Source organism: Lycorma delicatula, chromosome 9, assembly GCF_047948215.1.
Source record: "Lycorma delicatula isolate Av1 chromosome 9, ASM4794821v1, whole genome shotgun sequence".
Classification (NCBI taxonomy): Eukaryota; Metazoa; Arthropoda; class Insecta; order Hemiptera; family Fulgoridae; genus Lycorma; species Lycorma delicatula.
Window position 1 is genome coordinate 112,480,687 of NC_134463.1, and position 72,089 is coordinate 112,552,775.

At 29.7% G+C, this 72,089-nt stretch overlaps 1 protein-coding gene across 1 annotated transcript; it reads left to right on the forward strand.

Annotated features, from left to right (window-relative positions):
* Positions 1 to 2,043: 2,043 nt before the first annotated feature.
* LOC142330502 (uncharacterized) lies at positions 2,044 to 12,040 on the forward strand. Its single transcript, XM_075375805.1, has 4 exons — positions 2,044 to 2,140; positions 4,441 to 4,593; positions 7,858 to 8,013; positions 9,828 to 12,040. The coding sequence occupies exons 2-4, from the start codon at positions 4,444 to 4,446 to the stop codon at positions 10,329 to 10,331; spliced, it is 810 nt and encodes a 269-aa protein (XP_075231920.1). The 5' UTR covers positions 2,044 to 2,140; positions 4,441 to 4,443; the 3' UTR covers positions 10,332 to 12,040.
* The last annotated feature ends 60,049 nt before the right edge of the window (positions 12,041 to 72,089 follow it).

Here is a 72,089-nt window from a genome sequence, read left to right on the forward strand (position 1 = left end):
AATGAATTAGTAATAACTGTCACTCATTTGAGTAAAAACTACATTTTTAGAGATTGTTTTTTTGTGTGGTGATGCATTGGCTTCACGCGGCCAGTAACAGTTAAAACATTATGATTGGCCACGTGATACCAATGTGTCACCACAGCACATTGTCGAATATATTTACTTATGTTCACCAATTGAGTTAGTAGTGATTGAATGACAAGTAGTTCTGTGTTATTCTGCATTTACAATTTTTATATTACATATCGGTTCTGTATTCAATCCTTATTATTCGGTTTATGTGTTTTATTTATTGAAAAATTAACAGAAGTTATGAATCAATGGAAAAAGAATTACAAAAACTGTGGCAGGATTTGTTGTTTCGGTAACGTTTACCTATCGGACGAATATCAGCCTTCAACTTCTGAGTCTGAAGAAGAGGAAGATGAACCACCATCTAAAAAGAGAATGTTCAATCGAAAAACAGGTAGGCCTAGTCCTAGTATTACTGACAACATTGATAATAATAATAATCGTCCTCTTTCGCCGATTCAAAGTACATCATTTGCAAGCAATCAGCAGAATATATCAAGCTCTTTAGCTGAAAATATCAGCTCTGATACAGGAATTACTACTTGTACTCCAGAACTTGAAAACACAAGTACTGTTTCAATCCAGTCAGTCGATGATGTTAGTGAAACTATTGAAAGAGTAATAGCCGAGGCAATACATGGATTCACCTGAAGGTGATGATGATTTTGAAATAATTTGGGGTGTTGTTACAGGGGATAATTTGAAAACTTTTGTAAAACTTACTGTAGCGTACTTGATGGTGTTGAACACCTTCAAGTATATTCCCACGTTAGATGGACAAATCCTAACCCACCAGGTTTGTCTAGTGGTGAACACGACTGCAAATGAGTGATTTTGAAGTCAATAGTTCTATGGTTATCTTGGTAAAGATTACTTTTATATGGATTTGAATACTAGATTGTGGATACCGTTGTTGTTTGGTGGTTGGGTTTCAATTAACCATATGTCTCATGGATGGTTAAGACAAGACTATACTTCATTTACACTTGTACATATGAACCTCATTCATTCTCTGAAGTAATCCTTAGAGTGGTTTCGGAGGCTAAACAGAAAAAAAAAGATAGACAAATCCACACCCCCCTGATGGTCTAGTGGTCAGCCGATTTCGAAGTCGAGAGTTATAAGGTTCAAATCCTAATAAAGGACGTTAATTTTGTTGGGGCTTGAACACTAGATCGTGGATACCGTTGTTCTTAGGTGGTTGGGTTTCAATTAACCATTCATTAAGGGAATGGTCAACCTGAGACTGTACAAGACTACACTTTATGTGTATTATACACATATCCTCTGAAGTAATACCTTATGGTGGTTCAGTAGGCCAAACAGAAAAAAGGGAGTTGGAAGAAACCAGTGACGAGGTATGTAGCGGTAACAAACCAGCTAGACACAAATAACATATTAGATGTCAAGCTCGGTACAGTCGTGAAATGGTCGGTGATCCCGAACATTTCTTAGCATCTGTCTGTTAAGAGATTTATCGTCTACCAACTTATAGAAAACAACAAATTACTTATATAATATTTAAATAATGTTTTTATAAAAAATATGTAATTTGGGTCGGTTTGTCGTTACATAAATTTATACCTTTAAATTAATATCATCACCGACCGTGATGGAACAGAATCTATAAGGTAATTAAAAATGATTACTGGTTGTTTAATTTATTATCGTAATGTTATTTGAATTTTTATTTTTTAATTAAGTTCGTTTTTCTGTTGTATTACTTTTATTTTCAACAAAAACATTATGATTAAATGCTAGCGGATTTTTTTCTTTTTTAAATAAATGAATAAATAACAATAGATTCTAAGAATTTTATAAAAATTTCAGTAGATTCTTTACTTTTGGATTAAACCATTTTAAAAGTTCATTGAAAATTTATTTATTAAGTTGTTCAATTTTATAAATAAATATATTTTTTTTCAACATCGTGGATTGAAGTATAAAATTGCATGTGTTGGCATCATTGATCAACACTCTTACCATTTGTCTGACTTGTTACGGAAACAACTTTGTTTTAATTTCAGTATTATTTATTGTTTGGGGTTGTTATTTGTTTTTCTAAGTAAGTTATTATATAATATTCTATTATAAATTAAAAGAATTTAAGTTTGATTTGTTTTGTTTTTTGTATTGATGAATCGGAAGTATTGGCTTTATGCTGTCGATGTAAATTCATTTGAGTTTGATATAAAATCGTTTACCTAAGCTAGTGTTATAAAAAATTGTAAGATAAATTGTGGACATATTATTATTAGACATTTGTAAATAGTAATTTTCTTGTTATAGCGTTGGAAATTATAATATTTAATTCTATTATTTTCCGATACTAACAAGAACAGTTCATACTAATAGAACAGTAGATAGTTTTGTAATAGACCGTTGACATTTTCTAGTTATAATTAATGGAAAACACATCTGTTTGATGACAACTAATAGCAAATGTCAATCCTTTTTATTAGTTTCAGTTAAAACTAGCTAAAATAAACGGAATTCGGTTACAAAAAACTATTGTGATGCTGAACAAAAATAAGAATTATAAATAATATTTGAAAAAACATGAACATAGTACATAAATATTAATTACTACTTGAGGTTTTCTTTATTTGCCTTTGGTTAATTACATGGTGTGTATCCTCATTACTATCACTTGCCACTGCATGTGTAAAAAATTCTCATCCATTTCTCTTTTTTTCATCAGCAATCAACAATTCTAGTTATTCAGATTTTAAGTAAGGTGTTTACTTGGTATGTAAGAAAAATTATGAGTTAGATAGTGTAACATTTCCTAACTGAACTTAATATCCCTGAACACAAATTTTTACTTGTCCATGAAATAAACTTCGTAATCGCGGTCTGCATATCCAACCATATACCCTTTAATGATGTTACATAAAATTTTCGTCTTTTATGTTCCGGAATCCAAGCAAAACAATCAGTTCCTTCCAAAACATATTAGAAATTTCTATTTTTGCATATAACAGCTTATCAACAATTAAGTTTTGTGTCTAGCATTTAAATATTCATTTGAGTGGTGTTTGTGCTGTTATTGTTTGGTCAGTCATTCGTAATGGGTGATACCACAAATTTGTTTTCATCTGGAGAGTTGACAGATATGTTGTTAATTTATGGTAAAGTAAATAAAGATCTATTTGCCTGCTGTGCATGAATACCAGGAAAGTTATCCAAATCAAGTAGTACCGGATTGTAAAACATTTGAGGCTTTGGAGGGATGGGTTTGAGAAGCAGGTATGCTTAAACCACAATGATAGGTTGCTGGTCTGTGAACATTTTTTAACAAATGCCAACACTGAAGACGCAATATTGAATGCGGTCCTAGTATCTCCCACCTCAAGTACCAGAAGGTTGTCATATCGCTTTCATGTTTCAAAATCAAGTGTGTGGCAAATATTATTGGAGCTACAATTATACCCATTCCATACAACACTTTTACAAGAGTTACTACCTTCCGATTTTGAAACCTTCTCAAACGTTTGAAATTTTGTCAATGGTTAATTAGAAAATGTAAACCTCATACCGATTTTCTAAGTAATATAAAAGTTACTGATGAATCCTGTTTTATAAGAAATGACATTGTAAATTATCGACACACTTGCACTTGGGCAGAAGAAAATTCCCATGAGACTGCTACAGGTCATTTCTAATACACGTTTTTGGTTAATGTACAGTATGATAATGTTATAGTCCCTTTTTTCTTACTGCCAAGGTTCATTGGAGATTGGCACTTGCATTTTTTATTTTGGGTTGGATGAAGTTTTTATTCTATTTTACTTGTATTGGCATACAATAAGGATTGAGACATCATATAATAGAAGCTGAGCTATTGTTAAGAATAATAATGATGCGGTTAGACAGGACATCTGATAGCATCAAACCAATGGTGCTATTAAACATCATCCCAGCTAGCATAGATTCGCTGAGCTAAACTATGCATTGAACAGTGGTGGCCCCATTTAGCAACTGCTTTGAAGAAATGTTTGCAGATTTCATTTAACTGTTTTGATACTAATAATTTTTAGAGAAAAAAACCAAAAGGGATGTGATTTTTATTTTTGTAAGTTGAACAAATTTAGTAAAAAAACACAAATTTAGTAAGTTGATCTTATTAATTTGTGTTTAATTTTTATAGACGTTATTTATATCAATTTTCCCAGAAGCGGAATCTCTATAAAGTTAACTAGAATTTTTGTTTGTTTATTGGGAAATTAACAATATAACAATATTGTTTTATTCCAAAAAAGTATGTTCCGATAAAATGTTTTCTTGTGTTGACTGTTTCCTTGATTTAAGTGAGATACAGAAACCACTTTTATTCAATTTCTTTTAATTTTTATTTTTTTACAGATAATGGATGGGCCAGTAAATAATACTTTTATTAATGAAGCTCTGCTTCTTAATAAAGATATTAAATTAGAGACTGAACAGGATGATGTAGCAGAAATGACATGCTTATTTTTACCAGATCACGTGACTGAAACTGATACATCATTTGAGCATGTAAGCTTTTTTAATTTTCTATTTTGTATGGTTGGCCGACAGGACAGTGAAGCAATATGTTGTATTTATATCTATTTCTGCTGTATATTTTCATTCATGATTTTCAAAAAGTTCTTCGTTCTTTTGTTTTATTTTCGTCTTCTATCTTTTGACCAAATGTGCCATTTTCTCCTCTTTGAAATCCGTGAAACCTGTATTGATGTCCGTTTTTTGCTGTAAATGTAGTTGAAGGTCTTTTTTATGAGCCTGGTAAAAGTTTTGGCTCCTCTTTTTCTGATGGAATATGAGATTTTCTCAGTTTCATTGTGTCTGTAATAAGTATCTTTATTACTTCTTAATCTGCAATCATTTTCTTGTATTCTTATTGCTGCTAGGATTTTCTCAAGTTTTTACTTTGTTTTTGTAATTGGATTTTTTTATCTGATTTCAAACTGAGGATGCACCTGATATTAAACAGATCCTCGGGTTTGATTACCAAATTTTGGTGTCTGATTTTGGCATCTGCTGAGATGTTGCTTATGTTATTATATCTTTTCTTAGTTGGTAGGCTAATTTTATTTTTCTCATTCTTTTTTGATTGGCTTTGCTATCAAACGATTAATTTTGATTTTACTCCCATATATTAAAATTTGTTGACTATTGATTTTCCATGTTTTGTTTTTTGGGACTGGTGACAATAAAAACATAACCTAAAGTTCTAAAAGTTAATGTTACCAGTTAGAATTAATTTACAATTTACATCTTCGTAAGAGTTAATTTACCATTTTTAGTGACTTAGATACAGTGTAACTAGTTATTTATTGAAGGATAACTTTCTATCAAAATATTGACCTACGTCTTTAATAGAAAATACCTTCAGTAACGGAGTATTATTCAGTAAATAATTATATGAACATTAGCAAACCTTCCAAATTAAATATGAAAAAAAAATTATATTAGAAGAAATGATATTTAAGTTATATTATTTTTGTACAGAATTCAAATTGATATAAACTAGTAATTGAATATAAACTAGATTTTGATAAGCTTAAATAATTTCATATTATCCACAAATAATAAAGATTGTGAATAGTGTATAATTAAACTAATCTCACTTATAAATACTAGAAAAACTGGAGAGCTTAAATGTGTGCCTTGCCTTACGCTAGATCTAAGATAAATAGGCTTAGAGATGAAATTATCATTTTTTATATACTGGATTCTTTTTGAACAAAATTAATCTATCAAAGACAATTTATTGTTAAATCCACTCGCACTCTTTTCTAATAAGTAATTTGATATTAACTACATCAAATGCACAACAGAAATCAGTATAAATTTCATCAATTTAATAACCACATTGATTCAACATTATTATCCATATATACACAAAAGTTCATTTGTGTAGATTTACATTTCAAAAAACCATGTTTTTCAGGAATAACGAATTTCTTTATAAGAGGTGTAATTTTCATGCAAACTACCTTATCTAAGAGTTTGGCAAAAACGTTGCATTTGCTGATAGTGCAATAATTATGGATATCACAGTTTTTAAATAATGGGCATATGTAGCAAATTTTCCAAATGCTATAAGAAGCAAGAGTATTTAAAGAACAATTTAAGAGCCTAGTTAAAAACTGTACAAAAAGCCAGAGAATTTTTTCACTAAAAGAAGATGAATATTTTGCTGGGCCAATCAAAAAATTATAATTAGTCAGTAAATGACTTTAAAATCATTCTCAGTATAATTTTTACTGTAGCAGTCATTACAATTAAATGTAATTTCAGTTGGAAAAATCATTGGTAGTTTCAAAATCCATATTAGATGGAGAAGATCTTTCGTCAATTTTGTTAGCATATAAATAATCTTTGGAATCATTAAATAAAGATTCCTCAACTTTAACAGTATAATTTAATAATAAATCTTTACAACTAAGAATATTACATACACTTTGTTGTTAAATAATTCTTAATAATTAGTAGATGTACATTGTATCATTTAGTAAATGTTGAATCTTACAATATTAATATTTTTATAATCCGTGAAATATTTACGAGAGATAAGGTTAGAATTCTTAAGACAACATTGTTATCATTAACGTTGTTTATCATTATAAATGATATATTTATAATGATAAAAGATTTCACCATGAGCAATATTAACACTAATGTCAGTAAGATTAGAAAAAACTAAATCATGAGAATTACCGCAAGAGTTATAACAAATTATTTGATTGTAAAACATAATTTGTAGAAAAATATGTAAAGTGAGTAGCAACATTTTTAACATTTAAGTTTGGATGATAACATTTTGCAAAAGAAACCTTTTGTAGGTTTCCCAGTACAAAACCTGGCACATTAAAGTTACCTAGTAATAATAATATAACTGTGGCTGCACTGTTAATATTTCTGGTAAGTGAATTAGAAATTTTTTAAATTTTTTTTTAATTTTTTAATTATACAAAAAATCATAAAATATTAACTTTGTAGTATTCATTAATTGTTTTTTATTACAGCAAATAGATTTACTGGGATTGATGAAACAATTTGTAAAGAGTGTTTTAAATATATATGCTATATGTTTCCACAGCTGACAGAACCGAGAGTGAAAGAAGGTATTTTCAATGGTCCAGATATTTGTAAACCTTTTGAAGACGAAGTCTTTCAAAACAAAATAAAGGACATTGAAAAAGAAGCTTGTGAAGCATTTAAATAAGACATAAAGAAATTTTTTGGGAACAATAAGAACCCAAAATTTAATTGTATTGGAAGTCATGCTAATGAAATTCCAAGACTTGGGGTTGTTGATGAGCTAATGAGCTAGAAGGTCCATTTTCTGCATTCTTATATTAATTACTTACTCGATAATCTTGGTGTTCTAAGTGAAGAACAGGTTGAAAGATTTCATGTAGATATAAACAAACTGGAACACACTAATGAAATGGAAGGCAGAATGTGAACCTGATTGCAGGGTACTGTTAGTGTTTCCACATAGATGATCCGCAAGCTGACTACAATAGAAAATATGACTTGATAAGTGTTGAAAGGAAGAAAAAAGGCAGTAGAAGTCTGTAGAGGAAAAATAAAATAACCGCGTATGGGTAAGAAAAATAATGTTACTTGACAGAAAAAATAATTGGAGCCATATTTGAAATCATTGCACAAAATAACATAAAAATCAGTTATCAGATTAAAAAAATTCAGATTTAATTTTGTTGACCTGCTTTATACAAATAATCGTAAAATATTTACTTTGTGTCATTCATTTTTTGTTTTTTATTACAGCAAGTAAATTTACTACAACTGAAAGAGGAACCGTTTGATATGCAACTGAAAGAGGAACCGCTTGATATTACTGATGGTGATATTGAAAAAGATCCTTTAGCAATTGAAGAGACCAACTTAGTTAAATCTGAAAATTTAAAAGTTGAAAATGAAGAGGTAAAGGTGTTAGATTTTACATACAGTGGAACATCAATTATTCAGATTGACCTTTGCATTGCCAAATCTGGATAATTTAAAAAGGTTTATCATATATAGTGGACATATTATTCTAATGTTTAATGGGTAACACACTAAGTAAATATATATATATATATATATGTATATAAAAATAAATTTATTTTTGTAAAATTAAAAAATTTAAATTAAATTTAAATTTAAATTTTTAATTTAAATTTTAATTTAATTTAATTAAATTAAAAAAAATTTATGTTAGAAGAAATGCTATTTAAGTTACATTATTTTTGCACAGAGTTCAAATTGTTTTGAAGTAATTGAATATAAACTAGATTTTGATAAGCTTAAATAATTTCATATCCACAATTAATAAAAAATGTGAATAGCATATAATTAAACTAATCTCACTTATAAATACTAGGAAAACTGGAGGACCCAAATGCATGCCTTGTCTTATGCCAGATCTAAGATAAATAGGCTTAGAGATAAAATTATCATTTTTTGTATATGGGATTCATTTCGAACAAAATTAATCTATCGAAGACAACAATTTATTGTTAAATCCACACGCACTAGGTTTTCTAATAACTAATATGATATTAACTATATCAAACACACAACAGAAGTCAGTATAAATTTCATCAATTTAATAACCATCATTTAGTGATTCAACATTATTATCCATATATACACAAAAGTTCATTTGTGTAGATTTACATTTCAAAAAACCATGTTTTTCAGGAATAATGAATTTCATTATACGAGGTGTAATTTTCATGCAAACTACCTTTAAAAGTTGAAAATGAAGAGGTAAGGGTGTTGGATTTTACATACAGTGGAACACCAATTATTCAGATTGACCTTTGCAATGCCAAATCTGGATAATTTTAAAAGGTTTATCATATATAGTGGACATATCATTCTAATGTTTAATGGGTAACACACTAAGTAAATATATATATATATATATTATATATGTATGTAAATAAAAATAAATTTATTTTAATAAAATTAAAAAGAAATTTGGAACATTTGTACAGTGTAAGGAAAAAGAGGTACAATCATATGGTTGAAAAAATACAGCGTGTAGGAATTTGCTTTATAATTAGTTTTACAAAAGCCAAAATATATATATATATATATGTTTTTGCTAAATGAATTATAAAAAAATCAGGTGAAACCTCAGACTGGTTTACTAATTTTTTTTTTTTTTTTTTTTTTTAAGAAACTTGGCATAAATACTTTTCTTATTCATTAGAATATCCACTAATTCATCAATAAAGAAATAAGCTGAATAAAGATTATACACTGTAGGTGTAATCAATTGGGGAAGTTTATTCCTGGAGCAGGAACAAAACATTCTGCACTAATGTACGAATAGTTTACGACTGGCAGCAGCAGATAAGATTAGTAACATATAACCAATAACGGTGCTAACAGAAGCATTGTTAAAGGTGACACTCAAATAACTGCAGTTCTAGCTTTCTCAGTTTGGTTTTAAATTGCTCACCTATGTATGTGAATATATTCATATATATATTTAAATATTGTTGGATATTCCTCCTCGTCTGATCCAACATCCAAGGAAGCATTGTTCAGAAACATGGTAACATCTTGATAACGTTTGGTGGAGCACCATCTTGTTACATACTGAATCCTGAATAAATCTGAGGAACAGTAAAGTTCTCAAGCATGTCGGGGAACAGAGTTTTGTTCCATCATAATCTGACATTGACTTTTGATGTGTCCCTTTTATTTTCAATTGTAATTATTTGTTTTTTTTTTTAATTTTACAGGTTACTATTGATAATGGAACTAGAAGTCCTACGTTAAAATCACATTTAAATATTCATACAAAAGAGAAAGGTTATGTTTGTAACTTCTGCCAAAAGGTTTTGAATTGTTCTACTAGTTTTAAGAGACATCATAATATTCATACAAAAGAGAAAAAATATGTATGTAAGTTCTGCCCAAAGGTTTTTTATATTCCTTCTAGTTTAAAGAAACATCTTAATATTCATACAAAAGAGAAAACTTATGTTTGTAACGTTTGCCAAAAGGTTTTGAATTGTCCTTCTAGTTTAAAGAGACATCTTAATATTCATACAAAAGAGAAAAATTATGTTTGTAACTTTTGTCAGAAGTCTTTTAATCATAAAGAAGTTTTAAAGGCGCATCTTAATATTCATACAAAAGAGAAAAGTTATGTTTGTTACTTCTGTCAAAAGGCTTTTAATAATCTTTCTAATGCAAAGAAACATATTAATAATTTACACCACAAAGAGAAATATTGTTTATAATATTTATCAAAAATCTTTTAACAAAAGTTATACTTCAAATTAGGCAGACATCTTAATAATATCCATATTAAAATATAATTTACAACAAACTTATAACAAGAAGTTGACATTACAAGTATAACAAAATTTATCTAATGTTTATCATTAGATGTGTATCTAATCATTGAATGTGGTGGTTGATCGTTTAAGGAATAATAATTATTGAAGGAATTATCAGAAATTAAAAGTTTAGCAGTTTTATAGTATGTAAGCCTTAACACATAAAGTCAACTAGAATGAGGTTTAAAAATTTAACTTTTGGCTTAGTTAAAAAAACTTTTTAACATGTTAGGTATTCCATGAGAAATTGAGATGAAATGGAAATTTGTAGAATGTGAAAAATGCCATTCCTTACCAGGATTCGACCCAGAACATGTAGATGAATGGCCAAGACACTACAATTCTCACCACAGAGGCCAGCCAAGGCTACAAAATGCTTAAAGAAAAAAAAATTTAGATTTATATATTACCTTAGTTTATAATATGCTGATAATGTTTATGAACATTTTAAGTCCAGAATTATGCCGATCGGATAATTTGGTTGATGTTTATGGATTCAACCAGTTCAGAAAATGAGATGTAGAGACAATGTGTGTAAAATTCACAAGTGAGAGTTGTTTTTGACTTTTTTTCTCAAATGCATTTTCACAAGTAACACTGATCTTGAATGATTATAAGCCTCGTTCTGATTTTGTATTAAAGTTTACTTCATGTCACATTTTAGTAATGTTTTCAAATATTAAAAGCAAACAAAAAGTGTATAATCTGATATCTTTGTCTGTTATCAATATTGATCTCAAAATCTTTCTTAATTTTTAGTTTATTACTAACATACTTGTAAAAAAATAACTGCTTCTTTCATGTATCAGTTTCTTTAAAAATGTATTCTTTTATTGTTATCGCCTGGATTTGAATTATTTTCCTTTTTTTCCTTGCCACTGACATACATTGAAGCACTCAGTTTCATTGGTTTCCTCTATTCTTTTATCCTGTATCTGGAACAGAATTAAAAGTGATCAGAGTCAACAGATCATACTACCTTATGCCTTTTTTGATTTAATCGTCTACAATTCTGAATAATTTTAAAATGTAAAATGTAATACATAACTCTTCCATTTCACCAAGTTCTCTACAACTTACTAAAAGACAGGTTATAAAAGAAGAGATATTCCTCTGTAATATTAATTTCTATTTTGTCTCCTTTTTTGTGTAGAGTATGTATTAGTGGAGACTGCCTTTCTTATGAGATTTTTCCGTCTTCCAAATGTATTCAAATAATTTCTCTAATAGATCATACATTAATTAAATTGTTATAATTTTACAAGTTACACCATTATTGAGTCCTCATGGGGGATGCTTTCTTATTTTTTAGATATATGATTAAATATTCTTTTTCTTGTTTATTCAGGGAATTTGAGTTTTCTAATTTATTTACTGGTTCCAAACAGTTGAGCTTTTCTTTGGTATTTTGCAGTTTTAATAGGTCTTCAAATTGCTAAAATTTTACTATCGCAAGTTTATATGACTTATATTTAAAATTTTTTTTTTAATATTATCTGTACTTAGTGTTTTAGAAAATAATTTTCTTGGAGAAATAGATTAATTTATTGTAATAAAAAGTGCAGTATATTTCAATTTCAGTTTTAGAAATACATTTATAAGGTATAAATTGTGTGTTTTTATGTGGTGTTAATAAATAAAATTTTTTTCATAATGTAGAAGATTTTAGAGTAGTTTGATTTTATAGTATATCTGTGTAGTCAAAATTTGAACAATCACTTAAATGTTTAAATAGATTAAAGTTTATATATACATATTTTATTTAAAAAATTGTACTTTTATCTAATAAACAAATTTCTACAGAAAACAGGTTTATTTTTATTTAAAACATACAACATTCTATTTGTAAAAACTAATTAATGTAGTCTAGTGTGTCCAGATGCAAGTTTATTATTTATCTTGTACTATCATGTTATTTTTGTATGATGCATCTCATGCTGTGTGGTGAGTAGGTAATTTGTAATTTTAATTCACATATAAAAGTCATTTATATGCCTGCAAATACTACATCACTGATAACAGTAATTCAATCAAGGATTTATTTTCCTGAGTTTTACTATTTAACTGAGTTAATCTTAAACAATTAAATTTTATCTGTAAGCCGCATATATATTTTTTTTTAATTTCAACTCATTAAAAGTATTTATATATTTTTTTCTTCTCAACCTTCTGAAGCCAGAAGGTTAAGAAGGTAGGAATTACTTCAGAAGGTGAATAAGGGTGATATGCATGAGTGTAAATAAAGTGTAGTCTTGTACAGGCTCAGGTCGACCAGTTCTGAGATGTTTGGCTAATTGAAACCCAACCACCAAAGAACACCAGTATCCACAATCTAGTATTCAAATCCGTATAAAAGTAACTGTTTTTACTAGGACTTTAACTTTTGAACTCTTGACTTCAAAATCAGCTGATTTGCATAAACGCGTTCACCACTAGATCAACCCGGTGGTTAAAAGGATTTATAATTAGAAAATTTATCTTAAACTAATTTCTCTAAGGTATAAATGACAAAAAATGACAATTATTAAAAACGACAAATAATTAAGCTGACATCAGTGTCAAATTGGACAGGATAAAATCAATAATTTAAAATAACATATCTTGTACCGTACCTTATTTTTGAGGGTCATTCATTCTTTTTTTTTTTTTTAATAATCGATAGTTATGATTTATATTTACTGTGATGTTTTTGCTAATATGCGCACAGTTACTACTTACATAGACACACAAAAACATTTTGTTTTTAAAAATTTTTCGTTCTATTATCACAAAAAAAATAATGAAAACAATAAATAATTAGTTAATACCTTTCAAATAAACTTTATAGTATTTTGCATTATTAAGTCTAGTTTGCATTATTTTGAATAATATTGGATAAATTAACCTCCTTTCTTTCCACCAAGAGAGAGGATTTTGTGTTCTTGAGATGAGCGGTACATTTATATATTTATCTAGCTCTAAAATTCCTGCTGCTGTTGGGTTTGAATTAGTTAAAATTGGCGTTACTTTTTTATAAAAATCTTCCCATGCAGTTGAAATGGAGGGTTCAATAATTTCTTTTTTGGTTTCAAACCTATCGCCTTGTTCGATCTGAACACTGAACTTTCTGTGAAAGTTTTGTGTAAGCATTTTGGTAAGATGCTTCTTCTTGAAAGTGAGGATCTAATAGCCTGCTTTCAAGCAAAATATTATTTTCAACATCATATCTATGTTGCAGTTGGTCTAACATCTTGTTACATACTTTAACGATTTCAGAATTCTGAGTAAAAGATTTAATGTTAAGTACATGTCTTGTCATCGCTCACGCCAATAAACAGATTTTTGAAAAAGTGGTGCAGTTTTTTTAGAACTTATTTCAATAGTTATCTCTTCAAACATTTTCAATAATTTGCACATTTCAGCTATAACTTTCCACTCATCAAATGAAATATTATTTAGAATAGGATTCACAAAAGCGATAGTCGAAATTAGTGGTCGCTGCATGTTTTGCAGTTTGGAGGCAGCATGAGAACTTCATTTAAAAAATTCGACAATTGCCTTCGATTTTACCACAACTGTTTTTACTTTAGACACTGCTGCTTGGACAATTAAATTAATTGTATGCGCTAAGCAAGGAAAATTGCGTAGCTGACAATTGCGAATAGCAGCTTTTAAATTTGCTGCATTGTCACTAATAACCGCTCCTATTTTGTCAGTAATAGCCCATTCATTGAATTTACCTTGTAAGTTAATGGCAATGTTTTCAGCCTTGTTGACTGCAGATTTCCATACAAGTAAGTAATTAGGTTTTTAAATTGCATTCATGGTCAATGAAATGGATAGTTATGGCCATATAATTATTACTTGAAACTGATGTCCAACTGTCAGTGGTTATTGCTCATGCTTCTATATTATATGACTTACAAATCTCACAAGAAATTCTATCACATAATTGTGGAATTAAACTAATTGTAATTGTTTTCCGACAAGGAAACGAAACCCCAGGGTTTAACATATGAACAAACTTCTTGAATTCTTCATCCTCAACGAGTGAAAGAGGTTGATATTCATTAGTTATTAACCGAATTAAATGAATATCTAACGCTCGGCTTTTACTTTGAGGGACAGGTTTTGTAACAAAGGAAGTAAGGTACAACTGTGTTGGGTTTTTTTTTAGGACAAAGATGTTATTGCAAGCACAGAAGAAGGATTAGGCGAATCAACAAGGTTTGTTAATTTAAGGGCTAATTGCTGTGATTCATTTGGTTCAGTCGCAGTAGACGTAGTAGGATTTAAGTGATAATGCATTTCTGAAACATAATCAGGACTAGAATTTTTTTGTCTTGAAATATCAACTGCTGGGTGTTTAATTTTAATATGACGAGATAGATTACTAGTCGTCCCACCGGCATAGGATACTGAACTACGACAAAAATTACACAAAGCTTTTCCAGGGCTTGCTTCGGAAAAGCAAGTTCAGATGTGACTTCTTTTTCTGCAGCTCATGTTAATTTAAAAACAAAATATTCTTTTTTAAAAGTGCTTATAAAATATCTACTTGTGTAGAAATAATGATTTAAAAAAATAATACCGATAAACATTTAGAAAAAAAATCGTCTTCTGATTATGTAACGTAAAAAAATCTTACGAAATTGAGTAGGCCCAAATAAAAAAAATATAAACCAACTCTAAATAGAATACGCAAAGATTATTCACCATGAAAACAAAATCGTCTGTTGTCTTTTATCCGTCTACTAAGAATAATTGTAAAACATATCTCGAGCATGACAGTATGCGCAAAAGAACGAGGCAGTAATTAATATTGTGCAACATAGCTTCCCGCCCTATCCATTTCATTGTTAAGAATCGGTTTCTCCTGCAAACCGATTCTCGATTCTTTCGTTCAGTATAAAGAATCGAAGGAACGACTCATTCACGAATCTTCCCATTACTGTTGATCAACACTCTACCATTTGTCTGACAGGTTGTTACAGTAACAACTACATTTTAATTTCGGTATTATTTATTGTTTGGGGTTTTCATTTGTTTACCTAAGTAAGTAATTTTATACTATACTAATATAAATTAATGGAATTTAAGTTTGATTGTGTTTTATATTGATGAATCGGAAATATTGGCTTTATCATGTGGATGTAAATTCATTTGAGTTCGATGTAAAATTGTGTACTTAAGCTAGTGTTATTAAAAAATTTCATCAAAAATTGTGGGCATATTATTATTATTAGACATTTGTAAATGGTAATTGTCTTCTTATTGCATTGGAAATTATAATACTTCTTTACTTATTTCATTATTTTCCGATACTAACAGAACAGTAGATAGATTGTTGAATATTTCAAGTTATAATTAATGGAAAATACATCTGTTTGACGACAGGATTGGCATTTGCTAATAGCAAATGCCAATCCTTTTTATTAGTGTCAGTTAAAACTCGCTAAAATAAACTGAATTCGGTTACAAAAAACTACTGTGATACTGAACAAAGTAGTATTATTTACAAGCCATTGCATACACTATAATGTAAGGCGTTTATAATATGCATTTTAGGACATGATAATGTATAATTTTTGTGACTACATAATATCTTAAACTATTGATTCTATTAAAAATTGTCTGAAATTAAATACAATCTCACAAAAATAAGAAACATAGTACACATACCCTGGTTAATTACATGGTGTCCATCCTCATTATTATCTGTTGCCACTGCATGTGGGAAAAAATTCTCATCCATTTATTTTTCATCAGGAATCAACTCTTCTAGTTATTTAGGTTTTAAGTAAGGTCTTTACTCTGTATGTAAGAAAAATGATGAGTTAGATTATTGTAATGTTTCCGATCTGAACTTAATATCCCTGAACACAAATTTTTACTAGTCCATAAAATAAACTCCGTAATCGCAGTCTCCATATCCAACCATATACCCTTTAATGATATTGCATAAAATTTTCGTCTTTTATGGTCCAGAATCCAAGCAAAACAATCAGTTTCTTCTAAAACGTATTTCATCTGGAGAGTTGTCGGACATGTTGTTAATTTACGGTAAAGTAAATAAAGATATATTTGGCTGCTGTGCATGAATACCAGGAAAGTTATCGAAATCAAGTAGTACCGCATTGTAAAACATTTGAGGCTTTGGAGGGATGAGTTTGAGAAGCAGGTATGATTAAACCATGATTCATTGCTGGTCCGTGAAAATTTCCTAACAAATGTCAACACTGAAGAAGCAATATTGAATGCGGCCCAAGTATCTCCCACCTCAAGTACCAGAAGGTTGTCACATCGCTTTCATGTTTCACAATCAAGTGTGTGGGGCAAATATTATTGGAGCTACAATTATACCCATTCTATATAAAACGTGTACAAGAATTTTTACCTTCTGATTTTGATGAGCGTATGAAATTTTTGTCAGTGGTTAATTAGAAAATGTGAACATCATACCGATTTACTAAGTAATATTCCAGTTACTGATGAATCCTGTTTTATAAGAAATGACGTAAATTATTGAAACACTTGCACTTGGGCAGAAAAAAATTCCCATGAAACTACTACAGGTCATTTCCAACACTTTTTTGGTTAATGTGCAGTATGATAATGTTAAGGTCTCTTTTTTCTTACTACCAAGGCTCATTGGATATTGGTACTTGCATTTTTTATTTTAGGGTTGGATGAAGTTTTTATTCTATTTTACTTTTATTGGTACACAAAAAGAATTGAGACATCATATAATAGAAACTGAGCTACTGTTAGGAATAATAATGATGCGGTTAGACAGGACATCTGATAGCATCAAACCAATGGTGCTATTAAACGTCATCCCAGCTAGCATGGATTCGCTGAGCTGAACAATGCATTGAACAGTGGTGGCCTCATTTAGCAACTGTTTTGAAGAAATGTTTGCAGATTTATCATTTAACTGTTTTTATACTAATAATTTTTAGAGAAAAAAACCAAAAGGTATGTGATTTTTATTTTTTTTATTTTATTGTTAAGTTTTATATTTTTTTTTTCATTTACATTATGTTGTACAAACATTTATGAAAATTTTTCTGTTTCAAATTGTATCACTTTTCAGATATAGTTGGTGTGTTTTGTTTTTTATTAAAGTTGAACTTCCTAAATTTGTGTTTAATTTTTATAGATGTTATTTACATCAATTTTCCCAGAAGTGGTATCTCTGCAAAGTTAACTAGAATTTTTATTTGTTTATTGGGAAATTAATAATATTATTTTATTCAAAACCAAAAAAAGTATGTTCCGATAAAATGTTTTCTTGTTTGATCTGTTTTCATTGATTTAAGTGAGATACAGAAACCACTTTTATTCAATTTCTTAGATCAAAAACCATTAGGAAACATTATATTTGGCCTTCAATTTGTACCCCAAGAAATTTAGTATGGTTTAATTTGACAGAGGAATCAGAAATAGAGGCTAAATTTTTCGCAAGCTGAATCTTGATAGCAAATTGTTTCTGATCTATGTTTACATAAAATTTTTTTCTTATTTTTGGCTATAGAATCATGTTTTCAGAGATTGCCATGCAATTTTGAATCATATGTATTTACCTTAGTAAGGTTCATCAGCTTAATGGTTCTATTTTTTAATAGTTCTTGTAATTTCCTGTTTGTTAGTTTCACTTCATACTTAATCCATCTCAAAAACAGAATTCAAATATTTTAAAATAGTATAACAAGATGTTAAAAATTTCAGTTCAATGATTCAAATTTTTATCATCTTAAATCACATTGTTTATTTATGTTAAAACAGATTTAAACAGAACTGCATCTATTATTTTGGAAATATGTAAATAGCTTGATTCATCATGTCATCACTACTCCCAACATGAAATTTCTGAAATCATTAAGTTACCATGGCTTCCAATTCAATGAATCACTGAGCTAAGGGCTGTGTCACATGAACTCACAAAGAGATTTAATGTGAGCAACATATGGCGCAGATTGCAATCAGTGTGTTAATATTATTCGCCTGTTCTTGTATTTATAATTAATAAGAAAGGTTGCATCTGTATCAAATGTAATCGCATTCAAGCTATCATAAAACAAACCAAAAACTATCATTAAGGAATTATAGGAGACAGGTGTTTACAGTATTTTTTTTTCTATTAGGCGTATTCATTATAATTTTTTTACAGATAATGGATGGGCCAATAAGTAATACTTTTATTAATGAAGTTCTGCCTCTTAATAAAGATATTAAATTAGAGACTGAACAGGATGATGTAGCAGAAATGACATGCTTATTTTTACCAGATCATGTAACTGAAACTGATACATCATTTGAGCATGTAAGCTTTTTTTAATTTTTTTTTTGTATTTTTGGCCAACAGGATTGTGAACCAATTTTTTGCATTTATTTCTATTTCTGCTGTATGTTTTCGTTCCTGGTTTTCAAACAGTTCTTCGTTCTTTTGCTTTATTTTCGTCTTCTGTCTTTTGACCAAATGTGCCTTTTTCTCCTCTTTGAAATCCTTGAAACCTTTATTGATCTCCTTTTTTTCTGTAAATGTAGTTGATGGTCTTTTTTATGTGCCGGGAAAATGATTTGGCTCTTTTTCTGATGGAATAAGAGATTTTCTCGGTTTCATTATGTTTGTAATAAGTATCTTTATTACTTCTTAATTTCACCTAAATCTTTTAATAGAAAATGCATTCAGTAATGCAGTATTATTCAGTAAATAATTATATCAACATTAGAAAACATCCAAATTAAATATGAAAAAAAAATTTATGTTAGAAGAAATGCTATTTAAGTTACATTATTTTTGCACAGAGTTCAAATTGTTTTGAAGTAATTGAATATAAACTAGATTTTGATAAGCTTAAATAATTTCATATCCACAATTAATAAAAAATGTGAATAGCATATAATTAAACTAATCTCACTTATAAATACTAGGAAAACTGGAGGACCCAAATGCATGCCTTGTCTTATGCCAGATCTAAGATAAATAGGCTTAGAGATAAAATTATCATTTTTTGTATATGGGATTCATTTCGAACAAAATTAATCTATCGAAGACAACAATTTATTGTTAAATCCACACGCACTAGGTTTTCTAATAACTAATATGATATTAACTATATCAAACACACAACAGAAGTCAGTATAAATTTCATCAATTTAATAACCATCATTTAGTGATTCAACATTATTATCCATATATACACAAAAGTTCATTTGTGTAGATTTACATTTCAAAAAACCATGTTTTTCAGGAATAATGAATTTCATTATACGAGGTGTAATTTTCATGAAACCTCAGACTGGTTTACTAATTTTTTTTTTTTTTTTTTTTTTAAGAAACTTGGCATACATACTTTTCTTATTCATTAGAATATCAACTAATTCATCAGTAAAAAATAACTGTAATAAAGAATATACACTGTAGATGTAATCAATTGGGGAAGTTTATTTCTGGAGTAGGAACAAAACATTCTGCACTAATGCACGAATAGTTTACGACTGACAGCAATAGGTGAGATTAGTAATATGTAACCAATAATGGTGCTAACAGAAGCATTGTTAAAGGTGACACTCAAATAACTGCAGTTCTAGCTTTCTCAGTTTGGTTTTAAATTGCTCACCTATGTATGTGAATATATTCATATATATATATATATTTAAATATTGTTGGATATTCCTCCTCGTCTGATCCAACATCCAGGGAAGCATTCTTCAGGAACATGGTAACATCTTGATAAAGTTTGGTTGGAGCACCATCTTGTTGCATACTGAATCCTGAAAAAATCTGAGGAACAGTAAAGTCCTCAAGGATGTCGGGTAACAGAGTTTTGTTCCATTATAATCTGACATTGACTTTTAATGTGTTCCTTTCATTTTCAATTGTAATTATTTGTTTTTTATTAATTTTACAGGTTACTATTGATAATGGAACTAGAAGTCCTATGTTAAAATCACATTTAAATATTCATACAAAAGAGAAAGGTTATGTTTGTAACTTCTGCCAAAAGGTTTTGAATTGTTCTTCTAATTTGAACAGACATCTTAATATTCATACAAAAGAGAAAAATTATGTTTGTAATTTCTGCCAAAAGGTTTTTAATTCTTCTTCTAGTTTAAAACGACTTCTTAATATTCATACAAAAGAGAAAAATTATATATGTAACTTCTGCGGAAAGGTTTTTTACCATCCTTCTAATTTAAAGAAACATCTTAATATTCATACAAAAGAGAAAAATTATGTTTGTAACGTCTGTCAAAAGGTTTTTAATCATATTTCTAGTTTACTGACACATCTTAATATTCATTCAAATGGAAAAAATTATATTTGCAACTTCTGTCAAAAGTCGTTTAATCCTAAAGAAGTTTTAAAGGCACATCTTAATATTCATACTAAAGAGAAAAAATATATTTGTAACTTTTGTCAAAAGTCATTTAATTGTAAAAATAATTTAAAGACATATTTATATTCATACAAAAGAGAAAAATTATGTTTTTAACTTCTGGCAAAAGGCTTTTAATAATCTTTCTAATGTAAAGAAGCATATTAATTTACATACCAAAGAGAAAAACTGAAACATTTCTCAGAAATCTTTTAATGAGAGTTATACTTTAAAATAGACAGTCATCTTAATATATCCATATTAGAAAATCGTTACTACCATTAAAAAGCTTGCATTAAGAATTTTTATTAAGGGAAAAAATAAAGCATTCTTTAAGTGTGCATAATTTAAAACAAGTTTAACAGAAATTATCTAATGTTTATAATTTAATGTTAAATTTTTCTTATTTCTATATATGTTACAATTTTAAAGGTGGGGAGGCTTCTGCTGCTTATGCCTGAAACATAGTCAGTTTTAAAGAAATTTGTTTATTTCGTAATTTATTTATATTTATTGAGTAAAAAAAGAAAATTGCCAAGTTTTATGATCAATGCAAAGGTAAGAAGAACTGAGCAGTCAAGGTATCACTCAATGTGACGGTTGATGGTGTAAGGAATAATAATTATTAAAGGAAATATTAGAAATTCAAAGTTGAGCAGTTTTTTAATAATAGGTAAGCATCTACACATAAAGTAGACTAGAATGAGATTTAAACAATTTAAATCTTGGCATAGTTATGGCTACAAAGCACTTTTTTCTTTTTTTTTTAACATGTTGTACCACCGTTAGATATTGCGTCAGAGATGAGATGGTAATTTGTAGAATATGAAAAAGGTAAATACCTTTGTAGAATGTGAAAAATGCCATACCTGACCAGGATTTTAACCTAGGACATGTATAGATGAAAGGCCATGACACGACAATTCTCACCACAGAGGCAAGCCAAGCTACAAAATCCTTAAAGAAAAAAAAATCTTTGATTTATATATTACCTTAGTTTATAATATGCGGATAATGTTTATGAACATTTTAAGCCGAGAACCATGCCGATCGGGTAATTTGGTAGGTGTTGATGGATTCAACCAGTTCAGAAAATGAGGTGTAGAGACAATGTGTGTAAAGTTCACAAGTGAAAGTTGTTTTTGACATTGTTTTTCTCAAATGCATTTCCACAAGTAACACTGATCTTGAATGACTGTAAAGCCTTGTTCGGATTTTGTATTAAATCTACTTCATATCACATGTCTTAAATTTTAGTAATGTTTTCAGATATTAAAACCAAACAAAAAGTGTTATAATTTGATATCTTTGTCTGTTATCAATATTGATCTCAAAATCTTTATTGTTTTTCTCTACTCTTTTATCCTCTACCCAGAATAGAATAAAAAGTGATCGGAGTCAACAGATCACATTACCTTATGCCTTTTTTGACTTTAATCATTCCTGCAATTCCAAATAAGTTTAACTTTAGAAAAGGCAATGGAAATTTTTGTTCAGTTAAAAGTTTATCATTCATTCCCATTTCTATCAACAGAATCATACACCTTTTTAAAATGTAAAATGTGGTACATAATTCTTGTATTTCACCATTCTATCTCATTTTATTAATTTCACACAAACGATTTGTTCCACACAAGATCTTCCTGTTCTAAACCACCCTGATAAATTCTTCAAATTGACAAATTCAAAAGCACATCAATTGTTTATTGATGTGCTATTCAGCAGTTTTCTACAACTTTTATAAGATTTTATAGGTCACTAAAAGAAGAGATATTCCTATGTGATATTAACTTCTATTTTGTCTCCTTTTTGGGTAGAAGATGAATTAGGGCAGACTGCCCATTCTTATGGGATTTTTTCTGTTTTCCAAATTTTTTCAAATAATTTCTCTAATAGATCATCATACATTAATTAACTAATCAGTATAATTATAAAAGTTACGCCATTATTGAGTCCTCACCAGATACTTTCTTATTTTGTAGATATCTGATTAAATATTCGTTAATACTTAGGTATTAACGCCACCGCAGCTACAGCTTTATTTAAAAAACAAAGTAGTCATTTCGGTGGAAAATGAACAGTCTCTATTAATTTTAATAAATGGTTATTTATATTTATTTATTTTATAAATATAATTTAACCAAACTTAACCTATGCTCGCTTCGCTCGCTAACCTTGACTAATTAACACTGTAATTTTTTTAGTATTTATTTAATAAATTCAGTAATTATTGCAATTATTTATTATTTAAATAATCAAAACACCCCTGTTAATTAGTCAAGGTTAGCGAGTGTAGGTTAAGTTTGGTTAAATTATATTTATAAAATAAATAAATATAAATAACCATTTATTAAAATTAATAAAGAGACTGTTTTGAATCTATGTTAAACTCTATATTGTCCTATTTTCCACTGAAATCCGATTGACTACTTTGTTTTTAAATAAAGCTGTAGCTGCGGTGGCGTTAATACGTAAGTACCAAATATTCTTTATTTCTTGTTTATTTCCGAGGGATTTGAGTTTTCTAGTTTATTTACTGGTTCCAAACAGTTGAGCTTTTCTTTGGTATTTTGCAATTTTAATAGTTCTTTAAAATAAATTGCTAAAATTTTACTATTGCAAGTTTATACGACATATTTAAAAATTTTTTTTAATATTATCTATACTTAAATTTTAGAAAATAATTTTCTTGGAGAAAGAGATTAATTTATTGTAATAAAAAGTGCAGTATATTTGAATTTCAGTTTTAGAAATACGTTTATAATGTAAAGTTATTCTGTATGTGATGTTAATAAATAACATTTTGTTCATAATGTAAAAGATTATAGAATTATGTAGTTTCATCTTATAATAACTTACGTGAAATCAAAACTTTAACATCCACATTTAATATTTAAGTGGATTAAATGAACGTTTATATATATTTATTTTATTTTAAAAATTGTACTATCGATTTATTTTCAAATGTAAATTCTATGTTAAATATTTTTTAATCTAATAAACAAAGTTCTACAGAAAAAAGGTTGATTTTTATTTAAAACACTCCATTCTTTTTGTAAAAACATTAATGTATTTTAGTCTGTCCAGATGCAGGTTTATTATTTATCTTGTACTATAATGTTATTTTTGAATCATCCATCATAGGTTGTTTGGTGGATAGCTCTTATGGGGCTACCCACCAAACAGTCCTTTTGGAGGGGAATATGTTGCTAGGCAACATTGTCCTTGAAAACCAACTGTAAACTGGTATGGCAAACTAAACTTAACAGAGATGCCAAATTTCACTATTTTAAATAACAACCTATTTTATTGGCCGTTTTGAAAGTTGTATCTTATCATGTTCTATTCTCATACTGGTTATTACACCAAAATAATATTTTTTAATAGAGAAATGACACTTTTCATAGCTTCGATTAAAGCCATAAACTATGTATTTTATACATATGTAGTATTTATGGTGCATTTGTTTTTTTTGTGTTTTGTAATGAACTCTGAAATTAGAAAAGAAGAATAGAGAACTTGTCCTGTTCAGTCAAGGTCTTTATTTTTTATAGTTGTTACATTATAATCGCAAGCAAGAAAATGGTTATTTCAGTAAGGCAGTTTTTTGATGAAGTGAAAGGCATTACTGAAAACAACGCTCCACTTTCACTTTTCAAATTTTTTCATCAGAGTAAGAGACCGAACAGCAAAAGCAGAAGGCATAGCAAAATGTATTGTATCTCAGATAGCAATGTATAAGATAAATAATTCTGTCATTTCAACTCCAGGAAAATGCATATCACAGGAACCTATGGTAACAGAAATGGATACCTTTCAACAAGATGCAATTTGTCACCATATTTTTAGATATTATGGGAGAAACTCAACGCTCCACAAATTACTGGTGATATTAAAACAGTGTATTTTATTTTATGGCAGTTATTATTTGCATTATAAAAATTTACATGAGCTTGGTTTTGAGTACAAAAAAATAAAAGGTTTAAATTATTGTTAGAAGTGGGCTGGACTGATGAAGCATGGGTGAATGCTGGCTGGTGATTACTAATGATGAAGTATGTCATTGAATAAGGGATGGACAGACAACACTATTCAAGGAACAAGTATGGTACCAACTGGAAAAGGAGGAAGACTGCTTCTTGGCCATGGTAAGATATCAGCAAGTTTCACAAAAAGCTCTTCTTCTCTTTACATCGAGAAAGACATGACTAACATGAAGAAATGGATTATGCCAGATTCAGGTGGTGGTTTGAGGTACAGCTCCTTCCTAACATTATCCCAAACAGTATTATCATTATAGACAACGCTCCTTACCATAGTGTACAAGTGGATAAGGTATAGACTAATGCAAGTTGTAAAGATCAAGTTATAGACTGGATAACATGGGGTTGAAGTTTATCAGACATTAACCAAGGCAGCATTGTTAAAAGTTGTCGAGAATAAACAGCATACACTCTGTTGTGTAATTGACAAACTTGCCAGAGTCAACAGGCATTAAATATACTTTGACTCCTACCATACCATTGTCATTTCAACCCTTTAGAATTGGTGTGGTCCCAAGTTAAAGATATGTGGCAGCAAATGTTTTACAATTTTGGAATTGGAAATATTGAAAAAAGGAGGAGTAAGTAGAGTAACAAATGAAGAGTGGAAAAGCTGAGTGCAGCATGTGGGAAAAGAAATAACAACATATAGTAGAAAGAGAACCAATTTTAGATAATGAAGTAAATCAAATAATTACACAAGCCTGCGATGGTTGTGTTTTTTAGCGCTTAATCTGAAAATAACCTTATTTTTGTCATCGCATCAGTATTTTTTGCAAATTTATAAATTTGTAATAAATTTAAAAATTGCAAAAGTGTGATACAATAAAATAGGATACAATCAAAACCTTTTTTATATAATAATTTGATATAATGCATTAACTTTTTTGGCTTATACTATGCATTCTTATAGATAAACAGTTGAGTCTGACGAGAAGGGCAGGGTTCATAGACCCCTTAATTTCTACTGAAAATTGACACAAAATAAGCCTAATTTCTATTATAGTGCATTTTTTAATCAATTCATTTTTGTGAGCTACATCATGCCTTTGGAAACCACTCTCCCTCTTCACCTGCCTTTAATGATGTAGTATGTAAAATACTTTTTATTCCATGTGTCGAAGTTTCTTTGGATGGTTTATACCCTGCTTTGCTTTTCTTTCTATGTACTCTATAGGGTTTAACTCTGTATAACATACAGCAATACTCTGCCATAACCATAATATTCCATTTTCCTTGATACCTTGTATCTATTTCTTTCATGTCCTGATGAAATCTTTTTTAAAATTTATCGGAATATTTTACTTAGTGCCCAGTGACTTTTGTTGCTGGTGATAACGGGTAGTTGCCGACCGATTTCACTAGAGGGGATCTTGGTGATTGCAGATGTGAAATCAATCTATATTCTTGGGACAGAGAAGCAGGAATGATATGTTGGTAGGAAATTGGGTGAGTTGACTTCTGAAAAGATTCTGGAGATCGAGCAAGATAGGATGAGACTGAAGACAGGCAGTATATCCATGATCTCTTTCTGAATATTAGATGCTTGCTGGGCGCCTCCTGGATTTCCCGAAATAGGTATGTTACTCACTTTCTTTCAGACCCTGTGTTTTAAAGGGGCAGGTTGATGTGATTCAGTTTTTTTCCCCTGCAGTGTCGGATACTAAATGATGCCTTCCACGTGCTGTATGAGTGTTCAAAGTACAATGAGAAGTGCACTGAGGTGATTTGTTGGGTTGACTTTGGATATTCAGCAGAATTGGAGAAACCAGGCAAAATGGTTAAGTGGAAGAATTTATGATTTTCCTTTGCTAAAGAAAGAATTGCAGAAGGGGTGTGGATTCCTGAGTGGGCTTCTTTTGTTTCTTTGTTTTGTTTTGTTGTAGAGTTGTGTGTCAAACTTGCTTTTATCTATTTGGATAGTTAGATTTTAGTTCCTTCACTCAATATTTAGGTAATTCAGTCTTGTTGAACACTTCAATTGAGATGTGTTTTGTTTTCCACGAGTTCACCTTAGATAGTAGTACACCAATGGGAATGTAGTTTTTGGCATTCACATCGGTGACATCCTGGTTGAGGGGAGACTGAATTTTGTCAATTGCTGAGGTTTTTGAAGATGACCTCTAGTAAAGCCGTCAGGGCTAGATACGGAGGGGGTGGTGTGGCGACCAGAAACATCACATGGTGGGTGTTTTCCACTACGCGATCAGGATGGTACTAAGTAGTGAACATTGAAAACTGGAAACTGTCATTGTACTACTGACTGTGAGGTATGTTGCAAGTAGAAGGACACAGAAATTCATTGATGATTATGTTGCTTTTAAGGTAATAATATTATGAATATTAGCACCCACCAAAAGATAAGTGTAAAAAATTCCAAGAGGGTAGATACGTAAATGAATAGAGGGAAACATAACATAGTGACTGATAAATTCTTTCAAAATGTTGGAACATGATTACTAAATTGAAAATTATTTATGCAGATTTTGAAAAATTTGTTTTTTTTTTCTTTGAAGGAGGGAGTTTTTTTGGAAACAAATGAGTGTAGAAGAGATCAAGCAACATCTTGAAATCTGTGTACGTTCATTCCACAACAAGGTCAATTCAGACTGGTAGCATAAAAAAATGTATAATTACAGTGATTAGGGATAGCAAGATAATTTACAGGCAGAATTTGTGAAACCTAAAACCATAATAATATCAAGTTTATTTTAAAATGCAGAAGAAGCTATGAAGCTGTATGTAAAATAAACAATGCAGGATACTCATTAATGGTGTTCTTATAGCCATGCTGAAAATTTAACAGTTGAAACAAAAGGTTTTCACCTGTTCCCTATAGCTCAGATTTGATGTCACAAGGGACTACCATCTTTTTTAGATGCGGTCGACTAAGTATTCCAAACAGGAACTCTTGTACGTGGATCTACAAAAGTTGATGTTACCTTATATTTTACTGACAGGCGAAGAGGTATAAAAACGTTTTATAATATTGTAAATAAAATTTTAAAAATCACTGTAGCAATGTATTTATTTTCTATAGACTGATCCAGACTTTGTAGAAAAAAATTTTTATTACATTATTGTTTTTTATTATCCAATGTTGATATATATTAATGTAAAATACTGCTTCAAATTGAATATATTTATGAAAATTCTAAAATCACTTAAGCAATTTTTTTTATCACCGGTCATTTAATACAATTTGTTAGTTTTTTGTTCTGGGTATTATGTTACATGAACTAAGTATTTCACAACTACGTTTTCTGTCCTTTAACGACTATCATTTAAAATTTATTTTTACTTTTGGATCAAATTGAAATAAATGGCACCTGACAATAATGTGTATTGTTTATTGTAATCACTCAGTGGAACCTGTTGCTACTTTCAAAGTAAGTCAGTCCATTTATTCTGCTTGACATAAAATCAATAAGAAATAAATTTTTCAGATTCACAAAAATCCACTCCATTTGTTACAATAGCGTGTGTGAATGATTTTACCGCAGGCTTGATTCTACTTATCAATTTTAATTAATTTTAATACTTTTATAATAAATCCTTATTTCAGTAGTAATAACATAATAAAGAAATTTATCACCTCTCGCTTATATCGATTGAGAGATGTCAAGGCTATTGTCATTTATCTTTTCTTGTTTTCTCCAGACAGTAGCAGCCCAGGTATGGCTAGTCCTACATTAGCCAGTATGACAGAAATACTAAGACAGTATCATGCAAGTAACAAAAAATAATCAAATAAAAAATGTAACTAACAATACAAAAGAAATAATATTAACATAACAAGGCACTAATAAGAAATCTTACTCAAATAAACTCATTATATTACAGGGTTAACATGAAACACATCGACCACCCAACCATACTCGTTTAGCCTTCTAATACACCTAGCTAAAGGTGTCAACGTGCTATTGTGCCAACAGGCAGTGCCTGTTAGAGTGAATAAAAGAAAAACATATGGTTTTGTTTCTCAAATCGCGCTCAGTAACCCCATTAACTGTTTTATGGGTAAAGACAAGCTTTTGTACAATGTCAGACCTTGAGCAACTGCATTTTCCAAAAACTGTACTCAACCTTGTAACTTTCAAAAGAAAGTTACAGCAAAGATGCACCATATAGATTAGTAGCTTCTTTACTATTTCACATTGTGTAGTCCCTTACACAATTCCAGATGATGGCACAATATTCAAGAATAGGTCTAACCATAGTCTTATATAAGTGCAAGATATTATTTGAATACTGGAAATGCCGACTAACCTAAAGAAGCAAACCAAAATTCCTTCTGGACTTAGACTATCTTCCTTGCTTGCTCACTGAAAATTACTTTGAATTAAAGTAAACCCCAAGATCAGAAATGCCTTCAACACATTGTACAGTGCTGACCAATCTTGTACATATATTTCATCACAAGGGTTTTCCTAGAATAAGTTACAAGAGCTGTTTTTTCAAAATTAAGTGGCATTCTGTTATCAACTGACTATTTATGAATTATATCAATATCTTATTGCAAAACTTGGTGGGCGGCAGATCAAGAGACACTAGAGGCGGATCTCGGAACACTAAGCACCCACAACATTGTTGCAATGATGCTCCGTAACCTGAGCAGCTGGCCTGGCTGAGCAGTGTGGCCTGATTCGTCGGCAGCATTCTTAGGACCAAGAAGGGTGATCTAAATAATCGTGAAAATTAGGTAGCAGCTTTCTCAGGCTAGTATAGGAGGACTCGGTCTTAAGTAATGTGTTAAACAGTTCCGGGTCAAGTCCTGATAGAAAGGGGGATGGTTTTAGTTAGTATTCTGCTGATGGTTATTAGATAATACCATCAGTGAGAACTTGACTCTGCATGCGTTAATTCATTTTCACCTCCCTCCACCCAAAAAAAAATTTTTTTTTTACATTGAGGTTTTCAGGGGCATCGACAACGTTGGTCATTAGCCCCTTTCCACATCAAAAGAAAAAGAAAAAAGTAATCTTTAATTGCGATATTTGCACGAAACTAAACACTGCATTTAAATCCTGAATTGCACGAACAAAATAAAGAAAATGTTTACCAAAAAATTTGATTCTTTAACATACAAATTGATGTTATTTAGTTTACCTCCTAGGCTTTCCTTTCGGCCATCCTTTTTTGAATTTTTTCTCCATCCTCCTTACAGCTTCAGATGACAATGTGTCTGAAGGGTTGGACATGGACATCTTCTTCACTTTCAGATACCAACAATGTTTTACGGCTGACATCTGGTGATGATAATTTAGACGGAGCGGTCAGCATGGATGTTACTGATTCCAAACTTGACTCTATCTCTATTGACATATTTGGCCCGATTGAAGCACTCGTACTGTCCTTTGATGCCCTCTAGGCTTTTGGAGGTTCTGTAGGTGCCTGTTCTATAACTTCTTAGTCTGGTATTATTATAGTGTCGCTTCAGGTATCTCGACCCCCCCCCCCCTGGGTCACGAAGACGTCGCATGCAGAAGCGATCAGCCGCATGTTCGAAGCAACTACGGCTTCAGCGCCAGCGGTCACTCCAAAGGTGGTGATATTTTCAGAGCCTGCCACGCTTGAGGAGATCTTTCCTTTAAATCTCTTCTCGTCGATTTTATTGATGTAGTATCTTTTTACCAGCCGTGGGGGTCCGGGCGCTCCCGTGCAGCATCTAGGAGTCTAAACGAGATGTATTGGGGGTCGCTAGTGTAATCCTCAAGAACTCTCCAGCGTGACCACCTCTTTTGAAGCGAGGGAAATATCGGGAATAATCTCCAAATAAACTGGACAGCGGAACGTCGTCGTGTTCCCTGTATCAAGAGTCCAGTACGTGCCGCCATGTCCAGAATGTATTTCCCTCTGGAGTTGCTTTAATTATTTTCACGCAGTACAAACAAAGTACATAAGTAAAGGCGGCTATTACAGTGTTGGGAGAAACTGGCATATTTGGAAGTGTATGAATATTACAATTCCTTGAGCAATCCATATATTTGTGGAAAATAGTGAGACAATTCAGTCTGGATTTTAACCTTGAAATATCTATTACTTAAAAAAGAACTGAAAATGTTAAAATACTGAAAAGGTAGATGTTGATTAATTTTAAAAAGGCCAGTGTGCTACACCTAATCTGAAGACTTGACAGATATAAAAAAAAACTGGTAGAGCAGACCGTTCTTTGTCTGAAGCTATCTTTATATTAGAACGAACACTATGAATCTGTTCGATGGTACTATGAAATGTTTGAAAGCCAAACTGTAGTCAGATGTTAGTTTGCTTTGTTGAAAAAAGGTTTTAATCTTCTATGTAGATATCTATTGAAAACTTTTTAAAGTACAGGTAGCATACTAATCAGCTGATATGATGTTATAAAAAAAATTATTAACCTCTGATTGTAAAAACGTTATACAACAAATCACAATTCAATAATAATAAAAAATTGTAGAAGAAAATCAGAAGTATTAGTAAAATAAAATTTTATGTACTTTTGAGTTTATTTCAAAAATTTTTACAGAGGTTAATAATTATTAATAAATCAGTATATTTAAATTAAAAAAAGCTAAAAAAAATATATATGTATGTAAAGTTGGATTCAGACAGATTAGTCCATGGTTACGGATCCGATACCCTCTCACTTCACATAACTACTTCAACAACGTGAAACAAAATTAATATATAAACTAATATAAAATGCTTATGTATCATTTTTATTTATGTGTACCGGTATTTTAAACAAAAGTGGCTCTCAAGGTCTTTTGGCATTGAGTTGCAGTGTTTCATAAAAATACTCGTTTATGTCTGATGTTTGTTTTTAATAATTATTGACTTCGGATTCACTGAAAGATTTATGGGATTCGAATCAGTGATTCTCGATAACTGATTTTGATAAGTTAGTTATCTCGATAACTAACTGATTTTCGGGATTTGAATCATTATAATGATTCGTTTCTCCCAACTCTAGTTCTTTGCTGACCACTTTTGACTTGTCCGGTCTTCCCGAGTTAATTTTTAATTTAGACGATGTCACAAAAAAAAGGACAACTAATTTCTTGTAAAATATTTTAAGTACATTTTTATAGAAAAAAAAAAATAATAAATTTGGTGCGGTGTGTAGTTTCAAAAGAATGCATTTTTAAATTAATATCATGTACGATCGTCATGGTCAAAAATGTATAAGTAATTAAAAATGATTACTGGCTGTTTAATTTATTAACGAAAATGTTTTTTTGAATTTTTACGTATAACTACTGCGTTTTTGTGTTGCATTACTTTTATGTTTAACAAAAACATTGTTATTATTCAGTATTATAACGAGATATCGTATGTATTGAAGTATACAATTGCATCTGTTGGCATTATTGAACAATCAATAATAGTGTGAATGTTTGTCTAAGATCGTTCGGCGGGAGGGGCTTGTATTCTAATATAAGTATTATTTATTTGGTGGTCACTTTTGTTTTTCTGACCAAGTAAGTAATTTTATACTATTCTAATATAAATTAATAGAATTTAAGTTTGATTTTTTTTTTATGATGAATTTGTCATTACTAATGCTGTACCAGCTTGCAATTGAGGGCAAAAAATTAAGCGCTGACAGTCAGGTTGTATTAGACTACTGTGAAAGTTTAGTTCAAAAAATAAAAGTCCTAATTTAAGTCATGCACAGGTGTATAACTGTAACGAAATGAGATTGTCCTGGAAGGTGCTTCCTTAGAAAACCTTAGCATCTTTTTCCGGAAGCTCTGAGGCTGGATACAAAGTAAGGAATGAACGCATCTCTAATCTTGTATGTTCTATCGCAAGTAGTTCGTCATAGAGACTTCCTCTAGCTGTTATTGGCAAGTCAAAAATCCGAGAGTTTTTAAACATATAAATCGTGACTTATTACCGGTGAAATATTTTTCGCAATGAAGTGCTTGAATGACAAGATATTTTTAGCCAGTGGTTTTACGATGTTTTGTGCCTGAATTCCAGCAACATAGTAGAGAAAATAATTTACCAGAAAATGCAGAACCAAAATTTAGGTCTTAAATCAGCAAATTTTGAAAAACCAATTATTAAATTATGTTTTTCTCTTCACAACACAAAATTTTATCGCGCTTTTCTATTCCATATTGTGAGCTCCCACAAGGTCACAGGAACACAACGTATGTGGCCAAATATAACTCGAGACTGGAGTGACGAAACGTGATGAAATTTTGTACACATGCTCATCAGGCATTGTGCTACACATTTCCCTGATTGTTCGAGAGATGGCGCTACTTGTATCGATAATAAACATTTTATTCAGGAACTTTTCACACCTACTGTGTATATAAGTACTTCTGCAATGTTGTAATCTGTAACTACCTTGGGTTTCACGGTGACCTTTCCTTTTGTTTTTTTTAAATCTTTAACAAATCCCTGTTATTTTTCCGTTTCAATATATATATATATTTTTTGTACCTGAACATTGGGCAGTAACTACTTCAATTTTTTTCAGTTTGGTTTCTGTTGATTGTTTTGTATTTCCTTTTTGAAATATACCAACAAGATTTGTGTAACAATCAAGTAACTAAGAAGTCAACGATACCCTTGTATACCAGTTTTCAAAATAGTGTTTATCCAAAATCAAGTAATGGTCCAACAAACTCCAACACATATTTTTCTGGAACCCCTTTTCTTGAAATTACTTCTTTTCTACCATATATCTTGAGATTCCATATATAGCCACAGACAAGGCATAATTTGAAAAGTTTCACCCTGTGCTGATGGTTTTTTTTTATAGTTTTGATGAAAGACAAGCTGTCTCCCTGAAAAGAATTATTTTTCATCGATTCAATCTCTTCCTGAGGATTCATTCCTTCTTGAAACTTTGGGAGAAGCTAGTCGATGAGTTGTTGAATTTTGTACAGTCTTTCATAGTATGGAACATTTCCATTATTTGAAGCATGGAACATTCTCAGAAGAATCTCAAATATGTTACAATAAATTAGCTTACCAACTTTGTTATAATACAACAGACTTGCTATATACTCAGCGTTTTACTAACATCCATCCACAAAATTAAACCACAGAAACTTTGCATTGCATTTATATCAGGTGTATAGCATTTTTTCAGTCTAGAGCTTTTTTATAATTATTGATTGCTCTGTTCTCCTTCGAAATTCAATCTTTTGTTTTGCATAATGATTTGTCTCATTACCTTAAGAAATTGAAAATGCATGATTGATGAAAAGTGCATAATACACTTCTTGGGGGTTGGCATCTGTACCTTGTTATTTTTCATCATGTAACTAATAGTAGAAAAACATTGGGATAAAATATCATGTATATCTAAGTTATTATTAAGTTGGATTAGATTCATTATCTCCTTCGTTGTTATCATTGTATAGTGCATTGTTGAAAACATTAGAGCATTGGTGGCTCCCACGGTGCACACTCCAAGATATTCTCACCTTGACCAGGAAAAAAATCAAAATATCTGAATACAAAAAATCTGAATATTGCTGCTGCTACCTATGTCAGCCGAATTACTGACAGAATCAGACATTCATAGTTCTATCATAACTTTCCTCTGAATCACTCTCTATAAACCTCTAATTTTTTGTCTTGTCATTTACGATTGGTTTGTCAAATTTTGATCTGTATTCAGGGTTTTCATCAGTCAGGAGTTTGATCAGTTTTGATCAAAATCAGCATTTTCACTAGAACTCATTTAAAAATAAATTAAAGCACGAAAGTGTTATGCTGGAAAACACAAGAATTAGGTTTGGAATAAAATAAATGTTCTTAGGTTTAGAATAAAATTTTTTTGTTACAAAAATTTTAGAATAAAATTTTAATTTACAATTAAACATTTCTAGTTTGTAGAGAATTTACTTCTGAGGATAAGAATGTAAATAACATCGGTTAAAATTAAACAAATTTAGTTTAATCAAATTTAAAAAAAGAAAAAACTAGATCTGGAACTAAATGAAAACAAATAGAAAACTTATCAATAACAGAAAAATTCATAAAAAATATTTTTAAAAAAATAAAAATTACGTACATTAGTATGTATCAAAGAATCAGTGAGCCAAGGGCCATGTCACATGGCCTCTTAGAGAGATTAATTTGAGCCACATATATGGCATCATCTGTTAACATCATTCGTCTGTTCTTGTGTTCTTACCTTTTTCATTGAGAAAGCTTGCATCAGTATCAAATATAACCCGATTCAAGCCACCACAAAACATAAACAAAGAACAGTCATTAAGGAGTTATAAGACAGCTGTTTATGACAGCTTAAAGAAAGCTGTTTATGAAAAACTCAACAGTATTTTTATATATATATATATATATATATTTTTTTTTTTAATTTTTATTGTGGATATTTATTTTAATTTTCGGTCTTTTGGTGTTTTTTTTTTTTTTTATAGATAATGAAACCTGTAAATAATACTTTTAGTAATGAAGCTGTGCATCTTAATAAAAATATTAAATTAGAGACTGAACAGGATAATGTAGCACAAAAGATATCCTTTTTTTACCACATCACATCACTGAAACTAATACATCACATGAGCATATGTTAGTTTTTTAATTTTTTTTTTGTACGTTTGAGGCAGTGTTTTACTTTACATTCATTTCTTTCTAAATGTTTATTCCTGTTTTCCAACAGTTCTTCATTCTTTTGCTTTATTTTTCCCTTCTCTCTTCTGAGCAAATGTTGTTTCTTTTTTCTACCTTTCTGTGAAATCTTAACTGTTTTCTGAACATTATTCTGTATTGTACTATCTCCTTGAAAAAATATTTCCATTTTCATTTAAAACCACTGAAATCTATTGATTTCCATTCTTTTTTTCTGTAAATATGGTTGAAAATCTGTTTCGTGAGACTGAAAAAGATTTGGCTCTTCTTTTTCGATTGAATTGACATTTTGTCGGTTTCATTGCATTTGTAAATGTCTTTATTACTTATTAATTTGCATTCTTATCGGTTCTAGAATATTTTTCAAGCTTTTACTCTTATTTTTCTTTTGGATTTATTTTATCTGATTTCAAACTGAAGATGCATCTGATGCAGATTCCGCTGCTAAAGACGCATATAGTCAACTATCCTTCACTACCTGTATTACTACATCCAACTTTATTAACCATGTCAAACACACACTTTGTGCAAGATGGCAAAATGACTGGATTGCCATGGTAGGTAACAAACTTTGACATCTCAAAGGTACTGTGTTGCCACAGGATTCCTCTCACAGGAAAATTCGCTGAGAGGGAGAGGAAGTGGTTCTCTGCCAATTACGGATAGGACATACAAGAGCTTCTCACGAGTACTTGATGTCAGCAGAAAATGCACCGCTGTACGTACAATGCGAGTGCTGCTTAACTGTGTGCCACATCCTTGTGGATTGCATTTGTTATGCGGCCTTGCATTGTAAATTTAAATTGTCCAGGAATTTTCATCATATCCTGGGCAGTAATAAAGAAGTTTTTGATTGGGTATTTTTATTTCTAACAAGTATTAGTATTTTACATATTTTAAATAATAGTATGCTTAAATTTTTTATGTACAGTAGTTGTATATTTTTGTGTTTCACATTTTAGTTAAAGTTTTTTATTTTGTCATTGCTTTCAGTATTTTAGTTTGAATTTGAATTTTTGTTTTTAAGTTTTTATTTTATTTTAATTCTGTTGTTGTCTTATTAGATTTTATACTTTATTTTTATATTTCACTTTTTTTCCGTGGGCATCATAACGAAAATGTTTTTTGCCCGGAAAAAAACTGAAGCAAACAGGTCCTCTGGTTTGATTACTGTATTTTAGTGCCTGATTTTTGCATCTACTGAGATGTCCTTTTTGTTGAAAATATCTTTTGTTAGTTAAATATCTTTTAAATTTTAGTTTTTGTAAGTATTATTATTATTATTATTACTATACTGTTGGTGTCATTTTCATTTATTTTTATTTTTACAATTATTCGCAATATTTCTATCAGACATCTATATAAAAAGAATAACAGATTACATAAAGGCATTAAAATCGTATCGGTAAACATTATACATATTGTTAGACCATCACATATTACGTCGACCATCACATGACTCTTTTAATTTGTGAAATATCTTAAAAAACAAATTTTTTTCACAATACGACGAACAGTCATAGATGATAAAAATTTGCTTTCAGTTTTTCCCTTATTTCCTCTTTGAACTTCTTAACAGTAAGGATTTCATTCTGAACAGTAGTGGTAGTATTGATATATGTTTCTGCACAATACATGATTGTTAAAATTGTCCAGTAACAGATTTATATTCTGTGTCCTATTTTTCCCTGGCGTTTCAAACTGAACGCAACTGTTGTTGCTATCGCACTCCTTAGCTGTCCTACATATCCTTTGTACTGATCTCCAACTAATGCCGCGTGTTTCAGCATTGAGTTCATGAACTTTATCGAAGTAAATCACGCTAGGAATTCAAAGTCGGATAGCTTTTGAAAAAATTTATATTCATTGTAGATTACATTTCTCGAACTAAAAAAAAAAATGTCAAAGATGTCAAAGATCTTTTTGAGGATAGGCTATGTTTTTCTGCTACAATCTTTTTTTTTTTTTTTTTTTTTTTTTTTTTTTTTTATTTATTTGTTTGAGTATGATCTTGTTTTTTTTTTTTTGAGTGATTATTTTTTTTTTAATTCTTTTTCTATAAGTTTAATTTTTTTTTTTGATTGAATTTCTTGTTTTTTTATGTCTTTTGTATTTTTAATTGTGGATTTTCAATTGTATGGCCATGTTGACTGGAAAACGAAGGTGTTTCCCTCTCATTCATATTACACTTAAGATAGTTACAGAAAAATTACAAAAAAAAATCTCTAACTTAAAACCTGATAAAAAAATGTGAATTAACTTATTATAAACTGTCTTTGGCATAATGCAGCACTGTTAAATAAAAATAAAAAAAACAGCATGAACTGAACATATGGAAATAAAAAATCCATATAATTTATTAGATATCACAGCTAAATGCTTATTGAACCCATCAGACTGAAGACTGGCATTGCATTTAATATATACTAATATACAATGACATAATATCGATATACTGTAATCAGTATTGAGACTTTCTGCTCACTGAGACTGCTTCTTCAGTCCTTATATTATTCAAATCTATTATTATGATCCTCACTGTAAATCACTAATGTTTATTAATTCAGCTCTACAAATAAAATTTCTAAAAAATTAATGCCTGATATTAATGGAAATTTATTTTTTCTAATCGTTTAATCTACTTCCAAAAGTAGAAAATTTTTATCTCTATCGGTTTGGATTTTATAGCAATTTATGTTGACATCTCAACAAAAAAAGTGCAAAAAATTCGCTTTTCGTGCCCCTAATTTTCAGAAAAATGACTAACTAAAATTGGCCGAATCCAGGTAGTGCAAAAATAATTGCATTTTCTGATGATACCTTAATTTTTATTGTAGGATTTTTAACTTAGATGCAGTAGTTTAAATACTAGCGCCGTTTTTCATAGTGACCATTGTAATATAATTGCAGTTTCTCGCAAAAATTTCTGTATCATGATCAATATCAAATTCTGGTCAGGCATTGTAATATTCTTATGCTACAAAATTGCATTTCCATATTCTACACAAGCTTCAAGGTTATGTGGCAACATAACAAATAAATAACTATTGTATAGAATTTATCTTTCACTCCTTCGCTATCAGATCTAAAGGTGGCATGGCCGCTATTATTAAAATTGCTTCCGTCGAAACAGTTCAGTACAACCGCGCCACCCCAAATTGCCAACAGCCACTGCAAAGAAAGCAGTCTCGTTCTCACACTCTTCTTACCTAATGCTCTCCTCCAGGCTGGAACAGTGTACAAGACAACAGACCTAGCCACCGATGCTAATAATCTCTCTTCGGACTTTTCCGCGTACTGATTTTCATCACCGCACTTCTTAATTCCATCTCATCAAATGGAGGAATCTCTGCCGCAGCAACCACCTCCAATACCTCACATGGCCTCCTGGGGAACAGTACCTCCATGCAGTCCTCTAGTAGCCCTCTCACAATTCAGGTAACGCCCTTCCGAACGTTTTACTAACAATCTTGAAGGAGTCTCCCCATATGTTGCTATCAAGCTGATCACACAACTCCTGCCACTTCTCTCTCTTATTGATAATAATTTCTTTCTTAAAAGCTTTCCGACACCTCCTTAATTCTTCCAGTGCCAAATCAATCTCCTCTGTCGCATCTCTATGATTTGCTTGCTGTAGACGCTTATTACACCAAAACGGACCTTCTAGCTGCCGCTACCTCAGGCAACCACCAATATACAAGTTTATCTATTGGTCATGCCTTCTCCAGCGCCATATGGCAAGCCTTCAAAATTACCTTCGTTAAAAACTCCAGCGAAATGCCACTGAGGTGATCTAAACAGTCTTGTACAATATGTTACACCCTCTCAATGCTTAACACACTAACCACTCTTCTTACTTATACATTAACCCCTCATGACCATGAGGCCCCCAGTTCAAAATAGATCACTTCATGGTCGCTAAGCGACTCTTCCTGTTGAAGCACCACCTCCCAACCTTTAGTCTTAGTCTGGCATTGAGTGATATTACCTTTTTACTGCAGGTGTTTGTAGTTAATTTATGGCTAGTCATTTTACTGATTTTGGAAATTTTGTAAGGTTTTTTCTTTTATCTTATTTTTAAAGGAATCTGAGATCTCATTAAATGAAGTTTCACCACAGCTTAATCTTAACATGAAATCCAATGAACTTGAAATTAATTATTTACACTCTGTGAAGATAGAAGAAGAGATTGAATATCCAGATCATGTAAGTATTTATAATTATTGGATTTGGATATTGTAACAAACATGCTTTGTCTCTTGTTAATTTCATGAGAGAGAGAGAGAGAGAGAGAGAGAGAGAGAGAGAAAAAGAGTGTGTGTGTGTGTGTGTGTGTGTGTGTGTGTGTATGTGTGTGTGTGTGTGTATGTGTAAAACTGTGTCACAACTGTTAGTAATCTGTATTGGGTCAGGTTGTAATTACTAACCTGATAAATATGACACGTGAATATAATTAACAACCGATTACCCAGAGCTTATTAAAATGAGAACTCTATCAACAAGTTAAAATATACACATTTTAGACGTCACTGAAATTTAAAAATTAACCATTCATCATTAATCAAAAATACATACATACATATATATATATATATATATATATATATATATATATATTTTGCTATTTCAGTGTGTTCTGTTATAAAAAAATTGTTTTTAATTCTATTTAGTTCTATTTCATTTATACAGATTTAAGTTGTGTGTGAATGATAAATGGTTAATGTGCGACGGCAAGTGTTTTTAAATTTCAGTGATGTCTGAAATGTGTTTCTTTAACTTGTTGATAGAGTTCTCACTTTAATAAGCTCTAGGTAAATGGTTGTTAATTATATTTACTTGTCATATTTATTAGGTTAGTAATACAGATCAATCACAGTTGTGACATATAGTTTTATTAATGAAATGAAAATAAAATAAAATTTAATTTTATATTTACATTTGGAGAAGTTAACATATTTACCATATTATTACAAAAGATATTTGAAGTTAGCTCCCTGCGAAGCTGATGCAGAAATACTAAAGTAATCAAACTGAGAGTCACCTGATGCAAAATGTTATCAATGACTTCAGTTTTTATTGTGAATGCTCGCCTTCAGTTGTTGATAGTACAGTTTCAAAAATATGATAATGTATAGGGTTTTATATTTGTACAGTATTATAACATCATAAAAAGTGTATATTCAAAAATAGTCATTTAAAAGTTTTTTTAAAAATTCTGTATAAAAACTCCATGATCCTGTAACTTGGTTGCCAATTTGGCAACCAAGTTACAGGAAGGGGTTAAGCACATATTAGATCTCTTATAAGAGACTAGCTGTCTAACCAGAACCTGGACCCTTCAGGACAGGTCAGCCCGGGCAAATCTCAGAGCCAACTCAGGGGCTCCACAAGGTTCTGATTTGTTAGATCGAGAGTATACCTGAGCATGCAAAAGTTAGTTTTTAACCTACGGACAAATACCCCATTTGAATTTTGAAAACTGTTTGATTGTTTACAGAGATATAAGAGTACCAGATTGCATATCCCCCTCCCAAAACAGCACCCTAAAGGCACCCTGCTTGTTACCAGTTGATTGTAATGATTGGTCTAGCCTCCTACGAGGTGCTCGTATACCTTACCATACTAGCTTCTCATGCAGTCCCCACAGGAAGCCCATTCATTATTGTTAAACAGAAATTTTTTTAATTTATTTAATGTTACTCATATTATTTTTGTAATATTATTCAAACGACTGATATAAATCATTTAGTTCAAACCCAGTTCACACAGTGATAGGGACTCACAGTTTATTAATTCAATACATTAAAGTTTGTGCTTAACCGGAAAATTTCCACTACTACATACATATACTCATTTTTTTTTTCTAGATCAGAAAGATATCTAAAAACCTTTACAGTTATGCTGAGAAACATGAAGTAAAAAGTTTGGTTGCAATTGATTAATTAGTTTTTTTTTTGTTTATCCCAAACAAACAAACACTTCTTTCCCTTTATATAATAGTATAGATGTAGACAGGAAATCTTATCAACAAGTACTGCTTTGTCGATGTTAAGCTTAATTCTAGGAATATATATTAAATTAATTTTAAGTTCTTCCAAAAAGATTTTTTTATTTAAAAGTTGTTTTAAAAAGATTACAATTGTTGGCATGTAGAAATAAGAAATATGAGTGAAAAATCTCATACACAACTCTAAATATCTGTTTTTGATATATGAATAAATTTTTTTAACAACTTTATATATGCATTCAGAACAGATAAATTTTGCTGCTTTTATAAAATTAAATGCTAATTTTCTTATCATTAAACTATTAAACTCCCCAGTATCCTCATCGTTGGAATACCATCTAATTCATAAAATATGTACAGTGTCAACTTCACTCATTGTAAAGATCTTGTTTAACTAGTTATTATTACTTTACATCCATTTTCAAACTTCAATATTTTCTGGATCTATGGAAAATAGCTGAAACCAATCAAATTAGGTAAACCACCTAATGATATAACATCATATCAGCTGATTAGCATGTGAAGTGTGTTGTTTAACTAGTTATTATTACTTTACATCCATTTTCAAACTTCAATATTTTCTGGATCTATGGAAAATAGCTGAAACCAATCAAATTAGGTAAACCACCTAATGATATAACATCATATCAGCTGATTAGCATGTGAAGTGTGTCGCAGTAACAGACTCGCTAGACACAAACAACATAGATGCTAGACACAGACATATAGATGTCATGCTTGCTAGAGTCATAAATTGGATTTTGAAGTCCTATCATCTGTGCTGAGTTTTTTTTTTTGGTTGGATACATGGAAGTTTAATAATATTTCAAAGGACATTTTGCAATTGTCTTTGTTGTTAAGGCCTAATTTTCCATTTGTATCCTCAAGCAGAGGGCTGGGTAATTGGTATTAGGTAAGTTTTAAAATTTTTGTAAGTGTGGTAAATGTTTAAAGCTTATTTATTTAGTTAATTCAAATAGGTGGACATGAAACCCATGAGTACAAAATACTGAGTACATAACAAAGTAGAAGATGTATCTTTAGATAAAGATTCCTCATCTTTAGCAGTATAATTATAAAATAAATCATTATGACTAACAATATTATGTATACTTTGTTCTTAAATAATTCTTAATAATAAATAGATCTATATTGTTTTTGAAGCTTATGGAAGTTTTTCTTATTAATAATTGTGATAATAAGTTCAGTAGATAACTGCTTTGAAAATTAAGTTTTTTTATAAGTATTTTTGGTACATGACTATCAACATTATTATTAATGTATAGCTGCAATTTCTCAAAATATTTCTATATCAAATCCCAGTCAGGCATGGCATTTTTCATATGCTACAAAATTCAATTTCCATACTCCGTGCACAAACTTCAAGATTACGTGGCAAATAAAAAACAAATTATTTACAATCAAACTCTTATTTAATAAATAAGAGTTTGATTACGGTAAAAACTCAGTGCTAACTGGAATGATAATCATTCCATTTGTTGTTCAAGTTTTTGTTGTTATTAGGGTTTGTTACCTAATTTTTAGTTTTCATTTATTTATTCTTTGTTTGATGTAAGTTTGGAATTTTGTATTGATTGATGAAGCGGGATCTCATGAAAGTCAACTTTTGGTGTTAGTTTTTTTTGGTTTCTGTTACTGGTTGGTGGTGGATATTTTTTGTTATTTGAGATATATACGTAGATTTAGCCCACCAGGGTGGTCTAAAATCAGTTGTTTAACAGCTATTTTCGATGTTGAAGGTTCTTAGGTTCAAATCCTAGTAAAAGTTAGTTGCGTTTGTACGGATTTAAAAACTAAAAGAGTGGATACTGGTGTACTTTGTTTGGGTTGAGTCGACCACATGCCCCAGGAATGGCCACACATCTATACAAGACTACCGTTTGTTTACATGTCATACATATCATCATCATCAAATTGTGCCACGGTGAACTGAGTTGATATGATGGTGACTGAAGGATGTAAATATATCAAAACGAATTAAAAAAATGACTGCAAAGGACATGTGTATTTCTTCTAAACTAATAATTCTTATTCCTGCTAGTTTTATTTATAGCAGAATGAACAAAAAACTCCTTAATGAAATAGATGATTAATGTATATGAATTACTATTCCAAACATGTTTTTGTCATCCTTTGTAAGCGATACATAATTAGTTATTTTTCTAATCCATTCTTAATAATGTTGTGGTTTTTTTTATGTAAAATCCTGTAATGGAGCTAATCAAAACCAAGGAAGGCAAATTTAAGGGTAAATTTATAATCATAATTATAGTCATTGACACTAAGAATATTGGGAATTTTTTTTGTATTATTTAAATTGTTACAAATTAGTGTTAACATAACAATATTCATATTAATTAGATATAACAATATTCATTTTTACAATATACTAAGCATAAAAGTGTATAGCAATATAAATGTTATTTACATATCTGTATATTCTTGTACCTTCTTCATGTAAATAAATCCAGAATTTTAATGCAAAAGTACAGGTGGTCATTTGTTATAGTGTTATTATGTTTAATTACAGTGATAAACATAATTTTTGTTTCCTAACATGCAGTACATGATTTTATTCTGTTTTTTTGATACTAAAAACAAATATGAACTCAATCTTTCTATCGCCCACCATTTTTGAAAAAATTGTAAATTTTAATTAAAGGATTTTTTAATTTTTCAACGTATAGTTAGCATTTTAAGCTCCTATATTGTATTTTGCTAGCTCATTTTTTATTTTATAACTTTGTTAACATAATTTGTAAGCTATAAATAAACAATACTAGGCAAAGAATTAAATTATATCACAGTCGCATATTATATCATATCTAATATTGAAGAGGTGTAGCCTTCATGGAGAAGATTAATCATGTCTGTGCAGGTCAAAAAATGTAGCTGAAAACACAGCTGTGTTGTTTGTATTAAACACTGGATTTATGAATGAATTAATTTTGTTCAGTCTTAAGTTCGTTAAGAGTCATAATGGCTTGAAATTGTGTAAATGATGTGGATGCCTTTTGTTATATCTGTGATGAGTTTACCTTAAATCAAATAGAAAAAATGTTACACCTTTAATTAAAAAAGCATGTAATTTGTACTTTCAGTAAAAAATTGGTGATCAGGATAAGACGTGGGGTTCTCATATAATATGCACTAATTGTTCTTTGTATTTAAAGAGGATGGCAGCTGAAAGGTACACAGAAGACTTTGCCATTTGGTTTACCAAATGTTTGACAAGTTTTGTTTTACAAGTGTGTCTGGAATTTCTAAAAAATCTAAACATACTGTAAAATATCCTTCATTGCAATCTGCAACCTGTACCTCAAAGTGAAATTATTCCAGTTGCTGTGAAAAATTTCAGTTTCATGATCAATGTCAAATACCAGTCAGGTGTGATATTTTTCATACGCTATAAACTTCCATTTAATGTTCCACACACAAGCTTCATGTTTATGTGGTGATATAAAAAATAAATATTATTTGCAATCTTAACACTCATTTAGTAAATGCTGAAAATAATAAAATTGATATTTTATAATCTGTAAGTATTTATGAGAAATAAGATTAGAATTCAAAATCTTAGCTAACGTTATCTCTGATGATGTTTGTGATAAATGGTATATTTATTGCTTAGTTTAATCATATATATACAGAGTGTCTCATCTAAAAGTATCTAATTGTATAGTGTGAAAATGTAAGTGTACAGCTTATATTAAGAGAACCGGGTAATATAATTTAATTTTTTTTTTTAAATAAACAGCAACTATCCATGTTCTAATGTAGGTTATTCATCTTCAGCGTATGCACCTTTTGTAGCTTGGCAGACATCTAGAACAATAACGTAACACTTGGCAGATGTTTAAGAGCATCTGCAGCATTATTAAACCATGTATATATGGTCCTTTACCAATTTTTTGTTATAAATCACAAAACCTCAACTTTTCTTTTGTACAACTTGTAATAAAACCCCAAGAAAAAAGTCCAAAAGAGTCATATCTGGGAGATCTAGGTTGCTGTGCAGTTGGACTCATCTGATCCAATCCGGGAAGCGTTGTTCAGAAACACATTTCGATAAATTTATGGTGCACCAACTTGTTAGAAAATGTATCCTGTAGGAATCTGAGGAACAGCAAAGTTTTCAAGCAGTCTAGGTACGTTTGCCTTGTAACAGTGGGCTCCATGAAAAAACAGACTGATTGTGCCAATTTTATTCCGTCATAATCGGACATTGATTTTTTATTTGTCTCTTTCATTTGCGATTGTAATTATAAGTTATTTTTGATTTTATAGGTTACTATCGATAAAGGAAACATCAAGGGAAGTATCAAAATATCCAATGAATGTAAGTGTGCATATGGTGATTTAACAACAGAAGAAAATTTAGTGGAGGATGTAAGTAGTGAAAACATCTTATTTTTCCAGAATGGAAAGAAATTGGTTTGTGAATATTGTGATGAAAGATTCAGATGTAAATGTTATTTAAAGAGACACATTAACTTTCATTGTAAAAAAAAAAATAATAGTAATTTTTGTCAAAAGTCTCTTATTCATGATAATGATTTAAAAACCCACCTTATGCATAATGAAGAGAAAAATTATATTTGTAACTTTTGTCAAAAGTCATTTAATCATAAAAACACTTTAAAGACACATATTAATATTCATACAAAAGAGAAAAATTATGTTTGCAACTTTTGTCAGAAGACTTTTACTCAAAGTTCTAGTTTAAAAGTACATTTAAATATTCATACAAAAGAGAAAACTTATGTTTGCAACTTCTGCCAAAAGGTTTTTTATCAATCTCCTAGTTTCAAAAAACATCTTAATATTCATACAAAAGTGAAAAATTTTGTTTGCAACTTTTGTCAGAAGAATTTTAATCAAAGTTCTAATTTAAAATTTCATTTAAATATTCATACAAAAGAGAAAAATTATGTTTGCAACTTTTGCCAAAAGGATTTTTATAAACCTTCTAATTTAAAGGAACATCTCAATAGTCATACAAAAGAGAAAAATTATGTTTGTAAATTCTGCCAAAAGGTTTTTTTTCATTCTTCTCATTTAAAGATACATCTTAATATTCATAAAGAGAAAAATTATGTTTGCAACTTTTGTCAAAAGTCATTTAATCATAAAAACAGTTTAAAGACACATATTAATATTCATACAAAAGAGAAAAATTATGTTTGCAACTTTTGTCAAAAGACTTTTAATGAAAGTTCTAGTTTCAAGAAACATCTTAATATTCATAAAGAGAAAAATTATGTTTGCAACTTTTGTCAAAAGTCATTTAATCATAAAAGCAGTTTAAAGAAACATATTAATATTCATACAAAAGAGAAAAATTATGTATGCAACTTTTGTCAGAAGACTTTTACTCTAAGTTATAGTTTAAAATTACATTTAAATATTCATACAAAAGAGAAAAATTATGTTTGCAACTTCTGCCAAAAGGTTTTTTATCAACCTTCTAGTTTCAAGAGACATCTTAATATTCATACAAAAGAGAAAAATTTTATTTGTAACTTCTGCCAAAAGGTTTTTTTTCATTCTTCTCATTTAAAGATACATCTTAATATTCATAAAGAGAAAAATTATGTTTGCAGCTTTTGTCAAAAGTCATTTAATCATAAAAACACTTTAAAGAAACATATTAATATTCATACAAAAGAGAAAAATTATGTTTGCAACTTTTGTCAGAAGACTTTTACTCTAAGTTCTAGTTTAAAATTACATTTAAATATTCATACAAAAGAGAAAAATTATGTTTGCAACTTCTGCCAAAAGGTTTTTTATCAACCTTCTAGTTTCAAGAAACATCTTAATATTCATACAAAAGAGAAAAATTTTGTTTGCAACTTTTGTCAGAAGACTTTTACTCAAAGTTCTAGTTTAAAATTACATTTAAATATTCATACAAAAGAGAAAAATTATGTTTGCGACTTCTGCCAAAAGGTTTTTTATCAATCTTCTAGTTTCAAGAAACATCTTAATATTCATACAAAAGAGAAAAATTTTGTTTGCAACTTTTGTCAGAAGAATTTTAATCAAAGTTCTAATTTAAAATCACATTTAATTATTCATAGAAAAGAGAAAAATTATGTTTGCAACTTCTGCCAAAAGGTTTTTTATCAACCTTCTAGTTTAAATGAACATCTTAATAGTCATACAAAAGAGAAAAATTATATTTGTAACTTCTGCCAAAAGGTTTTTTTTCATTCTTCTCATTTAAAGACACATCTTAATATTCATAAAGAGAAAAATTATGTTTGCAACTTTTGTCAAAAGTCATTTAATCATAAAAGCAGTTTAAAGACACATATTAATATTCATACAAATGAAAGAAATTATGTTTGTAAATTCTGGCAAAAGGTTTTTAATCATGTTTCTAATTTAAAGAAGCATATTAATTTACACACCAAAGAAAAAATTTGTTTGTAAATTTGTCAAATTCTTTAATGAGAGTTATACTTTAAAAAATTACTTTTTTTGTTGTAATGATGTTTCTAAGGCAGAGATTATGTGCGTTCTCAATATTGTACAAAATAAGTTATACTTAAGTTTACGTTAAGATATTGGTGCAACTTTAAAAATTATTTTTCCTGATAGTTGTATAGTGTCAAAATTCCAGCTTGGAGCTATTAAATGCTCTTATGTCATCAATCATGTTCCTGTACTGTTTGATGGCATTCTGCAAATACACTGGACTAATAATGACAAAATATTTTTGGTAAATATTAGTAATGTTTGTTTTCTGTACAAAATAAGGTATTCTGTTCTAGTTTTCTTATCTGTATTACTTTTAGTTTTCCTTTAAGTTTTGATCATACATATTTTTTTATTAAATTGAAATCTATGTATCTTAATGTTTTTATGCAAACCAAGTTATTAAATATAGTTTTTTTTACTTTGCAATTGTTTTTACTTACTCATTGTTAAACCTGATTAGCAAAAACACAGAATAAATTAAAATTAATGAAAATAAATTGAATAAAATCGTTATAAGAACGAACTATAAAACTGTAACATACTGTACAAAATAATATGATAACATATACTGAAATATTTTCTTTCACTGAACTGAATAATGGTGTGAAGCATTACAAATGATGTTATCATTATTAAACATCAATAACAAAGACTCAACACAATTTTTAATTGCTTATCATCAACATGCCACAGCGCCAGACAAGTGCAGTTTAAAGTACATTATTGTATACTTAAAGCAATAATTGGACTTGCACTTGGAAGTGACAGTGTCATAACTACTAAGATAACTCATACTTGCTGAATTCATATGTATATTTGCTGCACAGTTTCAGGAGACAAGAATTAAATTCCAAACTAAGTTTGTATGCTATATTTTTTTATTCCTTCCTCAGGGTCTTTTCCCTTTTCCCACCCTCAGGGTCTTGGTATTTCATTCAAGAAATCATTGAGAGATAATCAAACATGGCTTCAACTGGAAAATATCTTAATGATTTACACCATCAGAGCTTTTTCTATCAACTACTGGAAGAGGACACAATATTACAGCAAGGTTGAATGAGGACTTATCAGTGCTACTCAGTAAAATAAATGGCAGGAGCACTAAGTTATGTTAGTTAAGTTTGTTATCAGAAAGTCCAAGATTTATTCATAACTTCCCTTAGCAGGAGTAAAATAAGGTAAAAGTGAATTGAACAACTTGTTAATGTATTTGAATTGTTTATCATTTAGACCTTTTATTCATTCTAATGAGTTTAGTTGTAATTTTTATAATCTGAAAAATACATCAGTATTTTTGGATGCATTGTTTATGGTTAGAAGGAATCGTGTTTTTAGCGCTTTTGTTCACTACATTACTTGTCAACCATTTTGAGTAACAAAATAAATGTTATAGGGTTTTAAAGTACAATGTATACATTTTAAAGTACATTGTAAATATATCAGATTTTTGCCACCTGTTCCACATGTGTTTTGGGCCCCAAAATGAGATTTTTTCAAAATCGTATGATTTGGTGGCCATTTTTTTTTTTAATGAAGGACACTGTAACAATCCAATTTTTTTTTTAGAAGTATTACTAGTACCTAAGAGTTAAAAGGTAAAAAAACAGGCCTTTACCCTAAGCAATTCATTATTTATTTTGGGTCCAAAATTTGAAAAAAACAACAATTTCTAAACATAACTTCAATAAACATTATAAGATTTGGTTATGTAACAAAATGAATTTATGAAGTTCCATCTTTACTCTTTCCAAAAAGCCCTTTTTGACCCGCTGTACGATGTAAAATAAGAATGTTACAGCTCATAGAAAAAATGACTGTTTTTACTTGTTGGGAAGTTAGAAAATAGTATGTTACTCAAGAAAAAACATTTTTAAATATAAAAAAAATATTTTTTGGCCACTACAAGGTGGGTAGTTATCATATACTAAATATCATCAAAATCAAAAATAGTGATGCACTGATCATTTGTTGAATTAAAATGGAATACCCCTGACCAGTCTGTTACTGCAAAGCTAAATGATGCGACAAGATAAATGAGCATGTTGCAACATTAATTTTCCTGACTACTGGAAATGACTTCAAGCGCCTGTTATGAACACTTATACATGAACACTGCAGTTGAATGGTTCAAACAAGCCTATTTTAGTTATAGTATTAAGTATAAAAATATTAAAGTGCGAAGAACACAAGAAACCCCTTTGGAGCACTTATTTAGTGAGTTAAAATGGTATCACTTTTTACAGGTTTTTCATGATTTTTGAGAGATAACTTTTTTATTAGTACAATACACAAGAAACCTTTTTAGTTGCCATAAACATCTACAAAAATACTGCAAATTGTGCAAATTTAACATTTTTATCACGAGCCCCATCAAAGTTATTTGAAGCCAAAATTTGAATTTAAAAAAAAAAAATTATTTTCAAAAAATTTAGGGGTAAGTATATCACCATTAATATTATTTATGGTAAAACTACTAACATATACCTACATATAAAAAATAATTCAAACTGTCTATGCCATCCCTGGTTCTTGAAAAAAATTACCAGAAGTGAAATTTCACAGTTTTTCATGTTCAACTTTATTGGTAATTTTCTCATAGAGAGATAAGTAAATAAACCATTCAACTAATCTATTATCTTGAGAAAATATAGATAAATTGCTTTTTGTTTCATCCTTCCAGGACCAATAGTTTTTTAGTATAATTTTTTTCGTAACCCTTGCAATCACAAAAGTAGGTGTGCTGACCGTAACAAAAATGGCTGCCACAGGTAAACTTCATAAATATCAAATTAAAAAAAAAATATTTTTAAGGTCCTGAGACGTGTAGGAAACAAGTGGGTAAGTTAAATTTTTTTTTTGAATTGGTCAAGCAACCACCCCTTAGGTCACTTCAAATGGATTGACTCTAGGATATCTTTTGCAAGTGATGTATCATACCTGAATAACCAGGGGTACTGTAACAAGTAGATAACCAGAGGAATGTGAGAGAGAGAGAGATTGATGGTGGGAGAGAAAGTGTGACAAGGAGAGGAGGGAAAGTTAGGAAGGAAATACAAAACCTGGGCTTGACTGAATTTGGTGTCAATGGTTGGGTTGAGAAGGCAGATTGAATGATGAAGGTTTTTTAGGACACTGAAACAAACTGAAAATGTAAAAAATAAAAGGGCTGAGAAATAGGTATCATTTATACTATAGTGTATACACAGTGATATAATGTATACTATAGTGTATAATGATATACACAGGGGAGGAGGAAAAATGGTTTCATAGTAGTATTTATTAGGGAAGTAAACTATGTTGAAGTACAGTATTTTATGTGAGGTGTTTTTTTTTTAGGATTGTTTAATTGTTGAAAATATACACTATATTCATGAAGGTGCTCAGCAGTAATGTTATTTTTAATGAAATAAATGAATTAAACTGAAATTATTTTTCAGTGAACAGTTTTGTATTTTGAATGAAAGTGTTATTTTGTAAAAAATTGAAGATGTTATGTAAATCAATTTAAACTTAACTTACAGATTTTTCTATGAAAGTTGTGTCACCTGGATATTATTCTTAAAATTAGTTCCTGATCTTAAAATCCTTTTTTTTCAAGATCAGTAAACCGTCTGGAAATGGTTTTTATTTGTCATTGTGAAGTTTGAATAGAAAGTAGTTCAGTGGTTTTTGAGATTAACTAACACAATAAATTATACAGCAGCTATAAAATTATATTATGAAATCACTTAACTATATACAGCATGTATGTTATAAGTGAAGAATTTTTTAAACATCTTCAATCATTATCTAGTCTACATAACGATTGCTGTCATAATTGATGATAATTATAAAATAATTTTAAAAAAATCAAAATTTTTCAGATTTGTTTCATCTGAATTGTTGTTAAAATAATAATTTTAAACTATGTTTTTATGTTAAGATGATTTTTGTATTCTTCTGTATTTTTACCCATTTCTACCAGTACTTATATATTTTTATCATTTAGTTTTAATCATCTTAAAACTATTTTTTTACCCATTTTTTTTAATCTATTTAGTTCAATCTGTGTACTTATCCATTAATGTTATACAACTATTTTATTATAGTGTTTTGTTAAAAATGCTTTTTTAATATTCGTATATAAACATTATCTATAATGTGATAAAGCAAAACCAGTATTGAAAAGAGGTAACAGAACTGGTTCTTTTTACATTGTGCTAGAGAGAAAAAAGAAAGAGGGTGTGTGAGTGTATGTATGTAAGAATGAGAGAGTGGAAGCCTTGTGAAGAGTTTTACAACTGTGTTAACTGAATGTGCATGGTTATGTTATGTCCTAATAAATAATAAAAAATAAATAATAAATATAAGTAAGTTAAAGATACACAAATAATATTTTTAATTAAAAAAAAAATTATATTTAATTTTAAAAATTTACTAGCGATTTAGAAAAAAATGTTCATAGATATTGTGTGACAAAATGGTATATCTAAGTGTACCAGAGTGAAACAGTGTATATAACTAGTTTGTGGATAAAGTTTGGTGCATCTTTTGTAACATATTAAAAAATAGTTTTTGGTTTTATATAAATTTTTCTTTGCTTTAAATTCTTCTGCTGAATTCTTATGATAACGTAAAACTCAATTTGCCCAAATGATGAGACTTTTGTAATCCCTGTTAAGAAAAAACTCTACACGCCTTAATTATAAATTTTAGGTTTTTTTAATATTTAATAACCTATTCATTTTTTTCACATTGAATCTTCAAATATTTTTAAGTAAGTAATTAAAATAACAATTACATGAAAAAATACCAAAAACTAAATACACAAAAAATCCTCATCAAATTTACAAGAGGAACATTTTGTAATTTTCCTTAATTTTTATTGAAGTAAAAGTCCAGAACATGCAACCCCTTCAACTATCTGCCTTGTCTCTTTTCTGTTTATTAAAAATTAAACATAAATAATTTTTGATCTAGTGATAGTAATTATTGATATTGGCAATTGTAACCACTCATTTCCTTCTTTTTACTATTTGAGACACAACATTCAATACATCTTCAACAATTATTGCATTGGGCAAACCCCATTTGTTTAGAATATTGTTTATGTAGATGGTATAGATGACAGTACTGCTCTATTCTAAAAATAAAGATCAGCTTTAATGAAATCTGACTTCCTTACACTCTACATTCATAGATATAATTCCATTGATGAATGAACAACACATTTGTGCATAAAAGTAATTTTCTGTTATTTATAATAAAAGTAAAGATAAGATTTATAAGAGAAATTTTAAAACAATGTAATAATAGAACATGTAGCACTATAAATATTACTAATCAAATTATATCTAATGTAATTAATCTATAGTGTTTTATAAAATAGCAATAAATTATTGAATAGTATGAAAAATATTACGTACAAAATATTTTGTAGTTGTCTGTTTATCATGAGAAGATATTATACTGATGTTATTAGATTTTTATTAATAGGTTCGGTTCAAGCCACCAGAAAGTTATTGGCTTTGCCACCTTCTAAAATGCCTTCCAACATAGGATATATTGTTCATTTGATTTATTCTGAGAAAGATAAAGTTTTTAGTCTCCAACATTGAAATGTATGCACACATTGATGTATCCAAGCGTGCATCAATGTTTTTTCACGGTCCTTTCAATTGGAATACACCACTATATTTTTTACTTCTGCAAACTTCACATTCTTTGTATCTAAACATATTTGTCCTTATAATACAGATTTTAATAAAGAAAATTGGTCTGATATTGTGAACTTAATGAGTTCAACTTTGGTGTTTTTTTAAAAATTGGTCTTGTTTATAAATCACCGGTTTATTATACAGTAATTTATGAAGTGTGAAGTAAAGAAGAAATAAACAGTAAGAGGAAGCAATAAATAACATAACCAGTTTTTAAAAATAATATTAAGAAATAAAATGTTTTCTTTCTGTTTTTGTTAAATGATGATGGATTATAAAATTTTAATTAAAATAATTAATTAAATAACGTGATTACTGTGTTTTCTCTTCAAGTTTTTTCCAAAACAAAAGATGAAACATTCATAAATGATAAATTATTTGTTTAAAAATGAAAATTTATTTGTTCAAATGTTATTCAACATTTTATATCTACTCTTTTATAAATCTCGCTATTTATTTGATCTTGCCTCTGATTCAGACTTAATTTACACGCCCTTTCAAAAATATGAGGTTCAACCAGTTTTGGCATTTTCTCGCTTGAATTATATCATTCTAGCAAAAAAATAACAAACAAAATTTAATCTGCATAAAATTTTGACTAAAATTTTTTTTTAATATCCTGCGAATAGTAATGGATGTGCATAAGCTTATACTGCAATTACACCAAATATCTGGAGTAGATAAAAAATTTATTATGTAAGAAGATAAATAAAATCACACGACTTCTGATAATAGGATTTTCTTCTACACATGTTATAGCTACAGCACTTTGTGAAAACTAAATTATAATCATATCTTTTCTGTTTGCTAAAAATATTTTTATTTATTCAGAAAAACAGATACACTCAGTGAGATACTTACAACTTAACAAGAATGCCAATTTAACAGTAACACTGAGAAAAGAATTTGATGCCTTATCGATGGAAATTATATAAAAATGAGTATTTTATCAAACTATACTTAACTCTTTTATTTTATTTATTTATTTTTAGTTTGTAATGTGTGTTTATTTTTTCTCTATTTTGTCTTTTTACCTTGAAGTCTCAGGCCTGTTTTTTCTGAATAATGAACTATTTTATTTGGTGAGGGTTATTCAGGTAAGGACTGCCCTGTTTTCTGACAACCCTGATATTTTATTGTTTTATTCCTCATGTGAATAAAAAATACTTCATTAGTATTGTAAAATATAACATTAATAATGTTATTAGAAATAGTATTCTGTGGATAACAGATAGCATCTACTCCACTATTTGCCTGGAAATTAAGGGAAATCAAAGAAAACTCTTGATGGAAGCAGCATTACAAAGCGTAAAATTAATGAACAAAAAAGGAGAAGTGGATACAGTCTCCAAATTAATATGTAAAAATAATAATTTTATGAAATAATAGTGTCTCGTATAATAATACAATGTAGTATAATTTATATAATATAATAATTAGCTGAAGATAATAAATAAAATTAATATTGAATGAAATTTTGAAGGAATTAATTACTAAATATTTGAGTACATACTAAATGCATGTTAATGAGTATATGAAAAATTTAGGATTATCCAGTTATTACTATTATTATTTAATCTCACACCAACAGAGTAATATTGTTACTGTAAAAAAAATCTTTACTTTTTTTTAGCGCAGGTTATAAATTCACATAAAAACATAGCTATGTTAGAATTTTTAATTGGCTAAAATTCAGTCTACGTGACTTAGGTTTAACAGCACCAGACAAAGAGCTAACATCTCATTTTGTTTCTGAAAATTAGCTATGATTTTTTAAAGTTGTCCCAAGATGTAATATGTGCTGTTTTAGATGAGAGATGTATATAGACAAGTATAAATATTTAATAAGGATGAACAACACATCTGAGAAGATGGCACTCTTGTGTGTTAAATAATAGAATAGGAATAAGAAAAATTAAGAGAATTCTATTAGATAGATGCAGATAATATATTTCACTTTTCTCAGGTGGTTTCATCTTAAGCTTTTTTTTAATTTTTGGCTATTCACTATACTAAATCATCATTATTAAAATATATTAGATTATTAAGTGATCTTCAAATTTATTTAAAATTATTTTTTCAGTATTTTCATGGCTAATTTATTTTATTGAATGACACATATATATGGGTATAAATGTTTTAGATTAAGTTTTCTCAACATGGCACTATTGGTATTTTATATATAAATAATAAAGTTCAGTTTACCAACATGTCAGAGTTTAAATCATTTGAGCACTTTTGGATTATTATCCATCTTCAGGATATTATACAATTAATTATAAGATGTGTAAAAATTTATTTAAAATAGCAGAACTAGAATAAATTGAAATAACATATGGTAAATTAAGTAAACTTTTATATATATATATAAAACAATTGATTGTCATGGTACGTGACGATCAATTTACACATCTTATAATTAATTTAATATTCCTGAAGATGGATAATAATCCGAAAGCACTCGAATGATTTAAATTTTTACATATTGGTAAGCCGAACTTTATTATTATTATTTTTTTTTTGTTACTTCCCGGAAGGACCAATTAGTCATTTATGTTTAGTCTTTCTTATCTTCCAATACTCTTTTCATTTTCCTGGAAAAATCCCATTTCCGTTCCAAACCGTCCCCGTTTTCTTTTTAGGCTTTTCTGCATATTTAACACCAGGCAAGTCGTTTATAATTTCCAGATCCTGTTCTGAGATCTTGTAGTGCAATGCCTGCTTCTTTGATGTCTTGAAGCATTTCAGTGAGCTACACTGGTTGCGTTTTTAGCTTTAGCAATCTTTCCAAGAGTTGTTTACTTTTCCTTGATTCCTCCAAACGCAAGAGGGGGCCAAAGAATTTTATTTTCTTCTTTCTTATTTCTTCTGTAATTGGTGTAATGACCTCATAGATTTTATGGTTTGGGAGTAATTATTTCTAACTTTATTATTTATATATTTTTTATTTTATTATTGTTCTTTATGCTAAGTGATGATGTTATGATACCTTGTTGATCATGTGGTACATTCATTTTTTAAATCCTCTTTTCAGGGACTTTCATTTTTCACCATACTTATTAAGTTTTAAAAAATTTTGGTTTTTATAGTTCAGTTCATTTTGGTTTGGTCGTTTTGGTTTTTTAGCTCTGTGTGCATCTAATGTTGCTCATTCATATAAGAAAGATCATTTGATTATTTTTTGTGCACAAGAGTTATAGTAATGTAAACATTGTTACATCTATACCTCATATGAATACATACCTCCAACACACACACACACACATATATATTTATATATATCTATATATATATATGCATGCACGCATGCATGCATTTACAAAGAAGAGGATGAAATGGGATGGGACAGACAGATATACTTATAAATTGTGAAATTATCCTAAATTTGTAGTTTGGTAAAAACGTTGTCATTACTAGTAAATTAGTCACAGCTGTGGGCTATCTTTGAAGCATTGTCTAATAGATTTGTTCAAGTTTATTGTTGATTGTATTATTTTGTCTCTTCCTTATGATCTGCACTTTACTTACTCTGCCTTCTTCTGCATACCCTTAATATATAAATGCACAACCAGTTTTAAAATAAACTTAAAAGTAACCATTATAGGCTTGTTTCATTCTGGAAATTCTGACAAATCCATCTCCTATTATTATTATTGATTATCTTATGACACATTTGTGAGTCACACTTGATTCTAAATGTGGGATGTTTGAATTAATACTGAATTACAGGTCAACATTTATTTTATTGCATCACATTTCAATGCTTTACTCTTTATCATCTGCACTTTGTTGCTTCAGAGAATTTTTATTGTGTATAATAGCACAGAAAAACTATTTTTATTGATGTTCACTCTGACATAAATTTATTTTTCATACAGCAGCAAAAAAAAAATTTACTCTCATTTTTTTATTTTAGCATTATTATTCCAATTTTTATTCATTATGCTTTTATTATTTAATATTAAAATTGTTCTCATTAAAATTTTACAAAATTAAAAAAGCATTTTATTCATAAATTTGGGCATTTAGTTAATTTATTCATTCCTTACATAAAAAAAACAAAATTTTTATTGCATTTTTTGTAGAAATAAGTTGTGTAGTTTAGTTTTGATATATTAAGTTTTGTTGTTTTTTTTAAAAGCTTAGATTATCAGTTTGACAGATTCTTTCTAAACTATTTAATTCATCATGTATGCTATTTGTAAAAGATTTGCATGGCCTGCAACAAAGAAATTATTTTTCTGGGTTATGTGATATGTAGATGTAACCATTCCTTTTATAAAAAAAATTGTTGAAAAATAATTATGTGAAATAATAAATATAAGTAAGTTAAAGATACACAAATAATATTTTTAATTAAAAAAAAAATTATATTTAATTTTAAAAATTTACTAGCGATTTAGAAAAAAATGTTCATAGATATTGTGTGACAAAATGGTATATCTAAGTATACCAGAGTGAAACAGTGTATATAACTAGTTTGTGGATAAAGTTTGGTGCATCTTTTGTAACATATTAAAAAATAGTTTTTGGTTTTATATAAATTTTTCTTTGCTTTAAATTCTTCTGCTGAATTCTTATGATAATGTAAAACTCAATTTGCCCAAATGATGAGACTTTTGTAATCCCTGTTAAGAAAAAACTCTACACGCCTTAATTATAAATTTTAGGTTTTTTTAATATTTAATAACCTATTCATTTTTTTCACATTGAATCTTCAAATATTTTTAAGTAAGTAATTAAAATAACAATTACATGAAAAAATACCAAAAACTAAATACACAAAAAATCCTCATCAAATTTACAAGAGGAACATTTTGTAATTTTCCTTAATTTTTATTGAAGTAAAAGTCCAGAACATGCAACCCCTTCAACTATCTGCCTTGTCTCTTTTCTGTTTATTAAAAATTAAACATAAATAATTTTTGATCTAGTGATAGTAATTATTGATATTGGCAATTGTAACCACTCATTTCCTTCTTTTTACTATTTGAGACACAACATTCAATACATCTTCAACAATTATTGCATTGGGCAAACCCCATTTGTTTAGAATATTGTTTATGTAGATGGTATAGATGACAGTACTGCTCTATTCTAAAAATAAAGATCAGCTTTAATGAAATCTGACTTCCTTACACTCTACATTCATAGATATAATTCCATTGATGAATGAACAACACATTTGTGCATTATTATAATAAATAACTGTTCTTTAAAATAAATGTAGAATGTAAAATGTTAATAATAAATAATACACATTTTAAACTTTATCAACAAACTCATCATTTGTTTCTTATTTGCTGTTATTATTACTAATATTGTCAGAATCATAGTCACTGTTGGTTATTATTATTGCTATCGCTGTTACTGGTAGTATTTGAATAAAATTCAAGTTTGATGTGATTAGGAGCATATTTGACATTATCCTATCACTTTCCCAATAATAGTTTCTAGACTATCTTGCTGTGCCCTAGCCACCATTTTCTGGTGTATGCAGTATTGGTTTCTGGATTATTTCAATGTTTGAATAAAATTAAGACCTCTGTCACAATTGAAATCTTTTTTTATAATATTTAACTTTTGGCCTTACAAGTTCAATTTGATTAAGATTGTATATGTATGGAGGAAACCAAACATTAACGTTCATCTCTTAATACAAATTGATTAATTTTGTACTTTTTCCACATTTTCTCCAGTTAATTACCAAATTTTTAACACTTACATTAATGATTACAGAGAATTCTTTTTTTAAATGTGAGCTCAAAATTTTTATTTTATATTTATTAAAGATTATAAGTGACTCACTTTTAAGGTAACTGTTCTTTCAAAGGATCTTTTGTAGTTAATTATGTCTATCCTTCTTCAGTGGAGTACATCTTGTGGAAATCAGTAACTACTGAAAAAGGAGCTGCTTCATATGCTCTGAAAGATCCTTTCTAAGAAAATGTCCATGTCATTTGAAAGTAATCGATGAAGGTTTTTAATAGTTTTATTATTATCATGTTGTCTCATGCTGTTAATGAATATTTTGTTTTTATGCAAATCCTGAATTGATTATTATATAATTATTGAAATTATCAGCATATTTCCTTTTCCTTTCAGTTCTCTCCCCATTGTTAATGTGAAGAGTTTTTCTTTTGGATTGTTTTTACTTTTTTTAATGAAGACATCAGATTTATTATAGTAAAAGAAAGATGATCAATTATTGTTTGATTGTTAATGGGTATGCCACTATTTATGTCTTTTCTTTTATCCTTCTAATTTTTTAATGATCTTTGTAGTGAACAATGAAACTTACTTCTTCCTGCTACTTATTCTATTAGACATTAAAAAATACAAATAAATAATATTTTACTCTACAAATTACTTAAATGATAATAACAATTTAAAAATCTTGTGCAGTTTTGTGCAAGGAGACTGAGTTTTCATTAATTTAATTTGGTTTTATTATTTTTTTTAAATTTGGTTTTATATTGCTAACAATAGATACTGCAGATAAAGAAACATCAGCATTCCAACTTGCAGCATCATAATGAACCAAGCTTTTTAACTTTTCCCGCTTTTTTTACCTTAAGTTGAGTATAACTTAAGAATGGCTCAATCAATCTTCATAAATTTTTCACATGCACAACTTCAAATAGACTGCTTGAGCATATCTAAATTTCAGTGAAATTGATCAAGAAGTTTTGTAGATCTTTCACCTATATCCAGATCCTGGTCTGTCTGTTCACTAAATCTCTCCATCTTTGTCTGTCTTCCTACTATCTCTCCCCTTTCATCTGCTACCAATTATATTCTCTCTTTTCCACATTGACCTTAATTCCATCCCTCTATTTTACTCTGGATTGTCCTCTGGCCTTTTCCATTTATTCTCAGTTCTTTTATGCTGATCAGTAGTCTTTCAATACACATCCTCTTTATGTGTACATACCATCACAATGTTATTCTATCTACTTTTTCTTGCATACTTTACAACTCCAAGTCATTCCTTATGTCCAAATTACTCAGTCTATCTCTTCTTATTTTACCTTTTATTGCCTATAGGAACTTCATCTCACAAGCCTGCAACCTACTCCAATCTCTTTCTGTCATCTTCCTTGATTCTGATAATTCTTATTATTCACTGTTACCATATGGTGTTCTTACTCTATATATATATATATATATATATAAAATATCTACATTTTCCTAATAATATTAACATATCGTTATTTGATGCCCAATCTCATCATTTCCTCCTATATACCCTTGCTGTTAACAGATTTGTATGCCTTCTCAGTATTATTGAACAACATTACCACCTTTCTATCATACTTCCACCTCTTCTGCCAACAGTTGCCAAACTGCAAAAATAAGGCCTACTGTCCTTCTTCCAACCCTAAATATATGCTATTTTTCACTTTATCCCTGTTTTATACTAAGTAGTATAAGTAACCCTTATACTGCTTAGTATAATTCTTTCAAAACGTTTTGCTGTATGGATCATCAGAGTAGCCCCATGATAGTTCTTCCATTGTGTCTTACTACCCTTCTTAAAAAGAGGGATTGCAGCTCCCCTTTTCCAGTCTTCTGGGATGATCCTGTTTCTCTACCCACAATTCAACTCTCTATACATCTATTGTATGTCAACTGGATCTCCAGCTTTTATCACATCAACTTAACTTAACTCCTGCTGATTTCTCGCCGTTCATTTTACAAACTGGATCCTCCATTTCTCTCCATGAGATTTCCTGCAACCATCAATTATAACCCTGCTCACATTTGGTATTTTCCTCTTTATCTTCCCCATTTAGCAATTTCTTATAATAATTCTTTCATAGCTTTTTCACTACCCATAGAACATCTTTCTCACCCTGTCCTTTCCTCTTTGTTTCATTTAGATCCAAAATATCCAGTTCTCTTGCCTTCATCACATCTGTTCTTCTCCCTTACCATTTAGTATTAAAATGTTAAGAGATCCAGTCATTAACTTTGTTGTTTTTTGCATTACATTCTTCTTTTTTTGACATTCCAGTATTTTTAACCTTACAGCCTTTCCTGTTTCAAGTCTTAGCATTTCTGTTGAAATCACTACTACCAGCTTGCTAGACCTGACATAGCTGTTGGTTGGAATACTTTTTAGTCTGGCCCCTACCCTTTGATCTGTGTGGTCTGGGAGGCTCTGCCAGTAGTTAAACTACCGCTAGTATAGCTCTAGAATCACTGAGGCAAGCAAGCACCACCACCACCACAGCAAGGTCTTGTACTCCGTAGGTGGAGTTTGAAGATTTTTGAGCCACAAAATTTTATTCATAGGCTTATAAATATAAAAGGAAACCCCAATTGAAGTGAATGTAAAATATTTTTGCACTCCTCATATTTCAAAGTGTAAAGAAAATTCATTTTCAACCCTCCACTCTCACCATGTGATCAAAATAATAATGTACGATTTTTAGAAATGTCATTAAAAATGTTTGTATCTTAATGTTACAACTGCTATAAAAAATTGCTGTAAATAAAATGCTGTAAATACACAGAAAAAATATAAACAATTATTATTTAAATGGTTTATTAAAATATTCTTTATTTTCAGTTTGTGTTGTATACACTGCTAACTCAAACAATATTATTTTGAAATTATCTCTACCTACATCAAGTTTTTAGGTTTATTTTTTGATAGCCGTCTTACTTGGGTCAAACATTTAAAAGAATTGAAAAGAAAATGTTCCAAACTTCTTGATATGATGCGAGTCCTTACTAACACCAACTGGGGAGCCGGTAGGTCATGTATGATACGTTTCTACTATTCCTTTGTTCGCTCCCGTTTAGATTATGGTTGTGTCGCCTACTCTTCAGCTCGTCAAACCGTGCTTAAAATGCTGGATAGTGTACATCATGCTTTCCTTCGGCTTGCCACAGGCACGTTTAGATCAAGTCTTGTCGCAAGCTTACTTGTAGACTGTGGTGAACCATCACTTTGGGATAGACAAGACCAGCTTTTATTATGTTATTTTGCTCGTCTCAGAGGACAGCCAAATCACCCGGCTCTTGACTCAGTCTTTAGAAATCCTAATCTAGGAAAGTATGAGGACCATCCACGTCGTACTGCACCTGTAGGTGTCCGTATCCGGCGTCTGCTGCAGCATATAAATGTTGACACACCGTTATTCTTTCCTACGTATCCTTCCTCATATCCTCCGTGGAGAATAAACCTTATAAATTTTACTTTTGACCGTAAGACGTACAATAAACAATCTACACTACCTATTGTCTTCCAATGTTTCAGTGTGTTCTCTCCAAGATGAAACCAGACGCGGTTGTACACACTGATGGATCGAAACAAAACGATACAGTTGGCTGTTTATTTGTTGTCAATGAAAGAACTTATATGTTTGGTCTACCCGGTATTACAAGTGTGTTTACCGCTGAACTATACGCTATAAATAAGGGTCTAAACATCATTAACCCTAAATATAGAAAAATTCTTATTTGCAGTGACTCGTGTAGTGCTCTCCAAGCCTTAAAAAACTTTTATTCTAAACATCCTATCATCATTGAAATTTACAAAGCAATCGCTGAGTTGAATAATCGCAACACAGAATTAAGTTTTTGCTGGGTCCCTAGCCACGTAGGGATTCCAGGTAATGAACATGCAGATTCCGCTGCCAAAGAAGCATGTAAACAGCCTCCTTTCACCACCCGAGTTGCTACTTCTGATTTCATTAATTATGTAAAACAATTATTAAGAGCAAGGTGGCAAGGTGATTGGACGGCTACCATTGATAATAAACTCCATCAGATTAAAGATTCTGTGTTACCATGGGACTCCTCATACAGAAAACCCCGGCGTTAGGAAGTAGTTCTCTGTCGATTGCGGATAGGACACACGAGTACTTGTTTACAAGAGGACAACCACCTCTATGCGCACGATGCAACTGCCGCGTGACTGTGCGCCACATACTCGTGGACTGCATATGTTATGTGGCATTGCGTCGTAAATTTAAACTACCCAGAAACATCCGTGGTATCTTGTGTAATGATAAAGAGGTTTTAGACCGGATGTTTCTGTTTTTGCGTAGTATAGGGTTAATACAAAAAATTTAATTACTCTAGTCCTATGTATTGTTTTTGTTATCCGAGTAGCGAGCCTTTTACACTCCCTATCGGAATTTTGTTTTATATATATATATTCATATTTTGTTGTTTTTTTTTTTTTTTGTTTTTTAAATTCGTCTGTAATATTAGTTGTAAGTTTTATCTCTTTTTTTTAGCTTTAAGTTTTATTTAGTTTTAATATGATAGTTTTTAACGTAGTTTTAAGTTACATGTTAGTGTTTTTGTTATCCGAGAATGGGCCTTTTACACCCATTCCGGATTTTGCTTACTGTGATAGTAGTTTTAAGTTTTAATTACTTTTACTTTTACTTTTATTTATTTATTTATTTAATTTCCGGGCGTTGATAACGATCAATCGTTTTTTGCCGCTGCTAACCTTGAGTACAGTGTTGCCAACTGATATGTAGGGAGAAATAAAATTTATTTATGGGACTATGGCTCTACATGACTTATGTGTGACTAATACCTTCCTAATCTTAAGGTTGCATCCTTTTTGAAATACCTGTTAGATAAATACTTACATTTTATCTTCTTCATCAGGTTTTTGAACTTCAGATTTTTTCATCAATTAAGGAACATGTAACTGTTAGTATTAGCAACTAAGTTGTAATGAATACATTATATTTCTTAAGTTTCAGTATAACAATCATAGGTGGTAATAGTTGAGTTAGATAGGAATCTAAGATTAGTTTTATACCAAAATAAGTACAAAAAACTTGCAGTGTTCAAATAAAATGATTGTACTTTTACGTAAAGAAAACGCTCAAATATTAAATAGATGGAAATATCCTTGTTCTTGGAGTTGTCCATTGTCCATCTTCAAACCAGAAGAGAACTGGAAACCTGAAACTCAATAGGGATATTTCACTAACTTAGTAAGCTATCACACACTTAATTGAAATTTTTCTTCATTATTAATTGGGGGAAAAGGCCAAAAAACTATTATTCATTGTGTTAAGTTCAGGAAATTTGATTATAATGTTGCAAAAAAAAGAAGTGAATTAATTAGTTTTAAAGTGATCTTAATACGGTGAAATAGTTAATTGTCAAATTAGTGTTTAAATTTTGAAGTGTTGTAATTGAAACTTGAAATTCATCATGTCTTTATTTGTAAATATTGTAATCATTGCTGATCTATTTTAATAATGAAAAAGTATTATCAATTGTATCTTTAAGAGAAATATGATTTTTGGGAAAGTATTTAAGTATGATAGGAATGTTCATGTGTACATATTATCCTAATACAATTGGAAAAAATTTTTTATATAAAAAAATATTAACATTAGTAACTTAAATATAAAAATTAATTTTCAAAATTGATGTATACCCAAAAAAAATATTGAATTTTTCAATAAAAATGTTACTGCTTTGTTACTTTATTAAGCGTGTTCCCCATCCATTGACAATATAATTCAGTTCTTTCACTGGCAATACACAATTCCCAACTCTTTATCCATTCTTCGAGTGTTTCCTGAATGCATTTTCAGGATAGCATGTAGTTCTCTTATAATATTGTAATAAGACTAGTATAACGGACCTGGGTAATGGATTGCTTCCAATTAAGAAGAAATTATAAAAGAATAACAATGAAAGTGATCCAGAAGGGTACTAAAAGGAATCCTTTTCTCAGGCCAACAGGCTCGTTGAACAGTTGTTCTTTGTAATACTGTCAATGACAGCTGTTGTTCGATGAGAAGGGTTACTGGCCAGAGTAGGAATTTATGAGAAAATGTAAAGGTGTGGGCGATAATTCTCATGCTTCAACTGTTGAGGAATGCGGCTGGTTCTGCAGGTCAGGGTATATAAACACTGTTCAGTCAAGGGATAAAATCAGTATTAAGTGATCAGTAAGAAGCAAGTATAAGCGTAACGCTGCAAATTGAATTTTATGCGATTGAAGTGATGTCACAAGTGTACATTCTAATGTGAATAGTGGGTGAATACAGGAAGTTGTTTGGTGAGTTACCACAGGCAGTTAGTGAAAGTGATGAAATATTAAATCCATTCATAAATGTTTTTTTGTTAGGGTAGTACTATTGTAAAGGTATTTTCAGTGAATGGAATTGTTTGAACATCAAACTGGTCTAATATTAACTTTTTATTAATGCAATATTAGGAGTTAATGTTATCGATCATTATAATGTATTGAGTCTAAGCAACTGTATTTTGGTTTTTATGATTTAACTACATTTAGATAAATCCTGTCCTTATTGGAAATTCTATTTTATATGTAACTTTTTGATTATTAATTTTTGATGACTGTTATTATTATGATTAACTATAATCGCAGTAATAATAATAATAATAATGTTTGTTAGCGTGATGATTAACAATGGTAGTGTGATGTGGCAAAAAGCTTTATGTTCTGAAATATGCCACTAGTTGAAACATGCTAAACATGCTTCCCAGCACACTTACAAAGAGAAATGTTATCTGAATTTCAGTGAGCTTGGCCTGATTATATGCATTAGTGTATTTGGTTCAGTGAAAAAAAAAATGGGAAATTACTTCATCTCGCTCTCCTTAGTAAGCCTGGGATGGGAGTTGTAATTTTAGGGAATAATTTTTTATTGTGTCACTTCATCTACTACTGTTAAGCTTTGTAGCACAATATTATTCTAACACAATAATAAAAAATAAGAATTTAAAATATCATTATCAGTTTATCATTATCTCAGCATGCTGTTCATTTATTCCCTAATGTAGCTGAAGGTTGGGCTACGCTGGTCGCACCAGCTATGCGAAAAGGACATCCAACCAACGGTGGATGTCCTTTACATATTGCATCTAGTCTTTTGTCTCACTGTCGAAAAAATCTTAAGATGGAAAGAGCATTAACAAAGTGGATGAGTAATGTTGAAAGAAAGCTGGAAATTCGTGCAGCTGCCTCATAAAAAACTTATGTAAGTTAATATATTTTAAGAATATTTTATTAAATTATCCATATGATAATTTAATTAAGATATAATATGTTAATATATGTTAATATATTTAACCATATGTTAATATATTTTAAGAATATTTTATTAAATTATCCATATGATAAAATGGATTATATAAGTATGTCCTTCCAATTGCTTAATATCAGAGATTTAATAAATGAGATAAACCTATTATTTACATTTATTCATTCATTAATTTAATTTTCTTTCTTACAGTCATTAGATTTTATTGATATTGTGTACTCAATTCATTAGTGTATGTTTTTATCTAATAGTTTAATAAAGGTTTAAGTAATAATAAACTTAACCGTCCTCAATATATAAAAAGATCTAGAACATTGTAGCAGGAAGTTGCATATCAAACAAAAATACAAAAAAACAGCATACTTGTGTTGTTCAGAAACAAAAACAAATTTATTGTTCAGGCATACTTCTATTTTAATACAAAAGTTGCATATCTTACCCAGGTAAAACCAATCTTCATTGTAAAATGAACACATCCAGCACCTCAATCCCATTTTTATTTATAAGAGAATGAAATCAGTTGTAATATAATAAATGTTTTTCATGGTCTGGATCTTTCTGTTCATGTATAACATCAGTTTAGTAAGATTAAAAGGAAACAAAATATCAATCTTCTTGAATTTTTTAAAAGTGTACATTATGAAATATTTTTAATTCTATCCATATTTGAGTCACTAAGTGATTAGAAAATCTAATGTAGATAAAAATTTTGCTACAGTGTGTGTAGAATATTGAAGAAAAATGATAAACATCCTGTGTTAATTTTTATTAGGAAAGGACGTTAGATGTGCATTTTAACATTAACATGTAAAGCCTGTAATTATAGGAGTATTTATTGCCATAAAAAAAATAAATGTAAAATAATATACATAGAGATACAACATTCTCTGCTATATATTTTTTTTTTTGCCTTTATGAACTAATTCACTACAGAAGCTTTGAAGCTTGTATTTGAGAGTATGTAAATGGAATTTTGTAGCATATAAAAAATGCCATCTGATGAGGATTAGAACCCGAGATCCCCAGATGAACACATGATGCTACCACTCTGCCACAGAGATCGAAGATAATTCTCTCCACAATATTAATTTAAAAATATAAACTCTCATAGCACAAAATTTTGTTGCAAAATCTTTTTAAAAACTTACCTCAAAATGATTTCATACATCTTTGCAACCAACCTCTCTGACTAGTGCTGTTGTTCTCATCCTGATGTCATCTGATGTTACTGTTAGTGGATTTTTAATTAGGTAAAAACTTATTTAAAAAGTGTGTTGGATAGTGTCTATTCACTTAGTATATAATTGTGTTTTTATATGTTGCGGTATTTCATAATGTTCAATTATGTTACAGTGTGATTACACTTTTTGACCAAATTCTAAACATGCATCTATATAATTACAAAAAAAAAACAAAACTACAGAACTTGAATATTAAAATTTGTTTTCTTTATCTGTCTAGTTTTGGCTAATAGAAGTTTAATGATTAGGAAACAAAAAACAATGATTAAGAAACAATCATTTGGTTTCCCAATGATAGGATAACAACAGATTAATAGAGACTCCACAGCCAGAAGCCAAATTTATATGTCTAGATGAGTAATCATTTTTACTGCACCTTGCATGAAGAATCCTATTAAATTAGGCCACCCTACAAACATTATAATACTATCCACAGTGTTGTTCTTTACCTTCAGGACCCAATTTACACTTATTGGCTCCTGAGAACGGTATCAGTACTGTTCACTGATATTTCCATTTACAGATCTTTGTACAAGCATATGTTTCTAAGAATAACGTTAGAATAGTTTTTACCTTAAAACTAAAACATTCTCAAAATTTTGTATGTTGCATCAAGATCTCATTGATTAAAAGCATCAATAAGATCATCCAAAAGTTTTACAGTTGACCTAAAGGACTAATTTTTAATTTCTCAGTATTTAATTTGTTGCTTGTTAGTCTCGGTCTGATTATAAATAATTTTTTTAATTTCGTCATTGGAGGAAGGACTAAATTTTTTGATCTGTGCAGATGTGAAAATTATTCTGTACAAATGATTTTTTTACTAACTTACAGTTGCTAACCAATTCAAAAAAGGGTGGAAGTTCTCATTTAAGCTGGTGTGCGCATGTGTGTTCATGCCTAATGAATGACCAATGCATTGATTTTTATGATAAAAAATAGTTTTGGTGAGATCTCCTCTTGTTTGCCAGAGGTTTTCCCGGGTATCTTGAATGAAATATTTTTTTAATATAAAATTATACAGTCATGCATAGGATTTAGATAATTTTTATTTGCTTGCCGTTATTGTTATTGCTTAGTATTAAATTTTATAATATGATATGATGTAATTTTCATTAAAAAATTGTTTTTTAAAAATAATTGGAAAATATGAATATTTTTCCATTCCAGAGAGATTTATCTTCTACCAGTAGTATTTGATGTATCTGCATTCCTTTTCTTATTTTTGCCAAGATGCAGGTTTTTGCTTTTGTATTTCTTTTTTCAACGTGGTTAGCAATTTTCATAGATCTATTTATTTTTTTTAAATGTGTAAAATACAAGGCACAGTTCAAAAGTTAGGGTCGATAAGTTATAAATAGTGATTGGCAGCACTGATTGGTTTGATAGGCATGTAACCTCCACATTGCCATCAGTTCATTGTTGTTTGCCTTTGCGAGACTGTTAAAATGAGTGCAGTAATATCAAACTTTGTCAGTTGAAGTGATTAGATTTCTAAATACAAGAGAATGTAATACTGCTGAAATTCACTGTCGGTTGTGTGAATATATAGGTCTACCGCATTGAGTGAAGGAAAAGTGAGGCGATTGTGTCATGAGTTTAAGGAAGGCTGTTCAAATATTCACGATGAACAGAGAAGTGGTAGGCCTATTTCTGGACCGATGATCTTATTGAATGTGTGAATTCAAAAGTGAGAAAAGTTGTTGCTTTACAATTAGCAGTCTTTCTATAGAATTTCCAGAAGTTTTAAAGACAACATTTTTGAGAATCGTGGCCGACACTCTAAGCTATCGTAAACTGTGTGCACAATGGGTGATGAAAATGTTGATAAGTTCTCCAAAAGCTCACAGAATTACATCATCTACATGTGCTTTTCTTGACTGCCTTTACCATGAGAAAGATAAATTCTTTGTCCAGTATCTTTCACCGGTGATGAAACGTGGACTTCGTATGTCATTGCTGAGACAAAACAACAATCCATTCAGCGGTGTAATTTTAGTTCACCTAAACTGAAAAAATTCAAACAAATCCAGTCTCAAAAATTGTTTTCAGAATACAGTTGCCATGATTTCATGGCAACTGTATTCTGAAAACAAAAGGATGTGCTTTTGATTGATTTCATGGAACCTGGAACATCCATCGCACCACAAGTCTATTGTGAAACGCTTTCTAAACTGGGTCATGCCATTCAAAACCATTGATGGGGAATACTGAGATCAGGAATTGTTCTTCATGATAACTTACGTGCACAACAGAAACGATTCAAAAACTCACACGGGATATTTTTTATCATTTCCATTTTAATCCTGATCTCACATTCAGTGACTACCATTTTACACACCTCAAAAACTGGCTTGCATCTCAAAGACTTAAGGAAAATTAAGAGTTGAAAATTTCTGTGCAAAAGAGGCTACAATTCCAGGTGGTCGATTTTACATAGTAGGTTTGAAGAATCTTGTTCTCATAATATCAAAAGTGTTTGGAATGAAATTGTGATTATGTAGAAAAATAAAGTAAATATGTAAGCATTTTAAACTATCAATATATTTTTCATTGTTTCAACTGTATTCATTTTGTTACCAATTGGCTCTTACTTTTGAACCACACCTCATAAAATGCACATAGAAAACAATAAAGTAGACTTAAAAACTTGCAAAATAATAGTTGTTCGATTATTTAAATTTCAAGTTTTTGAAAGAAACACCATGTAAATTAATATGGTTTCACATTTCTTTTATCATATATTATGCTGTCTGCACTAAGGTGTTGGCCTCTTGCATCTTTTTCCTTTATTGCCAGGAAACTTTATTCCCAGACTCTATTGTCTTTGATTAAAATGATGAAAAGTAGTTAATTTAAAAAAAAAATTATCAAGTATGAAATTCAACTCAATTGCTTAATAATTGGGGTTGTATTTCCGAAAGATCTTTTTGAAACTATTTGCTCTTACATCAGTTGTGTTACATTTTGCAAGTGTCACTGTTGTTAGTAGCACCCGTGTTAAAGTGGTTATAAAACCTCTAATATTCAGTAAATAGAGATATTTGATGTTTGTCATCTTTATTCATTTAGTATCTTGTTTTTATCTGCTCAGTTTAGTATTTACTGCTGTCATTGCAGTTTTAATTTATATACCCCTGTAGAATGCTATTTTTATAAACTTATGTTTTGTGAGTGTTAAACGTAATGTGTATTTTGCCCATGAAAAGAACACAGTAACCTTTCTAAAAGTTTTTGAAAATTTTGTGTGAATGTAGGTGTATGTTAATGTAATATATTTTCTTTTGTTATGTGCATTTTTTATATTTTTTACTTTTCAAATTAAGTATTTATTAGTATTTATGAATATGCCATTAATGTATGCAAAACTACGTCAAAGGAACTGCACAGAAGCTCTGATAAGACCTGAAGCACACTGCTTCAGAAATGAATTTTGTAAGTGTGAACTGTTGACACTGATATGTAGAAGACATTTGTACAGAATTGGTTGGAATAGATTCTTATTTCTATTGGCCACAGCAGAATTGAAGAGTTCATAAGCCTCCATTTGATTAATCCTATCCTAACCTAGACATCATGATAAATCAGTTTGTTATCATGAGACCTTTTGTATCAAGTTTTTATGCTTGCTTACACATAATATCTGCTGTACATTAGATAGTTTTGTTCTTCTCATTATTTTTCCTGTTGCTATTGGTGTTATACTAAGGTGGCTGTAGACATCTTTTATCTCATGTTCTTCCTAGTAATAATATCCCTTACTGATTCATATATTTCACTTGCATATTTATTTTCAAATGTAATGAAAAACTTAAACTTTTTTTATTATGATGTAGCTCGCATATATTGATATCCCTTGGAATAATACTGGAAATATTGATCCACTGATTAAAATTCTATTAATAAATTGAGAAAAAAGTTAGCTTATGAATTTTTGCTTAATTTTAATAAATTTATTCTCCTAGGATGAACAAAATTTACTATAAAGCTAAAATTTACTATAGTTTTATCAAAACTTTGAATTGGTGAGAAAATTATATAAAACTCGTCATCATTTTCCTTTCTCTTTATACAATTAGCTAGTGGTCTGCAAAACATTGACTTCCTCTAATTCTATTCCTGAATCATTCTT

Bases quoted from the DNA above. Each gene is read 5' to 3' on its own strand.
- LOC142330502 (XM_075375805.1), top strand. From the start codon at position 4,444: ATGGATGGGCCAGTAAATAATACTTTTATTAATGAAGCTCTGCTTCTT. The intron at 4,594-7,857 runs GTAAGCTTTTTT...TTTTTATTACAG, and splicing joins CTGATACATCATTTGAGCAT to CAAGTAAATTTACTACAACT. The intron at 8,014-9,827 runs GTAAAGGTGTTA...TTAATTTTACAG, and splicing joins TAAAAGTTGAAAATGAAGAG to GTTACTATTGATAATGGAAC.